Consider the following 72,089-nt stretch of genomic DNA (forward strand, 5'->3'; position numbering starts at 1 on the left):
AATATGTTTGGGACCATGATATTTGACTTTAGCATTGGTACCACCCAGGTGGCACAAGAATTGTGTATCTCTCAGAGAAGGCAAAAAGGGTACCTGATTAATATAAAGCAAGTCCATGGACACTGTTAGAAGAAATTGATGAACATAAACACACACACACACACACACACACACACACACAAAGTTGAGAACCATAAGTAAACTGTTTTTTTTTTTTTTTTAATTACGCAAAAGACAATTCTCATAGAGAGATCTCATAGAGTGCTGGGGACTGAACCTAAGGCTTTGTGTATGCTAAGCCCACATGTTGCCCCTGAGCTACACCCCAGTTCCATGCACATCTTAACTGGCACCACTTGTATGAAAGAGCACTGGAAAGGATAGCATCAGAAAGCTCAGACCCTAAGCTTTCTTGGTAATTGCAGGGGCCTGGAATTGGGACAAGACTAAATTGGACTTTACACAAAAGCTAGAAGCAATTTATGAACATTTTTGCAGAAGAAACATTTCCAGTTTGTCCATGACATTGCTTTGAGAATCATAGAAGTGTATGGAAAAGTAATTTTTAACCTGGAAGGTCTTGATGGTGGAAAATGTGCAGTTACATAATTATTGCCTTTCCTGGTGTTGCTAAAAATGACTATTGATCTAAAAACATCCCTTTTTCCCTAAGGCAATCTGCAACTGCTCATACACAACACTTATTCTTCATTTATCATTCTCAGGGTACAAAATGATTTTTGTCTTTTACACTTTAGTTTTGTACATTTTACATTTTACTGGGCACTTGTAATCTAATGAAAGTAGGATTCCTGTGTTTTGAATGTAATCATCAAGTTTTAAATGAGTGAAGGAAATCTGAGTAATGAGCTGCATTTTAAAATAATAACATAGCATCTTAATTAGTCAATGATTCACATAATATAAAGATGTTCAGTCGGGTTTAAAGTGCATACATCAAGCATTATTCAAGTGGCCATAGTCAACTCCTAGCATTAGCAAATTGAATGGGTGAAGTTGTGTAACATGAATTTTTAAAAAATATGTTTATACATTTTCTTGACTTTCACCAATGAGAACTACCAACTTAAAATGCAAATCATGTTTTTTGAGATTGTATTTGATCTCTGTAAATGTAGCACCCTACCCGTTTCCCTGAGAGAATTATAAAATCGAGCAAATGAAAGAAAATACATTTTGGGTGTGCGAATTTCTTGATTTTAGATCCACAAAGTGTGTGTGTGTGTGTGTGTGTGTGTGTGTGTGTATGTGTGTTTGTGTTTGCTTATGTACCCAGTTGTAGAGCAGATGCAAACATAAGTGAACATAATTTGTTAATTTTTGCATCCTAAATATATTTTAAGGAAGTGGAGGAGAATTTAACATTTATGTTATGCCAACTTGCTCAATTTATAAATCTTGCTCACTAGAAACACAATTTGTCCTTGTGCACCCTTGAAGTTCCATAGTGGGGATATTTCCTTAGTATAGAAATTCTACTGAGATGGTACACATGGTGAACACAGTTCACCTTGTTCTTGTATTCAAAGTTATTTAAATGTCAGGGAGTGAGGATGTATTAATTTCTGGGTTATATTGGTGGCATGAATAAGACTTATCTTGCATGGATAATTCAGAGAGAGGCTAAAAAGAATGCATGGTAATTGCAGCTGTTCTTCAAAATAAAGGTTAGGTGTGTGTTCTCTGTCTTTAGATTCCTTCCCAGGTGTTTGAGAATATTTGGGGAGTACATTGAACCAAAACCAGTAAACCCTTTCCCAAATTCATCTTGGAATCCTTCATGAAACATCAGGGAATCCAAATACTGGAATTTTTGTTGCAGAGCCCATTAAATATTTATTGTTAGGCTTTCAAAAGTTCCCTTTTGTCATTGCCAAGCCAAAATGCATCTTGTCAAGGAAGATGCTTGAGGATTGGAGGTGAAGCAAGGTAAAGCCACACTAAAGTCATTTTGGAGGTTTCTAGTACTCCCAAACCAATTGAAAGTGCTGCAATCTCTTGTAATCAAAAACACTGCTTCCCAGCTGGGTGTGGGGGTGCACACCTATAATCCTAGGGGCTATAATCCCAGCTTCAGCAATTTAGTGAGACCCTATCTCAAAAAATAAAAAGGGCTAAGGATATGTCTCAGTGGTTAAGCACCCTTGGGTTCAATCCCATTACCAAAAAACAAAACAAAACAAAACAAAACCTTTGCTTCCTTACATTTAACCAGCATTTTCAAACATACTCAACCAAGAAAAACTTCATTTTTAGTTTCGCTTGAGCCCTCTTAACATCATTGGCTTTTAGTGTTCTGCAGGATCCCTGACCCTTAAGAAAGTCCTAGTTATTTGTACTGGAACATTTTATACATGTAAGTGGCAGTATTTTGCCAAAGCATTATTTAATTTTCCAGGAGTGATAGTTACCAGTCGATTCTGAGCAAGAAGAATGCCACTCATTCCTGGTAGTGTCAAACTTCTTAGGACAACTGGACATGGGCATTTTCATGTCAAATTCCCCAGTGCATTTATTTAGACCCCAGTATGATTGAAGATAATAAAAACTCTTAGGATAACTCCAATAGGTTAAAAAATAAAATGACCTTCTTGGACTTGGGGTGTGGCTCAGTGGTAGAGCACTTGCCCAGCATGCAGAGGCCCTGGGTTCTATTCCTAGCACTGCAGAAAACAAACCAACAAAAACTTGCTTTCTAGCCATAAGCATTTCCTCTACGGCAGAGACAGCAAAAACAAAAAACAAAAACAAAAACAAAAAACAAGTCCAACAAGTTTGTTGTCTCATTCCCTTCTGCTCTTAGACACTGTATCATGGGTATGACACTGGCCAGAGGTTTCTCCCTTTCTCTCTCTCCTCTGAGTGGCTTTGAGATGGCAGACTTTGATAAGTGAGTCGATGTCCTTGGAGAGGTAGTGTGAACACCAGCATCACCTGTGATGGACAAAGAAGCTAAGAGGGTGTGTTGCTTCCTATGATGAATTAATAACTTCAGGGTTGCAGCTGTAGCTTTCAGGTAGGGCTTTTGCATTTCCCTAACTGGCCAGAGGCTCTGGATTTGATCCCCAGCATCACAAAAACACAACCAAACAAACAAAAAACACATGCACAAAACCAGAAGTCTTCAGAATAGGTTACTTACTATTTTTCTTCTCTTTTGTAAAATTATCTGTTGAACCTTTTGGGTCACAGACCAAATTCAATTCCATGTTTCTGAGAATCTGTCCTTTTCCATTTCTGAGAAATGAATTTGCCATTGGTTTGACAAATGAACTTTCCTTTAAGGAAACAGTAAAATGTCATTTTCTCTGATTTACAAACTTTGAAATTCTTTGTGTCAAGTTTCAGTGAGTTTTTTTTTTACAATGAACACAATTGGAGTTCTATTTTATACATAATTTTAAAGTGAATATCTGTTTATTTTACATATCAAGTAAAGCCAGTGTGGACCACTTCATACAAAATGTTATAGCTCTAAACCAGCAAAGGCTTCACTTTTAGAATAAACCTCTTGCTAACCTAGCTGTGGTGTTTGGGGTCATTTGTGTAAACTGTTTAGATAAAGTGATTGATTTTAATAACCCAAGTTTCTATAAATTCTAATAAAGTTAAGAGGGAAAATAAATATTACTATATAAATAAAATGAAGTTTTATCCCTATGTGATTAATAATAGAAGTTTTTAAAGAGTTGTGCAGATCTGTAGACACCAGAGATAAGTTTTTAATTAGCTTTTGTAAGGAACAAAGAAGAGAATTCTGTAGGAAGCCTGGAAGATGTAGACATTTCAGAGATGGATATGAGAGTTAACATGGGATGATTTTGACTCACATCTAATTTCTTAAGGAATCACTTGCAAGTTTCAATGCCTGAACCAATATTAAACATGCTTACTTAATTCATTTATTTATTCATTCTAAAAATCATAGAAAATGAGAATGAGAGGTGTAGTGGAGATGTGCAGGGTCTTTGGAGGCTGTGTCCCTTAGTACCTCATATGTTTGTAGACAAGATTCTGCATGTTGGTTTTCCTTAAGAATTGAAATGAAAATTCTGTTGAAATATAATGGATCAACTCTTGTGCTATGGGTGTCCTATTGAGGAATTTGGAGCCCGACCCCACAGTATGTAGATCATAGCCAACTTTTTCTTCTACCAGACACCGAGTCTCTGATTTGATATCAAGTTCCTTGATCCATTTTGAGTTAACTTGTGTGCATGGCGAGAGAAAAGGGATTCAGTTTCATTTTGTTACATATGGATTTCCAGTTTTCCCAGCACCATTTGTTGAAGATGCTATCCTTCCTCCATTGAATACTTTTAGTCCCTTTATCAAATACAAGATAGTTGTAATATTGTGGATTGGTTTCTGTGTCCTCTATTCTGTACCATTGGTCCACCCGCCTGTTTTGGTACCAGTACCATGCTGTTTTTGTTACTGTTGCTTGCTGGGAGCCATCAGCCAAGTAGGTATGACAATCTCCTTGCCAGCTTACTTCCATGCTGTCTAGTGGAAGGACTTCTGAAAGGTGACCTTGCTCAAGGACCAGGGCGGTTTAGCATAATAGGAGATTAGGGTGTTCCCCCTTTAGAATAGGGCAGTTTAGCATAATAGGAGATTAGGGTGTTCCCCCTTTAGAATAGGGCAGTTTAGCATAATAGGAGATTAGGGTGTTCCCCCTTTAGAATAGGGCGTATCCTGCTGCTGAGTTCCTCTTGAGTTCTTAGGGTCAGACAGTATATTTTGGGAGACAGAAGCCCATGTGGAGTGGATTTGGGCAGAGTGTGGATTTGGGAGAGAGTGGATTTGGGCAGAGAACGTGGATTCCCCCAGAACGTGTTTGTAGACGGCCGGTGTGAGTTCGGGAATAAAGAATTGCTGTTTGAATCTACAAGCTGTGTGGAGACTCGTGATTTGTGCCCAGCCAGAGACTGCGGCATCTGGTGGCTCGTACGCAGAACGCCTGAAGCTTGGGGGTAAGTGAAATTACTCGCCCCTGAAGGAGAGCGAAAGAATGGGTGAGCATTTCAAAAAACAATGTGTTCTTGTTCTGATTTATTTTGTTTTTATTTCAAGTTGCCTGTTCCTAGAACTTTCTCAGGCAAACTGGGGAAAATGGTTGACTCAGAGTTTGAAGTTGTTCACCTCCAAGGAAGAGAAATTGTTAGAGAAAGGAGGCACCCCAGTAAGACCAAGAACAGCTAGGGCATATGTTGATACAATACAAAAATGCAGCCCATGGCTTTTTAACGAGAAGTTGTTAAATATATCAATGGGACCATCATGGTATCCTGTAAAAGGATTTTTCTTCAACAAGAAAGAGATGGCTAGTTCTGTTTACTACAATTGTCTAAGATCTTGGTTTTCACATATGTCTGATTAATTTACAAAGCTAAAGTGTTAAAATATCAACCACTAAATATGAAATCAAGTACTCTTTACTTACTAAGTTCCATAAGGTAATATATTTAATCATTATGTGTGTTTTCATAAATTGGTGAATGGAAAAAAGTTTAAATTGCTTTGGTCTGTGTCTTTGCTAAAACAAGGTTACTAAGTGTTAAGATTCTATCAGGTGTAATTTATATACAAAGAGTATAAGAAGTTTCAGTTGGGTTTTAATTATAGTATTATAGTACCATAAAAAACATAAAAGTATTTCATCTTATTAAAGTGAAGTAATTTGTCTAAATCAGAAACTTTATAAGGGTTATTTCAGAATGTGAATTTATAAAAAGGGTTAACGGCTTAAAAAGAGATATAAAAAGATTCAAGATGTGAAAATATATTTTAATATGGAAGGTTAAAAGAATAAGAAATGTTTCTAGATGAGATAATCTCTGTGTGGTAAAGTAAAAAGTTGTAAAATGCCATTTTTAAAATTTTGAGGAAACTAGACTTACTTTAAAAGCTTGAGAAAGGAAGAAAAAAAAAGATATTTGTACAAGGCAGATTGAGACAAAGCTTCTTAATGGAGTAAAAAAGGCCTTTGGTTGAAGGGCAGTCATGTAAACTAACATTAAGCGATTTAAACAGAATCTAAGCCTCGTTTAAAAGAGTGAAGCTATAGGTGGTGAAAAAGTACATTTAAAAGTACAGTATAGATGATAATTAAAAGGCTTTAAAAGGTTCATTTGAAGGTGGTTAAGATGCCTTCATGACGGAGGAAAGATTGCGTCATTCGAAGCCTAGTTAATCTTATAAATTGGAAAAGGGTATATATCCCCCAAAGATAAACTTAAAATAACCCTTTTTACTCTAATTTTTTTAAATTTGGATTCATCAGGACTTAGTGCTACAGAAAGACATATGTATCCAAAAAATGTACATAAGACTAAAGTACTTTGGAAAGATATTCTAACAGGACAATGGAAAGATCCTGACCCAGTGATTTTTCTGGAGTCGGGGTTCTGTTTGTTTTTCCACAGGAGAACAGCAACCGATTTGGATTCCAGAAAGACTAACTAAAACGATTTCTACAGATCAAAAAGAAGATGATTTGACTCAAATCCATAACAGCTGATATCCACAACTCCAGCTTGGCCATTCTTACATCTGCAACAGTGATTAACCAGGATGCTTTTTTCAATATCTTTTTATTATTGCATTTTTCCACATCATAAGGTTCTATTTTTATTTTTTGAGCTCACACAAACCTAGGTTAATTGCTGGGAGCCATCAGCCAAGTAGGTATGACAATCTCCTTGCCAGCTTACTCCCATGCTGTCTAGTGGAAGGACTTCTGAAAGGTGACCTTGCTCAAGGACCAGGGCAGGATCTGTGTTTAGGGTGTTCCCCCTTTAGAATAGGGCAGTTTAGCATAATAGGAGATTAGGGTGTTCCCCCTTTAGAATAGGGCAGTTTAGCATAATAGGAGATTAGGGTGTTCCCCCTTTAAAATAGGGCGTATCCTGCTGCTGAGTTCCTCTTGAGTTCTTAGGGTCAGACAGTATATTTTGGGAGACAGAAGCCCATGTGGAGTGGATTTGGGCAGAGTGTGGATTAGGGCAGAGTGTGTATTTGGGCAGAGAACATGGATTTCCCCAGAACGTGTTTGTAGACGGCCGGTGTGAGTTCAGGAATAAAGAATTGCTGTTTGAATCTACAAGCTGTGTGGAGGCTCGTGATTTGTGCCCAGCCAGAGACTGCGGCAGTTAATGTTTTTTTTGATCAATTTTATTTTTTGACTATAGAGTTTTTAAACATTGCAATGGAGATTTCACCTAGGTAAAGCTACAAGGCCTTTATTATTATCTTATGTGTTGTACGTTTGTTTGCACATTTGTGTTTTGTGTTATATGTCTGTGTGTGCGTATGTCCATATTTCATATATGAGGAGCGCTCATGAGAAAATGGATCCAAATTATTATTTTTTTTATTCACGTGATTTAAATGGCTTAATTTAAATTAGGTAAACAGCTGTTAAAGATTGTTTTTAAAGGTGGTTAACAGATCTGCTTGTTTACTAATTTAAATCAGGTAAACAGCTGTTAAGGATTGCTTTTTAAGGAGGTTAACAGATCTATTTGTTTACTTTCACCTTTCCTTTTCATTATATTTAATATTTCTTTTCAGGATAATGTCTTTTTAGCATCATTGCCAGAATTCCTATCTTCATCCCAATGAATATAACTCAACAAGTATGCTCAATCAAGGAGTCAACTTACTTTGGGAGGAAACGGACTTTGGGAGGAGATGGACATATTGATAGATTCCTCCACTTTGAACTGCTTACAGAACTTGCCTAGACTATGTAACTATCGTTTGGTACAGCGAATTGTGGTAATGCTGGCATATCTTTGCTGATGGTGTCACCAGTGATGCAATTTTTCCAAAGGAACTGTCAATTGGCTTGGTGTCGTGGCATTTCTGTATCCTCCTCCCTTCTGCTAGTGATGGTCTAAATTTGGGGGCCAATGGCTATGCTGGACCGGTAGTCAGTGATGGGTATGATCCAATTGCAGTGGTATCAACCTAAGACAGGAGGCTGACGCCTAAAGGTCAGTTGCCTAAAGGTCAGTTTTCCGATGACGGGTAAGAACCATATGTTGAATTGGACAACCTACCAGGCACGGTCCTTAAGCCACATTAACCTCACTCCCCCACTGGCACCAAGGCCAAATTTGGGGGCCAACAGAGGTGAGGCAAAGAACCTCACCCCCCCACTGGTGCATAGACCTATCCACAAGTATGGCTGTATGCTGGACTGGTAGTCAGTGACGGGTATGATCCAGTTGCAGTGGTATCAACCTAAGACAGGAGGCTGACGCCTAAAGGTCAGTTTTCCGATGACGGGTAAGAACCATATGTTGAACTGGACAACCTACCAGGCACGGTCCTTAAGCCACATTGCTTGTTGTTTAATTAAACAGAAGGAGGGAGATGCTGAGAGTCATAGCCAAGTAGGTATGACAGTCTCCTTGCCAGCTTACTTCCATGCTGTCTAGTGGAAGGACTTCTGAAAGGTGACCTTGCTCAAGGACCAGGGCGGTTTAGCATAATAGGAGAGTAGGGTGTACCCCCTTTAGAATAGGGCAGTTTAGCATAATAGGAGAGTAGGGTGTTCCCCCTTTAGAATAGGGCAGTTTAGCATAATAGGAGATTAGGGTGTTCCCCCTTTAGAATAGGGTGTATCCTGCTGCTGAGTTCCTCTTGAGTTCTTAGGGTCAGACAGTATATTTTGGGAGACAGAAGCCCAGTGGAGTGGTGGATTTGGGCAGAGAGTGGATTTGGGCAGAGAACGTGGATTTCCCAAGAACGTGTTTGTAGACGGCCGGTGTGAGTTCGGGAATAAAGAATTGCTGTTTGAATCTACAAGCTGTGTGGTGACTCGTGATTTGTGCCCAGCCAGAGACTGCGGCAGTTTCTCTGTAGTATAGTTTGAAGTCTGGTATCGCTATACCGCCTGATTCACACTTCCTGCTTAGAGTTGTTTTTGCTATTCTGGGTCTTTTATTTTTCCATATGAATTTCATGATTGCTTTATCTATTTGTACAAGAAATGCCGTTGGGATTTTGATTGGCATTGCATTAAACCCATAGCACAAGAGTTAATAACTAGAATCAACAAATGGGACTTACTCAAACTAAAATGTTTTTTCTCAGCAAAAGAAACCATAAGAGAGGTAAATAGGGAGCCTACATCCTGGGAACAAATCTTTACTCCTCACACTTCAGATAGAGCCCTAATATCCAGAGTATACAAAGAACTCAAAAAAATAAACAATAAGAAAACACATAATCCAATCAGCAAATGGGCCAAGGACCTGAACAGACACTTCTCAGAGGAGGACATACAATCAATCAACAAGTACATGAAAAAATGCTCACCATCTCTAGCAGTCAGAGAAATGCAAATCAAAACCACCCTAAGATACCATCTCACTTCAGTAAGATTGGCAGCCATTAGGAAGTCAACAACAATAAGTGCTGGTGAGGATGTGGGGAAAAGGGTTCACTTGTACATTGCTGGTGGGACTGCAAATTGGTGCGGCCAATTTGGAAAGCAGTATGGAGATTTCTTGGAAAGCTGGGAATGGAACCACCATTTGACCCAGCTCTTCCCCTTCTCGGTCTATTCCCTAAAGACCTAAAAAGAGCATACTACAGGGACACTGCTACATCCATGTTCATAGCACCACAATTTACAATAGCAAGACTGTGGAACCAACCTAGATGCCCTTCAGTAGATGAATGGATAAAAAAATGTGGCATTTATACACAATGGAGTATTACTCTGCATTAAAAAATGACAAAATCAGAATTTGCAGGGAAATGGATGGCATTAGAGCAGATTATGCTAAGTGAAGCTAGCCAATCCCTAAAAAACAAATGCCAAATGTCTTCTTTGATATAAGGAGAGTAACTAAGAACAGAGTTGGGAGGAAGAGCATGAGAAGAAGATTAACATTAAACAGGGATGAGAGGTGGGAGGGAAAGGGAGAGAGAAGGGAAATTGCATGGGAATGGAAGGAGACCCTCAGGGGTATACAAAATTACATACAAGAGGAAGTGAGGGGAAAGGGAAAAAAACAAGGGAGAGAAATGAATTACAGTAGAGGGGGTAGAGAGAGAAGAGGGGAGGGGAGGGGGAGGGGGGATAGTAGAGGATAGGAAAGGCAGCAGAATACAACAGACACTAGTATGGCAATATGTAAATCAATGGATGTGTAACCGATGTGATTCTGCAATCTGTATACGGGGTAAAAATGGGAGTTCATAACCCACTTGAATCAAAGTGTGAAATATGATATATCAAGAACTATGTAATGTTTTGAACAACCAACAGTAAAAATTTAAAAAAATATATAATGGATCAAAATAGCTTTTCTTTAAGGATGGTTTGCTCTCCTTTCCTGAGTAGCTGTTCAGTGTCCACTTCCTTGGTGATTCTAAAAATGGCAGCCTGAGATTTTACTAGGTGGGAAACTCTGGGTTCCACTGGCAGAGTTCAGGGCTTTACACTTAAGATACAATAGATTGTGAGCTGGAGGCATAGTTCAGTGGTAGATGCCTTGCTTACCTGTGTGAAGCCCTGGATCATAAAACTCTTTTTAAAAAGTACAGTCGCTTTAACCTAGGTGCTCCCTTACTACTAGTGACATCACATTTCAGTGTCTGTGCCTTTGTTTCTGTGTTACCTCTGTACTCTTCATCTTTGTTTCTTCCTCTCAGCTTCCAGAACATTTTGAATAATTTTCTTCTGAAATTTAGAAATTTTGACCTTGTGTTCTAGTTATTATTTACATGTCAGTTTCCAAAAAGTAGTACAAAAATAACTTTGTACCCATCAGAGTGTAACCTTGAGTCCTCACATAGAAAATGGCTATAAAGTTAAAGGAATACATGGAGTTTGATTTACGCATGCATCTTGAAGGAAGACATGTTATCCAACAAGGGAAAATATGCCTTTTTAAACAAGTATCTGCTTTTTACAATAACAGACATCTGGCAAGGAATATTGAGATATAGGTTTTTCTTCTGTGAACTTTTCTCCTTTAATATGTTCCCTGTACTTCTTTTTTCTTGAAGATGAGTTATCAGTTCCGCTTTTTGAATTTCTCATTCTTCTTTTTACGTAAATTCTCAGATTGATATCTTTTGAAGAGAAACCTGTACAGGCCCATGGGGACTAAATAATAAATAGAGACAGGAAAAGAGCATTGGAGGGCAAGAAAGTGCCCATTGACTGAGCCTGGAAAGAAAGGCCCCAAACAGAAAGCTCTGTTTTTTTGGAGGGGTGGGTACAGAGATTGAACTCAGGGGCACTCGACCACTGAGCCACATCCCTAGCCCTATTTTGTATTTTATTTAGAGACAGGGTCTCACTGAGTTGCTTAGCGCCTCACCACTGGTGAGGCTGGCTTTAAACTTGTGATTCTCCTGCCTCAGCCTCCCGAGCCACTGGGATTACAGGCATGCACCACAATGCCTGGCTCAGAAAGCTCTGTTTGCTCAGTTTTTTTTCTTCTCTTTTTAAAAAATGGGTGCACATTAATTATACAGTGTAGTGGATTTCTTTATGGCATAGTTATAAATGTATATAACATAATTTGATGGATTTCATTCCTCAAACCATTTTCATCCCCTCCTTCCTCCTTCTTGTGCTTTCCTTCTCCTGTAATGGTCTCCCTCCTGTTAGAATGGTTTTGCACAGTATCACTGAACAAATTAAGTAGATGGGACAGAGTTATGAGATGTGAAGAATAGACAGGAATAGGCAGTCTATGTAAACATTGGACTGCAGGAGATGTTCAGGGACAATGTCTTCGACACCATATCCTTATATCCTGAGTGGATTCAATGCCATGATTCACTGGGGTGGGGTGACAGCAGCAACAAATACCCCAAAGTGGCTTTCGGACAGCTCTGGGTTGGGGAGGTGTAGTAGGAACTCGGAACCCAAAGAGTGGAGTGGGGAGGGGTGGGGAGGTGATGAAAGAATGCACTTTAAGATTCTTACCTTCTGTAGATCCCAGAGTGCTGCTGCACTGCAGCCTGGATGCTGTCTCAGGTCTTGTGCTACACTGGACTGTCACTCTTCACTATAGACTTTCTCAAATATTCAAATCCTGTGTCTCAGCAATCACTGTCAAGGGACTGGGCTCTCACCGTGATAGAAACCAAACTCCCCTATATTTTTTTTTTTTTCAGTGAAGGCCATTGATGTGTTTACAGACAGTTTGTCAGCCTATTTATAATTTTTGACAAGTTTCAAGTACATGATCAATTGCAGAAAAGTTATTGCACATGAATGTGATTGCTACAGAACATCAAAGTAATTTGTTGATAGGCAGGAGAACCAGAATTGGGAGAAACATGGTGGGTACATGCTTATTCCTAGTGGACTGCAAGGTCACAGATGAAAATTGGAGGGGTGGGAGAAGCGTGGCAGCAGAAAGCACATGACAGTTGCAGAGGGCAGAAATGTTGAAAGAGGGCTAATAGTAAGCAATGAAAAGATCAGGCAGCATACTGAGTGAGTGCTTAGCACTACCATGGACTGACAGGGTGGTCTTGAGAAAGTTAACTAAAATCTTGGGATCCATTTCCTTATGTGTAAAATGATGAAGATAATACCAGTGCTTTGGATACAGTAGGTGCTTAATAAATGCCAGCTAATATTATTGCTATTTGTATTATTTAGAAAAATCTCCTACCTTTCTACTACTATCAATCTAGATTCAGTAAATGTAGTTGAGTCTAAGTACCCTCTCAATGGAGTTTTATTGTTTAAATATAGGGCTAGGGATGTGGCTCAAGCCGTAGTGTGCTCACCTGGCATGCATGCGGCCCGGGTTCGATCCTCAGCACCACATACAAATAAAGATGTTGTGTCCACCAAAAACTAAAAAATAAATATTAAAAATTTCTCTCTCTCTCTCTCTCTCTCCCTCTCTAAAAAAAAGAAATATAAAAATAACATTATAATGAGTAGTTTTATCTCCAATGGACTCTTACAGCAAAGGGCCTGGAGATAGGTTCCTAACAACTCAAAGAAGATCTAAAAGAGACAGGACAAAATGTAGTAGTACTTCTCAGCTAGTTTGTCAAATGTTAATCTGAAGTATATTCTAAATTTCATGAATGAATAGAAGGTGGACCAGCACAGGAACACACAGAGGAGGAGATGGAACATAAGTTTTTGGAATTCCCCTCCCTTTCTAGCTCACAGTAGATCCTTGTCATTGGGCAGCAAAGACTAGCCATCATAGCAGAGAATGAGGGAATCAGTCAGGGAAAAATAGCATCAGACAGGACGTCCTGAAGAAAAGCAGATGTATCAGGTACTGTCCTCGTGAATTTTCCATTATTGGAACTCCTTGAGCTCATCTTAGAGGTTAGTGCTTTATATATGGAAAGATTTCCTTTTTTATTTTTGGCATTGGGGATTGATCCTAGAGGTGCTTTACCACTGAGCTACATCCCCAGTCTTTTGTATTTTATTTTATTTCTGATACACAGTCTCACTAAGTTGTAGAAGCTGGTCTTGATTTTGTGGTCCTCCTACCTCAATCTCCTGAATCAGGATTACACATGTAAAACCCTGGGCTTGACTCTAAATGGATAGATTTCTGTGTTTACTATCAAGGCATATTTTGGAAATAATGAAGAACACTAGTTACACAGGCTGTTGAATTCTACTTAAAACTTTCAAAATCTTATCTATCACCTACATATCTATAGGGCTTGTTCTCTAGGTTTCATTATTGTCAAGCTATTGTACGTATTTGAACTGCAAACACTTCAGATCAGTTTTCCTTTTCCAGGGAGTAAAAGTTGTGGAGAGAGGACTTCTTTTTTTCATGGGAAATAAACCAGTGCTTCCCTTTGCCTATTGAGGGACCTGGGTATCCCTGGATAGTTGCACACAGTGTGAAACAATACTTTATCCTTGAGATATGAGAAAATTAGAATCTATCTTGTAATTGTTCCATAGGCTATTATCCATCTTCTAACCCATTTAAATGGTTTTAGATATGATGTGGTTGGTAAGCTTCATACAAAATGGTATTTGGGAATCAAATAGGCTAGATTTCTCTGGAAGCATTTTCTTTTCTAAAATTTTAGGACCTCCTCCCCAGGATTACATCTTTTTAAATTTTGGTATTCTAATGTTCATTTCCTCTTTTTTGGCATCTGGGTATATAAAATCATATACAGTCAATACAAACTTTGTGAGGAGAATGTTTGCACCAAATTTTCTATATTGTCTTTTGTACTTATTCACATTTTAATCAGATTGGACAAATATCCAGTGGTTTATGTGTAAAAAGAATGTTTCTAGATGTTTTAGTTTATAGAAAGTGGAATGAGACTTTCCTACTTTGAGGAAGCTTAGAGTAGAATTTGGTGCAAATACTTTGATCTTACCACCTCTCCATCCTCCCCACAAAGTTTATACTTATGGCATATGCTTTTATGCACTCAGATGCCAAAAAAGAGGAAATTAAAATTTAGAATACCAAATTAAAAAGATGTAATCCTGGGAGTCCTAGAATTTTAGAAAAAAAAATGCTTCCAGAGAAATCCAGCCTGTTTGATTTCCAAAGAGCATTCTAGTGGAAGAATAAGATAAATGCACATAAAGGGCATTTGTTACAGGGGTTTTCCAAGGAAAAGAGTAAGGGTAAATTCAGGAAGACTTCTTGGAAGCACTGACATAGACATAAAAGGCAGTCCAGGACCTTTTTTCTTTTACCTGATATGCCAGACTCTGGATTCAACTATTTGATCTACCTCTTACTGGCTGGATGATTCTGAGCTATCTTTCTCTACCTCAGTTTCCTCATCTATAAAGTGAAGATGACTATATCAGGGTTGAGAGAATGTACCTTCATGTAGATGTTGAGGGAATCAAATAAATCAGTCACCATGAGTCTGGGATAGTGAGAGGCTGTGGGGAAGGGGTTAGAAGAAAGGACAGAAATAAGTCAATGGATTAGATCATGTTGGCCATTAGATGAAAGTGGGCAATAGTGGAGACCATGGAGGAGAAGGTAGTTGTAGGAATTGAGCTGAAACCTGGGCTGGAAGGCTGACATCAGGATTGGCAGGATTAGGCAGTGCAGAAGTAGCATGCTGGTCAGAGGAGGACAAAGAAGAAAGTGAGAGTTCCAATAGGTGACTTGGTCACCACTATTTGTAGGAATATATTGATGATGCGCATATTTAAGGAACTTTGCCATACAACTGGGATTTTCTCTGCTACTATTCAAGTAAATATGAAAACTTGACTTTCCATTCTATTCAGGGGATTTTTACAGAATAAATGTGTAAATTTAATTCTACAGAACTTCTGTTGCTTCAACTAAGGGAGGGGAGTGTTGAATTTCCTGGTAAACAAGAAAGAGAAAAGAACAAACATTGACTCAGCCCGTTTCTGATCAGAATTCCTACATGGTCTTGGTGTTCCAGAAGAAAGGGGTGGGGGTGGGAAGAGATGTTCAGGCTGATTTGAATCCCAGTGCTGTCATGTACTAGCTTGGGAACTTCAGACAAGCTACTTCAGCTCTTGAGTCTCAGTATTCTCATGTGGGAAATGGGAACAATTGCATCTATTTAACAGGACAGTTGGAGGACTAACTGATGGCTTGTGAAATGCACAGAACCTAGCTTGTATGTAGCAAGCTCAATAGTTGTTGGTTATTATGGCTGGGTTTCTGGGGCCCCCGCCATACTTTAAGACCTCGACTTATCTCAACTGAACCCATCTGAATGCTTCTCAAGGGTGAATGGGCGTTGCCTAGCAGTTTTGTTACTATGGTGATTCTGATGCTATGGGTATGGGCACATCTCAAAATTTCTCTCAGGTAAGGCCACTGCTGGTGGGTTGGGGACCACATTTTAAGTAGTAAGAGTCTAATTGTTATCCCTATTTAATTAATTTATTTATTTTCAGATGTTTTTAGTTGCCGATGGATTTTTAACTTTTTTTTTTTTATTCATATATGGTGCTGAGGATTAAACCCAGGGCTTCACACATGCTAGGCAAGTGCTATACCACTGAGCTACAACCCAAGCCCTATTATACCTATTTTAAACTTCAACTTCTTTCTAGTCATGTACTCCACTCCCAGGGTGATACTTATAAAATATCTATATGAATTATTTCTTTATAACCTATCAATTGAAGTGTAGTGTTTCATAGTGTACCCTTGGGGCACTAAGGTACATCAGGTTCACACGTCTCAGTTGATTATTCAAACTTCTTTGTTTCTACCCTAACTTGCCTTTCTAGATGTTCTAGATTTCAGTCACACTGTGTTTCTTTTTTGGGCAGGACTCAGTTTATTTTTGTTCTTGTTTTTTGAAATTTCACTATGGTAGTAAAAACATTTATAACAAAAAGCTAACCCATTTTATATATACAGTTGTCATTAAGTAATTCACATTGCTCTGCAACTATATCCTATGTCCATCTCCAGAAACACTTTTATCCCTAAGTGAAATTCTGTACCCCTTAAGCATTAATTCCTTTTCCCCCTCTTTTCAGTCCCTGGTAAGCACTATTCTACTTTCTCTTATTACACTTTGTTTAAAAATATTCGTTGAGGTCTTATTCTATACTTGGTGCTAGGCAAGACTTTTGACGTCCTTTTATAATTCCCGGTTGACAGATAAGGAAACTGAGGCCCAGTGAGCTCAAGTAACATGCCAAAGTTCACATGCTAAGAAGTGATCAGGACAGTTAAATCTCACACACATGTTACATCTCAGTGCCCTTACTCAGGCTGTGTCTTCTGTCTACAATATCTTTTCCTTTCTGTCTCCCAGTTGAGGCTATTTGTATCCCAGTTACCCAGGAAGCCATCTTCTGTGAAGTTTCTATTCCAGCATTGTTTACTCCCTTGCCAGGAATCAGTGGATTGATGTAGATGCCAGTGTTCCCCAAATCTGCATTGGTAAGATATAGTGAGGACAGAGATTGAATATATTGCTTATATTTCACAACTGGTGGAGAGAATTGGAATAAGACTGGGATTAAGAATTTAATAAGGGGCTGGTGTTGTAGCTCAGTGATAAAGCACTTGCCTGGCATGTGTAAGGCACTGGGCTCCATCCTCAACACTACATAAAAATAAATAAATAAAATAAAGACATTGTGTCCATCTACAACTAAAAAAATATGTTTTTTTTAAAAAAAGAATTTAATGAACTGCTAATCTGTTTCAGTAATCCATAGAAGGTTTTCCTGGATCATGTAAACACTTGAAATATTCAGCCAGAGTGTTCAAGGATGTAAGAAACCTTTTGATTCTTTAGTACCTCTTATTGTCTTAGGCTAAGAGGATATAAAACTACAGAATCCCCCAAAGCGAGAAACCATTAGAAATGTACTTTTAGATTCAACTTTGTTTATCTATCTGGATTTGCCGTGTGTGTGTGTGTGTGTGTGTGTGTGTGTGTGCGTGTGCACCCGTGCATGTGTACTGGTGTGTGCCTGTTTTTACAGGATTAGCTGGCAAAAGATATTCAGGAACTTTGTCTGCCTGTCAGCATTTTTCCAGGTAAGACTCACTGTTCCTTCTTTCATTTATTCATTTACCCAGCATTTATTCAGCATGGCTTTTCTGCCAGGTACATTTTGGGGTACTGAGAACATAATTGACCAAATAGGCCTGTCCCTTCCCTCAGAAGGGGTCAATGAATCTGCACCTGTGCTCAGAATGTCTCAATTTTAGTGTAGAAAGAATAGGGATGTATCTGTACAGATGTGTGTATGTGTGTATGTGTGTGTGTGTGTGTGTGTGTGTGCGCACTCTTGCTCATTTTCTTTATTGCTTGAGTCCCCCTTGATCCTGTTCAGGACAAGGCTTATGGCCTGTACAGCAAGGTCTCACTGGAAAAATTAAGGGGAGAGAAAAGCAAAATTACTCCCTAGGGATACCTCAAGGGTACTAGGAAGACTTATCCTGTTGCTGGAACTGTTTTGGAGTCTGAACTTGCCACTTGTTCTCCCTGGCATATTCTGTGTGTGCATGGCATGCCAGTCTAAATTAATTTCCATTCTTGATTTTATTCATTAGAAAGTTATGTTCCCTTAAGAGGAATGAGTAATCGATGAAATATAGTCTTATGAGTTTTAATTTTTGAAGAAAGTTTTGATTGAAAATAAATTGGAAATTTCCACAGACGTGGTTGATATATTTACACCATAAACATTTAACATCATCACTGTCTACTTGAAAATTCTAAATATTTCATTCTTTCTCACTGATTAAATACTTTTAATAAATCTTATATGAGTAGCAGAAGATGAATTGATTCAAATTGATGAAATATGCCATCATTCATTTTCCTCTATATAACTTCAAAAAAAAAAAAAAGCCCTGGAACTGTATTGAGATTTGAAAGACCATTTTCCTTCACTTGAGCAATTGTTTATAAAACTGTATATGTGCCTTTCTATATGTAAAGAAAAAGTTGATCCTTGAGAATGTCCAGCAAATATTATAGCTACAAATATATGGTGTTATTATCTTCTACAATGGTATTTTAAATACTTGGAGGTATTCACTTTAAAATAAACAAATATTGTAACCAGAGTAATATCCCAAGATGTATTCATCTCTGCATTCTGCTTTTCTTCAGACACTCTCTGGTTTTCTTTAACATTCCTTGTAAACATTTTCAGTGATGTTTACATGAGCTGTACACTTTCTGGCCATTACTGCACTTTGAGGCAGAGGACAGTTGTGGCTGCCACTCAAGTGGGATACAGGCCTCCCAGCAACTGCTTGGGACTCAGGCAGCCCCACAGACAGGGCAGCTTCTCCTGGCTTCTAGAGTGCTAACTAGTTCATGTCAACCTCTTCAGATGTACGAGAGTGCAGATAATGCTCTCTATTAAAAACTGAACTTTTGTTATGATTGCAAATGGCATCACCAAAACCCATCTGTGCCATTTGCAACTTAATTTTCCTCAGTTATGCCCAGAACCTACCCTCCTTGCGTTACTCTTTTTCTGATTCTTTGAATACCCCTGCCCTTTGCTGCCTCAGGGTCTATTCCAGCCCCTTGACTGCTGTACTTTTATCTCAATGAGCTTCCCCTCATCCTGCCTCAACACTTCAGGTACATTTTCTGGCAATATCTTTCCTATCTATTCTCATCCTTAGTGCCCAGAAAAATTCTAAGCTAAAATCAGGCTGAACATCCCTCTCCCTCATTCCTATATCTGGGAGGCTGAGTGCTATTGAAGGAAATGTCATTTGTGTGCAGATCAGCAGCACTGCAGAATCATGCTCTTGTACCACATGCTGCTCATTACAAGAACACGCATTAGGTGCTACAATGCCCTGACTCATACCTAGAGCTGGGACATGTGAGACTCATCCTGCCAGCCCACTGCCTGCAGCATGCTCTCTGCATGGTTCTCATTCTTTTCACAGCAGCTGTCATCAGGATAACTCTGTATTACTAAATTTTTGTCATCACTTTCCATTTTGAGAAAAGTGTATCTTCCTTACATTCCATTAGATGTTATACTGCTATTACTAATCTTGATTAAAGCTACCATGTATTTAGTGGCTATTATGAGGCAGTCACAGTGCTAGCCATCTGATATCCATTAAGGTAATTCTCACACAAAGCTTGTCACACAGGTATTATCATTTCACAGTGAGATAATCAAGATTCATATAAATTATCAAGACTCACATAGATAAAGGAATACATCAAAGGTCACAAAATATCCATGAAGAGGTAGAGTTTGGATTTAAATCCAGGTCCAGTTGATTCCAAAGCTGAGATTCTTCACAATTCAATACTGGTGTCCATATTATTTTGAAGAGGTATTTATTTAGAATGCTACACATCATAATTATAGCAAATGTGGAAAATGTGAAAAATTTTGTTTACTTAGTTACCTCTACCAGACATACCTCTCTAAGCATTTTGTTTTATTTCTAGTCCTGTTTATTACAATGTATTATATTCAATTTGCTGATCATGTTTACATGATTGAGTTTATATAACATGATGTTAAAACCTTTTTCAGCCAACATTATAACAAATATTTTTCATAGTATAGATTCTTCACAAACATGCTTTGTGGTGGCCTTGGAATTCATTACAAACACATGAAAGGGACTGGGGGTGGAGCTGAGTAGTTGAGCATTGCCTAGTATACATGGAGACGGCCCTAGCTTCAGTTCCCAGTAAAAAAGAAAAAGTTACTGGAAAGTGTCAAAAATATTGAGCTGTCCAACAAAATAAGAAATGTAATCTTGGGAGGAAGGACAAAGGGAGTTTGGACTCAGTCCTGGGCAAATGTTAGTGTATTTCAAACTGAAGCATGCCACAAGCGTAGAAATGTCACATGGAAGTGCATTGAAATTCAACTTCATCATTCTTAGGCAGAACAGGCAAAGGTGGATGAGTACAAGTATTTATCTGAATTTGTAGGAAATCTGTTGGAAAGGTCGTCAGCCCTGAGATATGTAAGTAAATCCTTTGAATTGCAATGTTATGGTCTTTATTCTTAGACTCTTTTCTACTTTTCTAGATTTGCAACCAGAGACTCCTGCTCTTGTAATTCTTTTGTTCCTCATCTGGTTTTCCCCTTTCCTCACCTGCAAGGTGTGGTGACTGTTCTGCCCTAGAAAGCAGCTCAGGAATGGGAGAAGACTTAACTGCATAGCCCAGCCTGAGTGAACGAGTCCTTTGATTCAAATTCAGAATTATACCTTTAGTGTCATTTAGTCCTGAAATATTTGTACTTGGAGATCATGACATATATTATGTGTGGTCCATAACTTATAAGCCGCAGATATGGTCTCTGTGATTTGTCAGGAATATTAGTAACAGAGAGCCATATGTGATCTGTAAGTTACTTGTCTCCAGAAAAGGTTGATACTGCCCGGGAACTTGGTAATTTATTTGGGTGCTGGAAGTTTTTCCATTGGCTTTCTTTTTTAAAACTGAGATTAAAGTTGAGAATTATTTTGACTGTGAACCTTATCCCAACTGAAGACTGATAAACTTACATCATCAGAACAGTTTCATTAGAAAATATTCAAGTAATTTTCTTATGCAGAGCCATTGCTTAATTAAATCCAGCTATTCAATGTACTTTCATGTGATCTCTCTCTCTCTCTCTCTCTCTCTCTCTCTCACACACACACACACACACACACACACACACACACAGAGTTTCTTTTCCAGAAAATTAAAAAGTAGCTAGGTGCAGTGGCACATACCTGTAATCCTAGTAAATCAGGAGGCAGGAGAATGACAATTTAGAGGCCAGCCTCAGCAACTTAGTGAGATCCTGTCTCAAAATAAAAAAAATATATATATAAAAGAAATGGGGATCTCATGCAGTGGTAGAAAGCTGGCTTAGCTTGTGCAATGCCCTGTATTTGATCCATAACACTCTAATAATACTAATACTAATAATTTTAAAAATTAAAATAAAAAGGGCTGGGTCTTTACCTCAGTGGTACAGAACCTTCGGATTCATTCTGTAGCATTGTAAAAAGAAATCTTGCAAACAAATTATGTTGCCCCAACACAGAATGAGCTATATTAAACTTTTTCTCTCTCTTTCTCTCTCTCTCTCTCTCTCTCTCGAATAATTTACTTTATTGAAAAAAAGAAAAAAAGTCGCCAAGAGGTACTCATCCATGTACTTGGTCAGCTCAGACCAAAGGAGGCATCACACGGTCTTTGTCTCTCTTTTTATGATAGAAATATCAAAATTATAATACCTCTTTTGTTATAAATCAAATTTCAATTTATGCATGTATCTGTTCTTGTGTTGTCTCTTCTGTTTTTCTATTCTCTCCATATGTATTATAACTAAATACTAGAGGTTTTTCATAATCTCTGAGGTTCAGAATAAGCATATCATTTTAAATTGTCATTCTTCAAAATTATCATGAATGTTTCTGCTCCACAGGAACTTTGAATTTAACTTGTACAGTTTCATGGAAAAGGATAATGCCTCAAAATCAATTTACTGAGTTTTGGTCATAATTATGTAAGTTTGTAGATAAGTAGTACAGATAAATTTATGATATTAGGACTTCCTTCCACAGATATGGCATATCTTTCCATTTATTTAGGCTTTCTTTCATATGCTTCAATATAGCCTTATTATTTTTTGTAATGATTCTTTTAATTTTTGTTAAATTAACCAGTAAATCCTGTATAGTTTTTTTTTAATGTGAAGAAACCATAAATGCTATTTAAGAACATGAAAAAGGAAACTGGGCCTGGTGGCACATATCTGTAATTCCAGTGGATTGGGAAGCTTAGTCAGGAGGATCACAAATTCAAGGCCAGCCTTAGCAACCTAATGAGGCCCTGTGAAACTTAGGGAGACCCTGTCTCAAAATAGAAAACAAAAAGGGCTGGGGATGTGGCTCAGTGGATGTCCCTGGTTTTAATCCCTGCTTAAAAAAAAAGAAGAGGAAGGTATTTGAATAATTGGAGAGATAAAATTTTCCTTATGAAAACATATATCATACAGTTATATAATTTTAAGAAATTATAATCATATTATTAAAGTTTTTAGGTTTAAAATTAATTTTCATAATCAGTTGTAAATATTTTTCTAATTTTCTTTAGAGGTTCTTCTTTGAGTCACAGATAACTTAGAAATAATTTGTTTAATTTGCAAATATTAATTTTTTATATTGACTGATGTAGTTGTTTATTCATTTATTATGGATTGTTTATTTAATTCTATAATGGTCAGAGAACATAATCTGTATGATTTTGATACTTTAAATTTTTTGAATCTTGTTTTATGTCCCAGCATAATTTTCCCCTTGTGGTACTAGGGTTTGAACCATGGGCCTCACACATGCTATGCAAGTGCTCTACCACTGAGCCACGTCCTGGCCCTTTAACTTTACCTTACTGAACATTCCATATGGCAGGTAGTATGTGTTCTATAGTTGCCTGGATATACTCTTCTGTTAACTCAAATGAAGTTAAGTTGGCTGATGTAGTGTAAGTCTTCAGTCTCTTTAATATTTTTCTTCATATTACTTCCATTGATTACTGAGAAGAGTATTGATCTCACCAAATCTTAATTATAGATCTGTTTATTTCCTCTTTCTGTTCTGCCAGTTTTTACTTCATTGTAAAGCTTTGTAGTTAGATGTAGTCTTGCTAGGTCTTCTTAATTGACTTTTTTCTCATTATGAAATGCCCTCCTTTTCCCTAGTGTGTTCCTTATCCTGGAGTCTACTTTGTCTGATATAGCCATTCAAGCCTTTTATCATTAGGACTATGTAGTATATATGTGTCTGTGCTATTTTGAACCTATCTGTCTTTACAATGAACTTGTTTGGTCTTGATTTTCAAATTTAGTCTTGACAACCCCTAACTTTATAATTGTATGTTTGGTCTATTGACAGTTAATATAATTATTATTATGGTTAGGATTAAGCCTACCATCTTACTACATGTTTTCTGAATATCCTATGTGATCTTTATTTTTGTTGTTTTCTTTTTCTTCTTTCTATTGGATTAAGTGAGTATTTAATTAGTATTCTATTTTGTTTCTTCATTTTGTTCATAATCTGTATCTCTGAATCTTTTATTTGTTGCTCTACACACTTTGTAGTATACATCTTTAATATATTACAGACTTCTATGAATTAGTGTTGTGTCACTTCATGTATAATGTAAGAACCTTATAATGATAGATTATATGTTCTAACCTCCTATCTTTTCGAATATTATTTTCATAGGTTTTGTTCCAGCATATTTTACAGTACAGGTGTTCTTTGACTTATGATGAGGTGATATTCCATCAATCTTTCATAAGTTGAAATGATCTGAAGTAAAAACTGATACACTTAAACTAGCAAACATCACAGTTAACTTAGCCTACCCTTAACATGCTCAGAACACTTACATTAGCCTAGAGTCTGGAAAAATCATCTAGCACAAAGCCTATTTTTGATAAAGTTTTGAATGTCTCATGCAATTTATTGAATATGGTATTAAAAGTTAAATGGTTTCTACTGCATGTGTACCATTTTTGCATCATCATTAAGTAAACCAAATGTTAAGTAGAACAATTATAAGTCAGAGACTCTCTGCATTTTTCTTTCTTGCCAAGTAGGTTCTAAAGAAATTGAAAAAGAGAAATAATATATTTACTTACATATATGTTAGTGCCAGTGCTTTTCATTCTCTGACATCAACATTAAATGTAGATTTTTGAGTCTTGTGTACATACTAGGTGTGGGACTCTCACCCTGCATGTTTGTTTTTTCAAGTGTTCTTGAAGTAAGCAAAATTAAATGAATTTAAAGGTATGGAGTTAAACCTACAATGATTTCACATGTTTTTTGTTGAACCCAGGCTGGGCTTAAACTCTGGGGTTCAAGCAATTCTCCCATATCTGCCTCCTGAGTATCTGAGATTACAGACACCATCATGGCTGGTCAACAAATACTTGGCCTTTGAATCAAGTTGTGTAACTTCACAGAATACCTTTATAAGCTTTAAAGATGTGCTTATTTTAATGTTACTGTTGAAAGTATTCATGAGGGAAATCACACAATAAATCAAGACTTCATCAATATCTACATGTCATATGAAGGGGTTGGTGGCACTTAATGAAATCCTATGTTTTAGGAGAAGTTGGCATTCCTTGAGGGCAAGGTGTTATGCAACTGAGGATTTTGATTAGTCTTTCTGCTATACTGTGATTCATCATAGGCTGGTTTCTTACTAAGTTGTTGTTCTATTTTGTTTGCAGAATCCTTCATTACTTCATTGAATAATGGAGGAAGACCAAAGGGGCAACCGGAGGAGGTATGAATTCATTACTGACTGATATTCATGTCAAAACTTTCTGCCCTGTCTTCCCATTTCACATCTAACAAAGTCTTACTTCAACAGGGAAGCTTGACTTACTCAGGGAAATTTCGTCTCTCCCATGTGTTTTATATAACTTTGAGCCCCAACTCTATTGTAATACTTAGCACATTACCAATGTGCCTCACAGCCTCCCTGCCTAGGGCTGATGCTGAGTAAATAAATGGTTATTAAATAACTTATGGGTATATATACTCCCTGATAAGTTTAGAATTCTGATTTCCAGGCTTCGATTGCCTAGAGCTTCATTTCATTTACATTTAAGAAAATGAATTAACTTACTTTTCCAAATCAAACATCTAAAACAAATTCAATTGCACTAATAAAAAAGTTTTCATCAAAAAATTTCAGTATGATCTGTGTTTTTTAAAAGAAAAATACCTCTAAGTTGATACTTTATCATTCAACCTTCTCTCTAATAAGTAGCATTGACTTTGAGAGAGCCTCTTGAGTAATTACAGATGCTTGGAAAGAATTGTCCCTAATCAGAACTCCTCTTCTTAAGGCAGGTAAGAATATATGGTAGAACAAAAATCCACATTTAATTCAAATTAATCTGGATGAATCTATGTCTTTCTTACCCCACTGTGCCAGGCACTACACCAGGATTTCCTCTCCACCCTCAAAAGCACCACAGTCTAAGGGTGATGAACTTAGATTTTACTTGTTTGTTTTTATTGCAATAGTGTATTGTTTGCCCAATAGTGTATTGTTTGTTTTTATTGCAATAGTGTATTGTTTGTTTTTATTGCAATAGTGTATTGTTTGCCCAATAGTGTATTGTTTGCCCAAGCTGCCCTCAAACTCACAATACTCCTGCCTCAGCCTCCCCAGTAGCTAGGATTATAGATATGCACCACCACACCTAGCTGTTATAGTTATTATTGGTCTACCAATAATCAAGGGACTGAATTTTTGTTCAAGTATTGATAGAAACATCTACCTTTCTCTTTTCTTATTCCCCCTTCCTATTCTTCCACCATCTAAATTCCTAGCCCCATCCCTGCCATTAGTAACCCTAATTGTTCTTTGTTAATTAGGGATGCTCCTGCTAAACCTGAAAAGGCAAAGAAGGAAGGGATTGGTAACCTGTTTAAGGAGCTGCGTGCAATGCTACAAAATCATGGCTACCCTGCGAAAGGAGATAAGTCCAGAGCATTGCAAAGCACATCTGCCATTTCGCAGAGGAAGGAAGGTTTGACTCTCATTTCCTCCACTCTCTGAGCAAATCCTTTTGGCTTCTACCTCTAAAAGAGATCTCAAATTCATTCACTTGTCACTGCTTGCAGAGCCTTGATGCTCCACTCATCCATGCAACTATCACCTGCTACTTTTTTCTTTCTCTTTCATTAATTAACAAATACAAATTGCATATATTTGTAGTGAACAACATGATGTTTTTAAATGTGTTTACATTGCAATATCAAGCTTGTCAAAACATGAATTACCTCACATACTTATTTTTTGTGGTAAGAACACTTAAAATTTATGATTTCAGCAATTCTCAACTATGTAATACATTGTTATTGACTGTAGTCACCATGATGCACAGTAGATCTCCTGAATTTCTTCCTCCTATCTAGCTGAAATTTTGTGTCCTTTCACCAACAGCTCCCCAACACATCATCTGCTACTTTTCAAGGAGTTTCCTAGCTAGAATGTCTGCTTCCACTCTTGCTCTATGCTTTGTTGATTCTGTTTTCCATGAACTATTGTAGTGATATATCAAAGCTTACCATTATCACTTTCCTGCTTAAAAACACTTCACATTTCATCAGAATTAAAACAGCAACTCCTCACCATATACCTGTATGCAATAGCTTTTTCTCTCTCTGCTTTAATTTCCTATTACACACCAAAGGTTAATTTCACTGAAGCTACTCTCACCTCTTTTGTTTTCTTTAAATAGGTAAAAGTATTTCCTGCTTCACTTTGTACTCCCTGCTTCCCCTGCCAGAGATGATTTTCTTCCATGTCTTCTTGTGACTGCCTTCTAGTCATTCAGATTTTATTTCAAATGTTACCTTTTCAGTAAGGCTTTCCTGGATCACCCAGTCTCAGTTCTTGTACTTTCAAAGATTTGAAACCATCTGTTCCACTATGTGTCTCTCCTCTTTTTATCCTGCCCTACTATCTCTAAGATACAAAAAAACAGTAACTTCTTTGTTTGGCTCATACTGTGTCTTGAGCTTCTAAAAGTCTAACACATAGAATAAGGTCTGTCAATACCTGTTAAATAAATGAAATTCTATTTAACAACATTTACTGAGTCCCTACTGTGCTCTAAGTACTGTCCTATATCCTGGGGATATAATGAAGAATTTGATATGGTACACACCCTGAAGACAAAACAAGAACAAGTTCATAGTTAATAGTAAAGTATAAAAGCAATTTATAATTTATTGATAAAATACAGTGGTTTTCATTTCTTGACAATATGTAGACTGTCTTGCCTATCTGTTTTTATTTTATTGGAAGAAGAAAAGGGGATAGAAGTCACTACATGGAATCAACAGGCAATGGGGAAATGACTTAAGAAATTGACTATGGGGGAGCACCATGGTTCATTTTCTAAGTTGGAAGACCTGTTCCCAGAATTGACTTTCCAAGCTCGGACAGTGATCAGGAACACTGATCCTGAGGCAGTTTTGCAGTTAATGTGGTTTACTTTTTATATAATTTCTATTTCCCACCAGTTTATGCATACTCTTATTATCCCTTCTTTAATGAGGGTTTTGGAGCTCTTTGGAGTACCTTTGCTAGTGAAGTTAACAGAGCAGGTGTTTGGGGGAGATGCATATGGGCAGATGTGGACAGCATATGTTCTCAGTGAGCCCAGGAGCAGAAACACTCTTGTTGCAAAAATCAGAAAACTCTGAAGATGGGATAGGATGTTAGAGATAGAATAGTGCTTTGGAGAGATACCAGATAAGGCTTGAAGATACCCCAGGTAAGGGCCCTTGCTCAAACCTTAACTAGATGAAACTCAAGAGTGGAATTTCATGTTTTAGCCAGGAGTTGGGGGTCTTAGTATGTCTAGGGTTCTTGACTTTATCTGATACATTATGGATATTGAGCTTTTCAACTCAAAAGAAGAAAAGAACCAAAAGTTGAAAAGTCATAAAGTTGTTGGATAGGTCATAATGTATGGGGTAGAAACCTACATGCATGATCTTCAAAGTCTTTTCCAAGTCCCAACATTTCCATGTTTATGATCATTTACAAACATTAGCTAGTCTGCATTACATCCTTCATTAACACTTAGCATTTTGTCATGAATCTTTTCTAAAAAGTTAATTATAACTTTGAAAAAAATCTAAAACTCATAGCTAATAATTTTAATATGACACTTTTGTGTGCTTTATTCTTTTTTCTAAAAAGTAAAACTCAATCCTGGTGGCTCTCGAGATAAAACAAGTTGGGTTCCATTTTTTCATAACTATGAAGACTTTAACCAAATGATACTACAGGTAAGGGGGCTTTTGTTATTTGTTTACTTCATGTGTAGAGGACATAAAACATAAGATTGAAATGATATTTGTCAAAGTGTGGCTATGAGACCATATGTAAGGAGCTTGATAAATATAGATTTCTAGGCTCTAACTTAAGCTGTTTAAATCAGTATCTCTTACCTATTATGTCAGGAATCTGCATCACAGGCACCCCAGATGCTTCTTATGCCAACTGTTTTGATAACCACTGATTATGAGTTACAAAAAATATGTGTAAGTTCTGGTTTGGATTCATGGGCAAAATTACTAAATATTTGATATTTATCCAACACATATTATTGGACTCTAATGAATAAGAATTCAAGTCATTATTTTTCTCCTTAAGAATACGAAATGTTTGTGATTTGTACCTCAAGAAAACTGGTTAGTTTCACTAAGTTCAAAGGCCACAAGCTGTCCCCTGAAGGACCATAGTTAGAAAAATAGGGATACACATTTTGCTTTGTCAATTACTCACTGTGTGTCTTGAGTGAGTTACCATCCCTGAGTCTTGATTATTTTGTATTTAAACTGAGTCAAACCATATCTGTTTCATGAAATTGTTGTGAGAATAAGGTAAAGACAATGTTGTAAAATTTCTAATGCAGTGTTTGGCATATATTAGATGCTCAGAAGTTATGAACTCAGACCTTTTTCTTCTATTGTACTAGCTGCCATTCGGCATTATGATCATTAATCAAAATGGGGTCTGAGAAAGGCATTGTGTGGGTGAATCTTTTCAAACCTACTCCATGCTGGGAGCAAAATTTCACTGACTATGGATGAATGGAGTCAGTTTTTAATAAAGTTGCTGCATGACTTATGATGGGGTTACATCCTAGTAAACCCATCATAAGTTGAAAATATTGTAAGTCAAAAATGCATTTACCACAACTAACCTTCCTAACATCATAGCTTAGCCTAGCCTACCTTAAATGACTCAGAGCACTTATTAGCCTACTGTTGGGCAAAAATCACCTAATACAAAGTCTATTTTCTAATCAAGTTTTGAGCATCTCATGAAATTTATTAAATAGTGTATTGAAAGGTTTCTACTGAAAGCACATTTCTTTTGCACTATCATAAAGTCACAAAGTCATAAGTTGACCCATCACTGATGTCTGTATGCAATAGCTTTTTCTCTATGTGTCTTCATTTCCTATTACACACCAGAGGTTAATTTGATGTCAGTGTTCTAGCGGGTGTGGGACCACCTTTCTGTAAGTACTTTTATTGAAGATATTTTGTTTTAGTGGTTATTACAGAAATGCTTGATACAGAGAAACCTCAAAATGTGTTATATGAGAAATCCTGTAACTAATTTTATGAAATCAGATACATATTTGATTATATTTTAAAAGCTAGACAAGGCATGACTATTCCCTGCAGTGATGGTTATGTACACAAGTGCAGAATATATGGGACTGATTTGTGTGTGTAATGCTGAAGATTGAATCCAGCATCTTGCACATGCTAGCCAAGTGCTCTATCACTGAGCTACACACCCCAGCCCTTTTGTAAATTTTACTTTGACACAAGGTCTTGCTAAGTTGCCCAGGATGGCCTTGAAATTGCAATTCTCCAGCCTCAGCCTCCAAAGTAGTTGATATTACAGAGTGTACCACAGGGCCTGGCTCCTCCTTTTCACTTTCCCCCTCCATTAGACTTTAGTTAGCTCCCTGGAAAAGCTTCTTATTTCATAGTGAAGTTTCTCATATAAAAAATCGCTTAGCTTATTCTGGCTAATCATAACCAAATTCAACCATAGAAATGGAAACATCAGGGACTCTGGGAAAAGGGGGAGTAGAAGGTTTTTTTCTTCACTTGCCAGTTTGAGGAGGGCTTTTTTCTGGATGCAAGCAAGCAGACCTTGTCTTTTGTTTCTTAGGCCCTATACAGGTGCTCCATAACTTTAATGATGATTGAACTTAATGATTTTTCCACTTTGTGGGTACAAAATTGCTATGCATTCACTATAAATCTTACCTTGTTTTGTGCTGGAAATTGAACCCAGGTTCATGCTCATGCTACACGTCTACCACTGAACTACACTCCCAGGGGCTAGTGAAAATGGGCAAGATACTCTCTTGCACCTACCAGTGAGCAGAATTCCCAATCAGCCACACAATGGTGAAAGTAATCAATCAGCAGGCCATAGTGTACTGGGTTGCTAAGCTATGAGTTTTCAGTAGGTAAAGCATATTAAATACATTAAATGCCTATTAAATGATATTTTTAATTGACAACGGGACACAATCTTTTGGAAGACCAGGAGCATCTCTAATTCAGGTAAGTGACTTGGCTTTGAAAGTTTTCTTCCTGTTTGGCACACTGCTCAGCAAATGTTAGAGCTTCCTGACATCTGTACAACAACCTATTTGGTGTTCTCAGGTAGTATGGCTGGTTTCATCCTCACAACAACTAAATTAAATTCATAATGTTGATCCTTTTTGCTGTAGGAAAGAAGAGATCAAACCTGGGAGACCTTGCACCTTGCCCTAATCCAAGAGTCCTTGAGTAGTACAGCTGAGACACCATTTTTACTCCACCCATACTCCAGCCCATGGGAGACAAAGGTCAATCAGAACAAGCCATCTCAGTAAATAAAGTGTGATGAAAGTTTCAAAAAGCCATCAGGAATATAGAGAATGATTAGAAGAGCAAAGCATCTTACCAATATATGCCTAGATTGTTTTTTTGAAATCACATGTCCAGAAGGTCACTTCAGTTTCATAGCAAGTTTGAACTTCAGGTTTTTGAGAACAGATGAATAGGACAAATACGAAATACCAATCATTTCATTTTAACAAGATTTTTTATTTTAAATTTATCTTACTTACAGGAATGCACACAACATATATTCATAGTTAAATAGTACAGGTGATGGTGATACCTTGAAACCCCCTTTTATCATAACCTCTTTCTTCTCCACCATTTCCTGAATTTTGTGTCAATCATTTCCTGGCTTTTATTTGTATTTTTAAGACATATATAAGTATCTCTAAATGATATCTTCTTTTGGATGGTTTTGACTTTTGTTTAAATGGAGTTATACTTTATCCATTTTTCTGTGATTTAATGTTTCTTTTGCAGTCACCAGATCAGTGACTTAGCTTTGCATGTTTCCTTCCTGTTTCCTGCACTGGAGCTTTGGAATCAATTTTAGCTCATGTTCCTGAGAAGGTAGAAACTGAAGCAAAACTCCATGTAAAGATTTTAGTGGGCTATGTAATTCCAGCACAGTGAGTGTGAGGGGAAAAGAAAAGTTATACAAGGAAAGAAGGGAAGGAAATATCAGATGGATTATTAGCAAGCTGGATACAGCTTCACAAGAACACATAGCTGCTTGTTCAGTCACAGGAGACTTCTTCCATTTAAACTGCATGAAGCCCCAATACCTTGCAATAGTCTATATTTACCAATATTTTTCTGTCTCCTGTCATTAATCAAAAGTTACACACAAGTTGTTAAGTACTCTGTCCTTTGGGTTACCTGACCCTTTGGGGAACCAAGTGGGGCACACAGATCCCATGTGCTGAGGCACATGAAGTGACAGTTTTTATGAATCCAGTCACAGTGTATGAATATTGAAGCCTCTATAGACAAGGAGAGCAAAAAAAGAGCAAACATCCCTGGCTTGGTGGGATGAGATGGGATGTGTATCTTCAGGGAGTGCCCAAACTGAGTCCAGTCTATGTGTGGATTTTTCTATGTTAAGCAGTACTGGCTTGATGATTTTGCCCATATATCTTGTTGGACATAGACAAGGGTGTTTCTAGGTGAGATTGGGGGTGGGGCAGAGTAGAATGGAAAGATGGTTTCCCTCTACATGACAGCAGCTGTTTGATTTATATTCTTAGTAGCAAGGGATGAAAGTTTTTTATATTTTAAGATTAATGTGCTGGAAATAGAACCCAGGGCCTCGTGCATGCTAGACAAATTCTTTAGCACTAAGGTACTCACCTAGTTCTTGCATGAAAGTTTTTATTGCTCCATATCCTTTCTAATAATTTTTCTGGTTTAGTTTTTAATGTTTTGTCAATCTGGTGTGAACAAATGGTATCTTCTTGTTTAATTGGAATTTTCTTCATTATGAATGACAATGAGCATCTTTTCATCTGTTTTGAAGCCATTTGTATTTTCTCTTCTTGAGATAATTGCTTCTAGACTTTGTTCAGGTTTTTATTGCATTAGTGCTATTTTTTTAAATCGTGGGCTTTTTAATGAAGTCTTTTTACATGGCTCTTTTTACCTATTTATTTATTAAATATTTTATATTTTATTTTTATTAATTATTAATTATTATTTTAATATAATGTTTATGGGGCACAGTGTGATAATTTGATACATGTATACAATGTGTAAATGATCACATCAGGACAGTTACCATTTCCATTTCCTTAATCTTTTTTAAAATTTGATTGGGGTTGGGGATGTAGTTTAGTGGTAGATCACTTAACTACATGTGTGAGGTGCTGGGTTCAATCTCTAGAACAAAAGAAATTAATGTTTAAATCGATTGTATTTATTTATGGACTATGTGTGATATTTCAATATTTGTAATGTATAATGATCATATGTTAGAGCTTTTTCAAAAATATTCTGGAAATGGGTCATTTACTAGTTGTGTATTACTAGTTTCTTCTAATATGGAGCTTGCCTTTTCACCTTGTTGTTGGTGTCTTTTGACAGAAATTCTTAATTTTAAAGTAATTTATTAATTGAAAGGTCTTTATTAAGAAATACTTAACCTACCACAAGGTAATAAATATATTCTCTTTTATTTTAAAGACTTGGATGTTCTATCTTTAACATAAAATATCTAAATTTGGGTTGAATTCCTTTTTGTGTATGGTATATGTATTCTATGAGAGAAACACCATTACAAAGTTAGGGTTAGGGTTAGGGTTAGGGTTAGGGTTAGGGTTGTCAGTTTTGGTTGCTGTAACAAAACACTTGTGGCTGGGTATTTTATGAAGAAAAGAGGTTTATTTATCTTGAAGTTTTAGAGGCTGAAAGTCCAAGAACAGGCAGTCCCATTAGTTAATTCTCTGGCAAGGGCCACCTTGGCTGCCTCACATGGTGGATGACATCATAATGATGGAAGAACCAAGGAAAGGTTGAAGTCCTATGGTGAGACAGGAAACCTAAGAGATTCAGAAACCAGGATTGTTCTTTTTATAAAAGAACCCATTCTCCCAGAAACTAACTGGGTCCTATAAGAACTACATTAATCCCATCCAATGGTAGTGCTGACCATGATCCAAGGCCCCCTCACTTATAGGTTTCACCATCTCTCAGAACCACCAGACTGATTACAAAAGTTTCAGGTCATGAAACTTTTGGGATACTCTGAAATCATATCCAAATCATAACAGATGAGAATAGAATATTTAAAAGGAATGATTCAGTCCTTTAATGTCCTGGAATTGTTCATATTTTATAATTTTCATGAGTCATCTTTGGTAACTTATATTTTTCTAAGAATTTGTCTATTCCATTGCTTTCAAATTTATTGGCATAAATTTTTTCCTAATATCTCTTGTTCTATCTGTCATGTCTGAAGCTTCTGTAATGATACCCACTTTTCATTCTTAATAGTGTTTGTGCTTTCACCACATGATTCATCTTGCAGCAGCTGTCAACTTCATTGTTCTTTTCAAAGAGTTGACTTTTGACTTTCTTGATTATCTCTCTTGTGTCTTTATTTTCTAAAGTTTTATTATTCTCTACTCTTAACTGTATTTTTTCCTGCTGTTTTGAGTTTATTCTTTTGTTCTCTACCTGACAATTTTTGTTCTCATTGATTTGTAACTTTTTTTCCTAATATATACATTTAAGGCTAACATTTTCTAAGTGTTGTTTTAGCCACAAATCACATCTTAATAAAATTGAGTTTTAAAAAGTATTACATTTTGGATATTTTATGATTTTTAAAAATTGTTTATTCTTTATCCTATTTTCATTGTGGTTAAATATAAACACGAATATATACACATATTATATTTAATATTATATATATATATATATATATATATATATATATATATATATAAAACATGAAATCTTACCATATTATCCATTTTTAATTATAGAGTTCAGTGACTTGAAGTATATTCACATTCTTGTGCAGCTGTCATCACTATCCATTCTCAGTTTTAAAAATCTTGCTTAACTGAAACTGCACTCATTAAAAAATAACTCTCCAGGCTGGGGATGTGACTCAAGTGGTAGCACGCTCACCTGGCATGAGCTGGGCGCTGAGTTTGATCCTCAGCACCACATAAAAATAAAATAAAGATGTGTCCACCGAAAACTAAAAAATAAATATTAAAAAATTCTCTGTCTCTCTCTCTCTCTCTCTCTCTCTCTCTCTCTCTCTCTCTCTCTCTCTCTGTCTCTCTCTTTTAAAAAAATAACTCTGCATTGCCTCACCCATTCCCCACAGTCTCTGGCCACAACTATTCTACTATCTGACTCCATGAATTTGATCCTCCACAAATATCATAAAATAGAATTATGAAGTATATTTTCTTCCTGACTGGCTTACTTCAATAAGTATAATGTCTATTTTGGTTCATCTATGTGGTAGCTTGTGACAAAATTACCTTTTTTATGGATAAATAGTGTCCAGTTGAATGTTATACTACATTTTGGTTATCCATTTATTTGTCAGGTATTTGGATTATATATTAATTCATTTACCTGGCATTGGAAAAAAATGGTTTATTCAGCTTACAGTTTGGGGGGCTGAAAATATCAGATCCAGTGGTTTTATTTATTTTGCTTCTTTTTAGGGTCTGCTTGGCTGTGCCACATAGCAGATAGTAAGATAATAATGGTAAGGCATGTGGCGGGGGGGAGTGATAACATGGTAAGACAAGCCAGAGATCTGGGAAGGGCCAATATTATTCTTTTATAACTACCTTGTCTTAAGAACAAATGAGAATACCATGAGAAGTACATAATTCCTCTTATAAACAGAATTCCCAATGACTAGTGATGTCTTACTAGGCCTCACCTAGCAAAGGTGCCATCACCTCTCACATTACCACACCTCTACACTGGGAACCAAGCTTCCAACACATGAACCCTTGGAGGACAAACCACATCCAAACAATAGCAGGTTGCTTCCACCTTTTGGCCATTGTGAATAATGCTGCTGTAAATATAGACAGAGAGAACTATTGGAATCCCTGCTTTCAATTCTTTTCAAGGTACACCCAGTGGTGGGATTGCAGGATCATGTGGTATTTCTATATCTAATTTTTTGAGGAACTGCTATACAGTTTCATAGCTTCATCATTTTGCCCTCTCACCAACAGTGCATAGGAATTTAAATTTCTTCACACCCTCTTCAACACTTATTTTCTGTTTTGTTTTATTTCTCTCTGTTTTTCTTTCTTTCTGTTTTTGTATTGATTTTTTAAAAAATAAGTGACAGAAAAATGCATTAAAATTCATATTACACATATATAGCACAACTTTTCACATATCTGGTTGTATATAAAGTATGTTCACACCAATACTTGTCTTCATACATGTATTTTGGATAATAATGACCATCACATTCCACCATCCTTGCTAATCCCCTGCCCCCTCCCTTTCCCTCCAATCCCTCTGCTCTATCTAGAATTCACCTATTCCTCCCATGATCCCCTTCCCTACCCCATTATGAGTCAACCTCCTTATATCAGAGAAAACACTTGGCATGTGTTTTTTTGGGGGGTATTGGCTAACCTCACTTAGCATTATCTTCTCTAACTCCATCTATTTACCTTCAAATGCCGTGATTTTATTCTCTTTTATTGCTGAATAAAATTCCATTGTGTATATATGCCACATTTTTTTATCCATTCATCTACTGAAGGGCTGGTTGCAAAGTTTAGCTGTTGTAAATTATGCTGCTATAAACATTGATGTGCCTGTGTCCTTGTAGTATGCTGTTTTAAGTCCTTTGGGTATACTCTGAGGAGAGGAATAGCTGAGTCAAATGGTGTTTCCATTCCCAATTTTCCAAGGAATTTCCATACTGCTTTCCATATTGGCTGCACCAATTTGCAGTCCCACCAGCAATGTTTGGGTGTACTTTTTTTTCCCACATCCTTGCCAACACTTATTGTTGTTTGTCTTCATAATAGCTGCCATTCTGACTGGAGTGAGGTGATATCTTAGAGTAGTTTTGTTGATTGATTGAATATCCTCTTATGAGAAGTGTCTATTCAGATCCTTGGCCCATTTGTTGATTGGGTTATTTGTTTTTTTGGTACTTACCTTTTTGGGTTCTTTATATATCCTAGAGATTAGTGCTTTATCAGATTGTGAGAGGTAAAAATTTGCCCCTGGGATGTAGGCTCTCTATTCACCTCACAGATTGTATCTTTTCCTGAGAAGAAACTTTTTAGTTTGATTTCATCCCATTTGTTGATTCTTGGTTTTAATTCTTGCACTATAGGAGTCTTACTAAGGAAGTTGGGACCTAATCCCATATGATAAAGATTAGGGCCTAGTTTTTCTTCTATTAGACACAGAGTCTCTGGTTTAATTCCTAGGTCATTGATCCACTTTGAGTTGAGTTTTGTGCATGGTAAGAGATAGAGGTTTAATTTCATTTTGTTGCATATGGATTTCCAGTTTTCCCAGCACCATTTGTTAAAGAGGCTGTCTTTTCTCCAATGCATGTTTTTGGCACTTTTATCTAATATAAAATAATTGTAATTTTGTGAGTTAGTCTCTGTGTCCTCTGTTCTATACTATTGATCTACCACTCTGTTTTGGTGCCAATACTATGCTGTTTTTGTTATTTTTACTCTATAGTATAGTTTAAGATCTGGTATAGTGATGCCACCTGTTTCACTCTTCCTGCTAAGGATTGCTTTAGCTATTCTGTATATAAGAGTATTTTTCCAGATGAATTTTATGGTTGCTTTTTCTATTTTCATGAGGAATGTCATTGGAATTTTGATTGGAATTCCATTAAATCTGTATAGTGCTTTTGGTAGTATGGTCATATTGATAATATTAATTCTACCTATCCAAGAGCAAGGTATATCTTTCCATCTTCTAAGGTCTTCTTTGATTTCTTCTTTAGGGTTCTGTAGTTTTCATTGTATAAATCTTTTACCTCTTTCATTAAGCTGATTCACAAATATTTTATTTTTTTGAGGCTATTGTAAATGGGATAGTTTTCCTCATTTCCCTCTCAGAGAATTTGTCATTGATATGCAGACATGCCATTCATTTATTGGTGTTGATTTTATATCATGCTGCTTTGTTGAATTAATTTACTAGTTCTAGAAGTTTTCTGGTGGAGTTTTTTGAGTCTTCTAGGTATAGAATCATATAATCAGCAAATAGTGATAATTTAAGTTCTTCTTTTCCTATACATATCCCTTTAATTTCTTTTGTCTGTCTAACTGCTATGTTGAATAGAAGTGGTGAGAGAGGGCATCCCTGTCTTGTTCCAGTTTTTAGAGGGAATGTCTTCAATTTTTCTCCATTTAGAATGATGTTAGCCTGAGGCTTAGCGTAGATAGCCTTTATAATGTTGAGGTAAGTTCCTGTTATCCCTAGTTTTTCTAGTGTTTTGAACATAAAGGGGTGCTATATTTTGTCAAATGCTTTTTCCTGCGTCTATTGAGATGATCATATGATTCTTATCTTTGAGTCTATTGATGTGGTGAATAGCATTTATTGATTTCCGTATGTTGAACCAACCTTGCATCCCTGGGATGAATCCCACTTGATCATGGTGCACAATCTTTTTGATATGTTTTTGTATTCGATTTGCCAGATTTTTATTGAGAATTTTTGCATCTATGTTCATTAGAGATACTGGTCTTTCTTTGATGTATCTTTGCCTGGTTTGGGGATCAGTGTGATATTGGCCTCATAGAATGAATTTGGAAGTGCTGCCTCTTTTTTATTTCCTGAAATAAGTTGGAGAGCATTGGTATTAGTTCTTCTTTAAAGGCCTTGTAGAACTCAGGTGTGTATCCATCCGGTCCTGGGCTTTTGTTGGTTGGTAATATTTTGAAGGCTTCTTCTATTTCCTCACTTGATATTGGTCTGTTTAAATTGTGTATATCTTCCTGACTCAATCTGGGAAAATTGTATGACTTAAGAAATTTATCAATGCCTTTGTTGTCTTCTATTTTATTAGAGTATAAGGTTTCAAAATAATTTCTAATTATCCTCTGTATTTCTGTAGTGTCTGTTGTGATATTGCCCTTTTCATCATGGATGCTGGTAATTTGAGTTCTCTCTCTCCTTCTCTTCATTAGCGTGGCTAAGGGTCTGTCAATTTTATTTATTTTTTCAAAGAACCAACTTTTTGTTTCGTCAATTTTTTCAATCGTTTCTTTTGTTTTGATTTCATTGATTTCAGCTCTGATTTTAATTATTTCTTGCCTTCTACTACTTTTGCTGCTGATTTGTTCCTCTTTTTCTAGGGCTTTGAGATGTAGTGTGAGGTCATTTATTTGTTGGCTTTTTCTTCTTTTAAGGAATGAACCCCATGTAATGATTTTTCCTGTTAGTACTGCTTTCATAGTGTCCCAGAGATTTCGATATGTTTTGTCTGTGTTCTGATTTACCTCTAAGAATTGTTTTAATCTTCTTCTTGATGTCTTCTGTAACCCATTATTCATTCAGTAGCATATTGTTTAGTCTCCAGGTGATGGAGAAATTTTTATTTTTTATTTTGTTGTTGATTTCCAATTTCATTCCATTATGATCTGATAAAAAGCATGGTAGTATCTCTACTCCTTTGTATTTGTAAGAGTTGCTTCGTGGCATAGTATATGGTTTGTTTTAGAGAAGGATCCATGTGCTGCTGAGAAGAAAGTGTATCCACTTGATGCAGGTTGAAATATTCTATATATGTCAGTTAAATCTAAGTTATTGATTGTATTATTGAGTTCTATAGATTCCTTATTCAACTTTTGTTTGGAAGATCTGTCCAGTGGTGAGAGGTGTGTTAAAGTCCCTCAAGATTATTGTATGGTGGTCTACTAGACTCTTGAACTTGAAAAGAGTTTGCTTGATGAACATAGCTGCACCATTGTTTGGGGCATATATATTTATGATTGTTATATTGTGTTGGTGTATGGTTCCCTTGAGCAGTATGTAATGTCCTTCTTTATCCCTTTTGATTAACCTGGAGTTGAAGTCTACTTTATTTGATACAAAGATGGAAACCCCTGCTTGCTTCCGTACTCTGTGTAAGTGGTATGATTTTTCCAACCTTTTACCTTCAGTCTGTGTATGTCTTTTCCTATCTGATGAGTCTCCTGGATGCAGCATATTGTTGGATCTTTTTTTTTAATCCAGTCTGCTAGCCTATGTCTTTTGATTGGTGACTTTAAGCCATTAACATTCAGGGTTATTACTGAGACATGGTTTGTATTCCCAGCCATATTTGATTATTTTTGTTATTTAACTTGACTTAATTTTCTTCTCTAATTAGTTTTTCCTTTAGGGTAAAACTCCCTCTGCTAATTTTCATTATTGTTTTTCATTTCCTCTTCATGGAATATTTTTCCAAGGATGTTTTGTAATGCCAGTTTTCTAGCTATAAATACTTTTAACTTTTGTTTACCATGGAAGGTTTTTATTTCATCATAAAATCTAAAGCTTAATTTTGCTGGATACAAGATTTTTGGTTGGCATCCATTTTCTTTCAGAACTTGATATATATTGTTCCAGGATCTTCTAGCTTTCAGGGTCTGTGTTGAAAAATCTGCTGTTATACTAACTGATTTTCCCCTATATGTAATCTAATTCTTTTCTCTAGTGGCTTTTAAAATTATCTTTTTATTCTGTATGTTGGGCATTTTTATTATATTGTGCCTTGGTGTGGATCTATTGTGATTGTGTACATTCAGTGTCCTATAGGCTTCTTGAATTTGTGTTTCCACTTCATTTCTTCATGTTTGGAAAGTTTTCTGACATTATTTCATTAAATAGATTACTCCTTCCTTTGGTTTGAACCTCTATGCCTTCCTGTATCCCAATAACTCTTAAATTTGGTCTTTTTATGCTAGCCCATATTTCTTGAATGTTCTGCTCATGGTTTCTTACCATCATCACTGTGTAGTCTACATTCTTTTCAAGATTATGTATTTTATCTTCATTGTCTGATGTCCTATCTTCCAAGTGGTCTACTCTGTTGGCGAGGCTTTCATTTGAGCTTTTATTTTGGTTTATTGTTTCTTTCATTTCAAGGATTTCTGGTTTGTTTGTTTGTTTGTTTTAGAATCTCTAACTCCCTGTTGAGGTGATCTTTTGCTTCCTGTATTTGTTTATATAGCTCCTTGTCAAAGTCATCTCTCACTGCCTGTATTTGCTTTCTTATAACTTGCTTGAGTTCACAGAACATTTTAACCATGTACACCCTGAACTCCTTCTCTGACATTTCTTCTGCTGTGGCTTCCAATGATTCTAATGATGTGGTGTCTTGATTTGTTTGGGGCACTTTCTTCCCTTGTCTTTTCATGTTGCTCATGTGTCTTCCTTTCCAGCTCTGTGGGTGTTATTGTTTTACCCTACAGGTTTGTAGTGCTCTTGTGGGGTTCCAAGATCCCTCCTTTGTGAGGAAGGACAATGTTAACAGATCCCAATATCAACAATATAACATGTATGAACAATTTGTTGTTATTAAGATGTTTACAGTTTGGTCTCAATGTACAGAAATGTTGGATTCAATTATTATCTAAAATGTAATCAGTAATTTTGTAGAAAGATTTACAGTTTCTGACAGTGGACAGTTAACTGGGGGTGGGGCTTAGGATGACATGCTGAGGAGGTGGGATTTGAGGATATAGAGTTAATATATCTTTGGAAGTGTGAAAGAGAAATCTAATGAAGAGGGTTAGTAGTAAGAAAATAGACAGGAAGTAATTTAGGGTAGGCAAGTACGTAGGAAGACAGTATTGTACATAAAACAAACACACATATGTATTTAGAAAAATACAAGATGTTAAAATAGTACAATTTGGAGAGAGAAAGAAAAATGAAAGAAGAAAAAAGAGCAGAATAAAGGGCATCTACAACACCTCTATATTATATTATTCAGATGACTCAGTCCTCAGAATCCTATTTCATGCAAAGTTCTTGGTTTCACATATGTTGGGGATGTGAGTGCCGGAGGATAGAAGGGTAGAAGACAAAGAGAGAAGGAAAATTTTTACCCAAAGGAAGAAACCAGGGTTGTTGCTAGTTTTAGAGATCTGTATCTTTTCTGCTTCTCTTCTCATCCAGTAGGTGGGGTTGTCTGTTTTAAACTGGTGTCTCTGCCCTCAGGATGGCATAGGAACCAGGGTGGGAAGGCAGGTCCTGTTGAATGGCATCTAGGAGTGGGGAATGCCACCCACCAGTCCCTGCAGGGATATTGCACCTCAGTGGTCTCTTTTTGGGACCGCTCATCTGACTTGAACACCCAGTCTTCCTCTCTTTTCTGGAGATTTCCCAGCTCCTGGTCTCTCTGTTAGGCTCCAAACTTAGTCCCATCCCCTCTCTCTCACCAGTTCCCACCTGCTGGACATCTCACAGCCAGGCTAACACCAGGTGAGTCAGTGTGTCGAGTTTTTGCCACTGGGGAGGTGGGGGGGGACTTGGATACCTAGTACCTGGCCAGATGGAGATCTGATCTGAGAGCTGCCCCCACCAAATATGGCGAGAAAGGTTACTCATGATGGAGTCAGTCTGTTTCCAGCACTGGGTGTCTGGTGAGGTAGGGGTAGCCAGGCAATGGCATTGTGCTGTGGGTAGGTAGTCGCTGAGTGACCTGAGTGACCTGTGTGGGAGCGCAGCACAGTCTGGAGTTCTTCAGAGGCGCTGATAGGTGATTCTGCTAAGCTGCTTGAGAGCTGCGTGTGGGCTAGCATTGCGGGCTTTGGGTTTTGGGAGCCAGGAGTCTGGAGGCCTACTCGAATGCTTAGGCTCTGAGCCCTGCATGGGGTCACAGCACTGATGATTTCTGTGGAAATCAGCTGTATAGGGGTCCTCTCACACTCTCTGAGATGCAGTATTCCGACTAGAAGAGAACTGGTTCGGAGCAACACAGGATGCTGCCTCCCTCTGGTCCGCCATTTTGGAATCCTCTGTCTTGTAAGACGATTCTATCCACATGTAGAATTCTGCTCACAATCATTTGGGCTTCCCAAATCTCAACATGGGTGTATTTCATGACATCTAGAAAAAGTTTGTCCTATATCTCTTTGAATATTTCTTCTCTCTTCTATGATTTCTCCCTGGAACTCCTTTTAGACATATGTTGGACTTTTATTCTCCATGAAATTTCCTCTATTTTTTATTCACAAACCTTCTTGTATTGCAATCTTAGTCTTTTCTTCAGCTGCATCTTCCAGTTCTAAAGTTTTCTTCCTAGCTGTGTCTTAACATCGTATTTAGCCTATACACTGAGTTTTTTGTTTGTTTGTTTGTTTAGGTGCTAGGGAGGGGATCCAGGGCAAGTATTTTACCTGCATGGTAGGCAAGTATTTTACCACTCACTGAACTACATTTGCAGCCCCTGTGTTTCTATTTTTTATTATAATGCCATTTGTAGATATTTTGTTTATGCTTCAAATTACTCTGGTCAGTTTTGTTTTTGTTTTTTTTTTATTAGTTGTTCAAAACATTACCAAGTTCTTGACATATCATATTTCATACATTTGATTCAAGCAGATTATGAACTCCCATTTTTACCCTATATACATAATGCAGATTCACATCGGTTACACATCCACTTTTTTACCTACTGCCATACTAGTGTATGTTGTATTCTGCTGCCTTTCCTAACCTCTACTATCCCCCCTCCCTTCCCCTTCCCTCTGGTCAGTTTTGAATGTCTTGTTCCTTCAGATTTTCAGTACACTTGTTATTTATTCATGTGTAATAAATATGCTATATTTATTTTATATTCTATATATGGTAATTCTAATATCTCCTTTTTGAATGTAAATTTATGTTTTATTATTTCTGCAGCCTCTCATTCATAATTGTTCATGTCTTCCTAAGCTTATTAATGTTTTAACTATAAGCTCATATTATTTGTAGCCTTGTCTACATGAATTCCCCAAGCTCTCCTTTTAAATTAATTCTCCAGAGGTGAGTTTGCTTTCATTTTATTAGACAGCAAGGGTCAGGACCATTTTCAACTCAATGTTAGATTTGGTTGTTGGGTAGTATCTGTGTGAATGTGGGCTTTCACTTAGTGCTTCCTGGGGGAGACAATTTACTCTTTTCTAGTCATGTTAGAACTGAACCTAAGGCAGGCAAACAGTCCCTACTTCCCTTTGCCGTGTAAATTTTCTATTTTGCCTACTAAAGGTACACATCTCCACATAGGAGACTGAATTCTTTTCTGATATTGAACAGGCCTTGGCTTTGCTTTCTAACCCCCAAATTCTAAGTATTCAGTGTGGGACAGATGTTCCCAAGCTAATGACAGGCACCAATATTCCCTTATGTCTCGATTGTCATGTCCTACTCATTTTAGATATCAGTTGCTTCTCTTGCTTTACCATAAGCTTGGTCATATTTTGCAAAATGACTTTTTGTATATTTTATTCATCATTTTAGTTGTTCTCTACCAGGAGACATTTCTCTCTATACTAAATCCATTATACAACAGGAAAGTGATGGCAATATCCATATTTATATCTAGATGACTAAACTAACCACTAACAAAAGTACCCTCAAAATATTCTTAGCATTTTTTAAATTAAGTATGCTTAAAGCAAAACAACCTACACAAGGAAATGAATCTTCCTTGCTTGTGTTGAAGAGTTTTGTGTTAATTGGGTGTACATTGAAATTTGTTTGCCTAAGTGACACATCATTTGATAAACATCTCATGCTTAAAGTTAAGTAGATTCTGTGTAGGAGGTAGAATAATGGAATTTTAATTAAATATGTGCCTACTTTATTGATATATAAGAAATGCAGTGCATTTTCAGTGTACTATTATAATTATTTATGCATTTAGAAATAAAGGTATCATTTTATTATTGTTCCACTATTTAATGACATTATATTTTTTCTCTTCATTAGTCACTGGATGGCTTTATGATTATACTGAGCACAGATGGAGTGATCATGTTTGTGGCTGAAAACGTCATGTCTCTCCTTGGCCACCTGCCAGTAAGTTCTTCCAGCTTTGGGGAAAGCAGGCCATTCATGTTTGTTGTTTAGGGCTTATTATTTCATTTTAAGAGCATAAAACTCATCAGAAAAGACATTCTCAATATTGTCAAAATGTGCCCATTTCAATGTCATCTCCAGTGATTGTCAGTTGTAAATCTATAACAACAAATTCTCCTCAGAATCAGTAGATACTTTCCAGTGACTACTTTGAGAAGAGATGGTGGTGGTGTTGGATAGGTATTTGACTTTAGAGTTCATTACATACTGATTAAAGAAGGAAAGCTAGTATTTGTTCATGCTGTCTCATGGCATCCATTCCTGGGCTGATATAGGATTTTAAAAATATCTTTTATATTGAAGAACAAATTATGACAAAATTTAGAGAAACTAATATAGAAGCAATTGCATAACAGCCACATCGTAAGTATTACTGCAGATACTTGCATGTTAACTGTTCTCAGTGTCTCTGGTGTCCAAAAACAGTCACTCATTCCTAAGCCTTTTGGTGTGGTGGCACAGCATCCCTCTCAGGAAGGTTTCTCCATTCATAGGGCTATTGAATTGGAACATATGATTTTCTAATGATTTTTCTGGATCTTCACATTGTACCCCTGACAAATATATTACATAATATATTACTTAATATATCAAATATATTGCTTTTATTTGATGTTATTTATATCTTGTAAATATGAGACTACTACATGCCTTTTTATTTCATTCAAGTACTTTAACACAATAGCATAGAGTAAGTGGCTTATAAACAACAGAAGCTTCTTTTGTGGGAAGACTAAATGAAGGAGCCAGCAGACTTGTTATCTAGAGAGGGCTCGCTTTTTGGTTTACAGACAGTTTTCTTCTGGCTATATTCTCATGTGGTAAAATAAACGAGAGATCGTTGGAGACTTGTTTATAAGGCTGTCCTATATGTCTTAGTTCTCTCCACTGTAGAATACCATCACATTAAAGGTTAGCTTTCAACATATGAATTCTGGAGAAACAGTTTATAGGAACACTTTCATATACTAGTGACATGTGCCTGTGAATGGGGGTATATGGAATACAACAGAAGCCATCCCCCTAAAATATATATCATTGGGGGATTATGTTAATCATATCTGTGTTGTTGTTTTCATTATATATTCCTCATTCCATAGATGCCTCAAGAACTTGTCAAACTCTGAATCAGAGATCTATAGCACTTGAGTTTGGAGCATGGAAATTAATAGGAATTTGGTAATATTATCATGTAATTAAGTTGGAAGTGTATTAGATGCTTATTTCACTAATTAAGCCATATCAACTGGCATGTTCCATGGTGTACATGAAGTTTTCATATCTTTTATTTACAGACAGTAGAATCTATCTTCCCCATTTCTCTTCCTTTCTTTCCAAAAACAATTTAAATTTTCACATTGGGCTTATATTTGTAGGATGTCAAAACAGCTGAATAAAATGCAAACATTAGAGGTACATAGTAAATTGAACTTTAGCATAGAGGAGGAAGCGTCTTACTACATCTGCATTAAACAACAGTGTGAGGGCTGGGGCTGTAGCTCAGTGGTAGAGCAGTTCCCTAGCACATGTGAGGCACTGGGTTTGATCCTCAGCATCACATAAAAAATAAATTAAATAAAGGCATGCTGTCCATTTACAACTATATAATTTTTTTTTACAAACCAAGAATGTGAGTATGACTCATTGCAGTTGAAATATTTTTATAGTGAAAACCTGAAAATTTTTCAGATCCTTGTGGTATCACATACTACAACCAAATGACTTCGTTTACAAACAGTTTTCTTCTGGCTATATTGGTGACTTTTTAGTATTGAGTGAGAAGTTTTACAGTAATAATGCTAGTTATAATATTTTCCTGATTTCTTTATGTGTTTGGTTCAAAGTTTCAATTTCAAGAGACTCTTTTACCCTTTAGCATTTGAAGTACCACACACACACACACACTGGCACACACATACATTACACACATAGTGTTGCCATAAGGTAAAGGTATCTGAGACATGTGTATTAAATTATGTACCTTAGGGGATGGGGTTGTGGCTCAGTGGTAGAGCACTTGCCTAGCATGTGTGGGGCACTGGGTTTGACTCTCAGCACTGCATATGAATAAATTAAATAAAGGTCCATCAATAACTAAAAAATATTTTTAAAAACTATGTACCTTAAGCTCTAGATTTAATTACCTTAGATTAATATATTTGAAAATGAAGAAATAGGGACTAGGAATGCAGCTGTGGGGTATAGTATTTTGTTTAGTATGTGCAAGGCTCTGGGCTCCACCTCAGCATTACACATGCATACACACACACAAATAAATAAAAATAAAGGTATAATGAATACTTCTGTACAAAACATAGTGGAAATAAATTTATATATTCTTCTTTTCTTTTCTTTTTTCATGGGGCGGGTACTGGAAAGTTAAACCAGAGGTGCTCTAACAGTGGGCTACATCCCCAAGTATTTTTATTTTTTTCATTTTTAGACAGGATCTCAGTAAATTTCCCAGACTGGCCTGGAACTTGTGATTCTCCTATCTCAGACTCCCAAATCATTGGGATTACAGGCATGCATCACTGCACCCAGATGAAGTTATATATTCTTATTCTTATAAAACAGGATTATAAAGGACTATACCTGAGGCATCATTTCAGGTCTTCTTATTATGTTCTACTTTTAATTTTTTTAAAATAGACAGTCTTTTTTTCCCAGGCTGTGGTTAAAATTTTCATTTTATAAGGCACCCATCTTATATTAATATGAAGACTAAACCATTTCTGGAGTATTTGCCTGGCTCCAGGAATCTACAAAATGATCAAATGTCAAGTCATCTCTGTCTAGGGCAACTCTCAACTGATAGCATGATGGGCTAGAAAAACTTGGTGTTTGAATTCAAGTAATATGGAGATTAAAATTTAGCTTTGTCACTCACTAACTACATGACTTTTACTTGCTCATATATAAATGGGGACTAACACTTAGTGCTGGGCAGTGGGCTCTGATAAATAGTGTGGTTAGTGAAGACCTGCCCGATTAGATGACACTTCAACAGAGACCTGAATGGAGTGAGTTTGTGTGTCATGCAGATAACTGGAGCAAGTATGTTCTTGACAGAAGAAAAGTATGTATAAAGGCCTGAAAGCAGGAATGTGTTTGGTGTGTAAAAGGGAAGCAAAAAAGCTGGTATGACTGCAGCCCTGTGAGTGAAAGAAGGACAGCTAGGGGATGATTAGGTCACAGCGATGCAGCCACCTTTCCTATGACCATTGTCATCAATTTACTTTTCTCTCTCAGATGAGAGGAAGCCATTGATGGAATTAGAACAGATATGTGTCATGATCTGACTTAAGTTTTATGACACTTTGACTGATATGTTAAGAAATGGCTATGGAGAGCAGGCAGGGAAACAGTTGCAACATTCCTAGCAATAGATGGTGGTGGATGGGATAGGATTGGAATTGAGGTATTTTGTAGGTAAAGTAAGTTTTACTAATGGATTACAAGGGAAATGGAACAGAGATGGATTATGTCTAAGTTACTATGTAATAATACATGCTGTCAAAATTGATGTCTATTTTTTTCAGTAATACAAAAATCAAACATTCTGTCCAGTTTAATGTAACACCTATTTTTATGTATATCACTTTTAATTTTTTTCTAATTAGTTATACATGACAGCAGAATGCAAAATTATAATAATCATGGTGTTAAACTTACCTCTGAGATCTGCCATCTTATTTTCTCAGTCATTTATTTTCCTTGACAGTCTTTCCTCTGGTCAGGTCACATAGTTATCTGTGGTCACTATTTTCTGTTCTTAGAAGCTTGCACTCCTACTCACCCTACTGCATCATCTCCTTGAAAAAATTCACATCTGGTAACTTACATAGTTATCCTTTTGTGTACTTCTTAAGCAAATGAAACTTTAAAAACATACACTGTATCATGGAGTTTCTCAGCACTGAAATTTTAGCAAGAGAATTTAGCAAGTGTAGAAGGTAGGTATGTGGTTAGTTTGTGGTAATTGTGAGGTTTGCTTTGTTTTCCCTGAGAAGCTCACAGAATAGCAGAGAATTACCAGTGATGAGTCTCATTTGATTCGAGATCCAGCCTGAACCTCCTGCAGAGCCAAAAATTCTTCTTGCCTAGACTCTAAATGTCATGGAGTGGGATAAATTCCTTTATTCTTTTTTTTTTCAGCATGACTAAGACCATAATAATATTTGTGTGAAATTAATAGGTATTCAAACTTGGCTTTTGAAAAGCCTTCTTAGTTTTTCACTGGTATTTATCCTTGCTTCATTAAGCTCTAAGTACATTGATCTTTCTGCCTTGTATAATAATAATAAAAATAATAAGTATCAAAGACTTACAAAAATAACACAAGATTGATAATGCTCTCAGGTTATTGCCCTTTTTCTCACTAAGGAGAAGGGTCACTGGAATGATAGTTACATCTCTTTTATTTAGTGGTTAATTGGAAGATTTATTGTCACTAGTTTCATCCTTACAGAACCAACAAGAAACTCACTGCCTCTATTCCCCATCCATGGGAATGTAAACTATAGTTTTGATCACTTTGATTCTTTTAAATGACAATGCTATCTTTCTCTTAATGAAAAAAACTGACAAGTCTTAGAACTTCATATTTCCTGTTATGATACTATTTTATAATTTGCATCATAATTGTGCATATCTCATCTGCCCTGCTGGACTAGGTGCTCATTGGAATTATATTTCATGTCAGTTTCATTTTTTATAATTTTTACAAGTACTCAGTATGAAAATCATTTGTTTATTTACTTATTTTGCAGTGCTGTCGATTGAACTCAGAGACTTGCACATGCTAGAAAAGCACTCTACCACTAAGCTATATCCCTAGCCCGCCAAAAAATTTTTAATGGATAGCTTCACATAGTGTCCTTAATGCTGGAAATGGGTCAGTCTGATCCTGAACAAAACTGGACTTGAGGCAGCTACAATGCAATTAAAATGACAGTAAATGAGGGGCTGGATGAAATTTTTGTGCAAATATCATTTCTGCATCTATGCATTCCCCAAAATTGAACAAGCATTAATTTCTTTATGAATAAGAGGGGATAATTCTTCCTCTCCTGAAGATTCTGTGAGCTAGAACACCTATCATAATGTCTGGCATGGAGCAGATGTCTAATCATTGTTAGATGAATGAATGAATGAGTAGCCTCCACTGATCACAGACAAGTTGGTTTTGTATTAGAATTGTATTCTATAACTAAAACAATAAAGGCATTTTATTGAGGAAGTTAAGTTTAATGAAAACAAATCTACATTTCTTTCAGTGACTTTTACTGGCAAAATTTATTACCTTTTAATTTCATAACATTTTGTTTGCTAAATTAAGGTAATATTTCTATCCACAATCAAGCCAACCTTTTTCTTGATTGAGACAGGACCCATCTGCTACTTTGAGCATTGGCCAATTCATAGGATGCTTCTACAAATGGGCCTTAAAAATATATTTCTATTTATTGACTGGAGGTTATTAATACTAATCAGTTAAAAAACTCATTTGAATTTGTGATTCATCATTCAAAGCCATTATTCAGTTACAAAGAATACGTTGTTTATTACTTTGTTCCTATCATTAAAAACACATTACTTCTACATCTGATATTCAATTTATCCATATGTCACTATATTTCAGCTACACGGCACTGCATTATTTATGCATTCAACTAATATTTATTGAGGGCTCACTTTTGCCAAGCTCTGTTCTTGTGTTGAGAATGCAGCAGTGAATAGACAAACAAAGTCTTTGTTTTAACACAATTTACATTTTAATGAGAGACACATACTAAACAGGTAACAAGGCAGTGGCAGAATATCAGGGGGATAGGGAAACACAGGGCAGTGGATCTGATTTAGCTTTCCTGTGTACATATATGCATATACCATAGTGAAACTCAGCATTGTGTACATCCACACACCCACAAGACACTAATTTAAAAAATAGATAGCAGAAAGATCAATAGAGCAGAGGGAAAGGGGTGGGGGAGGGGAAGGTAATGGGAAGTATTGGAGACTAAATTAGAACAAGATATATTTCATGCTTTTATAACTTTGTCAAAATGAATCCTGGGCTGGGGTTGTGGCTCAATGGTAGAGTACTCGCCTAGCATGCACAAGGCACTGGGTTCAATCCTCAGCACCATATGAATGTAAAATAAAAATATTGGGTCCACCTAAAACTTAAGAATAAATATATTTTTAAAAATGAATCCTAATGTTATGTATAACTAAACAGAACCAATAAAAATACTTTTGAGTAGAAAAATGGGAAAATAAGAATGCAATCAAAGTAGAAGGGAGAAATTTCAGGAACCAAAAATGGGTATTTTCTTGGATGTGACTAAGGATGCACTTGGAGTGCAGCAAGCAAGGAAGGAAAGAGTGAAAAGCAGCAAGGAACCAGAGCATAGAGTGGTAAAGGACACCATAAATACAGTGCTTTTACTCTGAATAGGTTAGAAATCAATGTGTTGAGGGCTGGGGTTGTAGCTCAGTGGTAGTGTACTTGCCTGGCATGTGTGAGGTACTGGGTTCAATCCTCAGCACCACATAAAAATAAATAAATAAAATAAAGGTGTTGTGTCCATCTACAACTAAAAGAATATTTTTTAAGTAAAGCACCTACAATCTCTTATTCAGTGCTTCACAATTTACAATAGCCAGGATATGAAATTGGCCTAAATGTCCACCATTAGACAAGTGATGAATAAAATATGGTGTATATCCATAACAGAATGCTACTCAGCCATTAAAAAGAATTAACTCCTATTGTTAGAGACAACATGTATGGACTTGGAAGATGTTATGTTAAGTAAAATAAGCAATGTACAGAAAGAAGCAGCACGTGATCTTACTCATAAGTGGTAACTTAAAAAGTTGATCCCATAGAAATCAAGAGTCAAATTATGGTTACTGGAGGCTGGGGAGAATAGTGGGGAGGAAAGAGGAGGGGAGCTCAATCAATGCATACATTATAGGGAGAATAAATTCTGGTGTTCTATGGTCAACAAAATTAACAATAATGCATTGTGTATCTGAAAATAGAAGAGAGAAATTTGAATGTATTCACCATAAAGAAATGATAAATGTTTTTAAGATGAAGAATCTCCTAACTACCTTGACTAAATCACACTACCTAGTATATACATGAATCAAAATATCACATTGTACAAATAGTATTTATCAATCCCCAAACTAATGAATATTAATAAAAGGAAGGCGGGATCAGTTGAATTGAATGCTGAGAGATTAAGATGAGGGCTGATGGACAATTCACAATAGCTAAACTGTGGAACCAACCTAGATGTCCTTCAATAGATGAATAGATAAAAAATGTGGCATATATACACAATGGAATATTACTCAGTAATAAAAGAGAAAAAATCATGGCATTTGCAGGTAAATGGATGGAGTTGGAGAAGATAATGCTAAGTGAAGTTAGCCAATCCCCAAAAACCAAATGCCAAATATTTTCTCTGATATAAGGAGGCTTATTCATAGTGGGGTAGGGAGGGGGAACATGGGAGGAATAGACGGACTCTAGATAGGGCAGAGGGGTTGGAGGGTAGCAGACGGGCTTCGGGTAATTAATGATGGTGGAATGTGATGATCATTATTATCCAAAGTACAGGTATGAAGACTTGAATTGGTGTGAATATACTTTGTATACAACCAGAATAAATTTTAAAAAGATGAGGGCTGATGGATATCAACCCCAAATTTGAGGACCATCACTTAGAATACACTCTCTGTTTCATTAAAGTCAGCTTTATAATCTAAAACAATGGGGACTGAAAATTGGCTATTGAATTTAGCAATACAGAGGTCTTTGGTGATCTTGACAAAAAGATTTTCAGTGATGTGGTTAAGATAAAAAATTGCTTAGTGTGGTTTCAAGGGAAAGTGAGAAGAAAGGATTAGATAAGAAATATAGTTCATTTCAAGATTATTTTTTCTCCAAAATAGACCAGAGAAATTGAGTTAGAACTGGAGGATAGAAGGTTTGGAGTTTTTACAATTTTTTATTGTTTTCGTTTTTGAGACAACAGCTGTAGAAGCATGTACAATAGAGATTAACATGGTTATAGGAATACCTAGCCAAGAGCAAAAGCTTGGTGATGTGTGGCCAGGGTTAGGATTTCTAGAATGACATATTTGAATAGTCAAGAGAGAATGAGACTGACTGTACAAGGGAAGGAGTTAGACTTAGGTGGGAGCTTATTCATAAGAATAGAGCAGGTCTCCAGGCATGGGGATAAATAAGTTGGTGGCAGAGAGGTGTTGATAATTCCATTTCTTATTTTGCACTGAAATAAATGAGTTCAGCTGATAATGCAGAGAGTTGGGTGTTTGGAGGCTTGGAGGAAGAAAAGACAAGAAATAGTCACACTAAAGAGTAGGAGAGAAAATTGCAACAGAAGTGCTTTGGGGCACATGGTTGTTAGGTGGGTTCATTTTTTTCCATCCATATTCAGTCTCTTGGGTAAAGGTGTGTGATACATGAATAGTTGGAGATTTCCCCAGGCAAATATGGCAGAGGGAAAGAGCACATGGAAATGATCACAGTGACTCTGGAACCTGAGCTGGGGATTCACATTCTCTGCGTGAATATTTGAGGGAGATATTATACAGTGAAAATGTGACAGGAATAGACTGGAGGTCTCAATGAGTGGAATTGCTGGAAAGGTAGGATACTTACATAAATGCTCTAGAAAGGTAAGATGTAGTGGTCATAGGATAGAGTAAGGTGAACTGTGTGACATGTGACAGGTATAACCATAGAGTTGGGGCAGAGGCCAAGCTCACTAGAGGTAAAAGATGAGGTAAATAGGGCTGGGGTTGTGGCTCAGTGGTAGAGCACTCCCCCAGCACATGCGAGACCCTGGGTTCGATTCTCAACACCATGTAAAAATAAATAAATAAAATAAAGATATTGTGTCCATCTACAACTAAAAAATAAATATTAAAAACATTAAAATAAATAAATTAATTAAAGATATTGTGTTCAATTACAACTAAAAAATAAATATTTTTTAAAAGGAGGTGAATGAACAATATTAACACATGGAAATTTTTTTTTTAAAGAAAGAGTGAGAGAGAGTGAGAAAGAGGGAGAGAGAGGGAATTTCAATATTTATTTTTTAGTATTTGGCGGACACACCATCTTTGTCTGTATGTGGTGCTGAGGTTCGAACCCGGGCCACACACATGCCAGGCGAGCGCGCCACCGCTTGAGCCACATCCCCAGCCCCGGAAAAATTTTTACTCTTCCTCTTTTCTCTCTTCCTCTCTTCCCAGAGGGATATTGTGGGCAAAAAATTACTGAGATTTCTGCATGACGAAGAGAAAACTGAAGTCTACCGTAAGATTACACTCAAACTTCCTTTGGCTTGCTCAGGTAAAGATTTTTTTAAAAAATAGTAAGCTTTTAGGTTTTAAGAGACAAATAAAACTCAGTGCAGTAATTTTTAAACATGGATTAGGGCCACTGTAGCTCTTAATCATATATTAATTTAATTTAATATCATATTATATTACAACTTGTATTTCTAGTGTTAAAAAGTCTCTCCTCTGCTAAATCTTATTATTTATCGTGAACCCTCATTAGTGCAGTGTCTGTATAATTATATTACTGCTAAATAAATAATGAGGGGTGCAGTGGTGCACACCTTTAATCCCAGTGTCCGGCAAGTCAGAGGCAGGAGAATCATGAGTTCAAAGCCAGCCTCAGCAACTTAGCAAGGCCCTAAGCATCTCAGTGAGACACCCTGTATCTAAATAAAATGGAGATGTGGCTCAGTGGTTAAGACCCCATAGGTTCAATCACCAGTACCAAAATAAAATAAAATAAATAGCGAGGATCTGTAATGTTCTAGCTAGCACTCTACTCTACAGATACGACAGAGATGGTTATGTGAGTGCTAATGTTGATGGAAAGAAAATAATGGTCTGTGAAATCTGGTCCTAGTAAGACATTAGTCATATGAAACAATCCAGTAGAATGTGGCACAATACAAATGTAGACTTTTTTGTTCCTATTCTCTTTTAGTGGGAAACCATGTTGAGTTTTGCTGTTATTTAAAAAGAGGAAATGTTGAATTAAAAGAAAGTCCTACTTATGAATATGTGAAATTCATCCTGAGTCTCAAACACATCTGTAATGGTGAGAAATTCAGTTAATCTTCTCTAGATGAAATTCATGAGTTCTGTAGCCCTCATTACTAACTAAATGTTCTCCTACTCTTTCAACTCACAAATTCTGTCATAACCCTATAATCACAGTTTCTGGCTACACACATTAGACATTAAAATTACTAGTAGTGAAATTTACAACATGGGGATCATAGAGAATCATGTTGGATTGAATTGGTAAAGGATGACTCTATCCTGTTACACAAAAGGCAATGTTGTTTAAGACTTAATGAAAGAAGTTTAATACATAACAAAGCTTAGGATAGAGGGAACTGCATGTGCACCAGAAATTAAAATATAAAGTAGTGGTAGTAAGGAAATGGAAATTTTGGTGTCCAGGTTGGGTTTGAAATCATAAATAGGCTCTGTTGTCTGGGGTTTAGAAACTAATACCCTCTTAAGAACCAATGTATAAAACCTAGAGATAATTTAAAGGTCTGTCTTCCAGCCTAGAGGAATAGGAAGTTTACCACCTCTTCAGAAAATTGAACAGACAAAAAATGTGCCATTTATAGGAAATCAAAACCCAGATTTCTGTCATGTGTCAACATGGGGCCTGATTTACAATATTTGAGGTTTTAGGAACTTCAAACTGAGAAATTAACATAATTTACATTAACTGGTTTGGGGTCATAAAACATCTGGGGCTTGGATCCAAGGTAAAAAGCCCAAATAGCTTACAAATATATGACAAGATGCTCAAACTCCTTAATAAGCAAAGAAAGAAAAATTTTAAAAGCTTCAAGATAGCACTACTATCACTGAGATATATTCAACAGAATGGCCCAGATTGAAAACGTGAATAATGCCAAACTCTTGGTGAGGATATGAGATAAACAAGTGGATAAGTAAATAAATAATAATAATTAGTCCTCATAAAGTTCACATTTTTATTGGAAATTAAGGCAGGAAAATGTTTAAAAAGATCTTACTTGACTAGACACACACACACACACACACACACACACACACATACACAATATCTGTATGTTCTATATAAGAAAAAGAAGCAAGATTTTTTTTTAGATTAATGCATCCATCCATGGAATAATAGCAGAAGATTGAGACCAACATGAACTCACAACAACCAATTTTTAGTAATGGCTTGTTTGTAGTTTGGTGAGGAGCACTGTGGTGAGGGGAGGTTGACTGCAAAAGAAGGGAGCCAGGAAAAATCTCTTGCCTCAGAATTCTGAAAATTGTCAATGGGCTGCTAAACAGCATGATGATGTGGTAGGTGTCTGTCTTTGGTTTAACTGATTCACTTTTCAATGATATTATCACATATGTAGAATCTTTGATGTTCTTTGGAGGATTTAATCCTAAATGCACCTGCCCTGACACACCAATCGCCAGCAGTCTCCTCTGGGAGGATCAGTTTTATTTTGTGGGAACTGTGTGTGTCCTCAGATCTGAAGTCTTAAAGGTGAGTATTCTGTATGGCCACATGGGCTTCCTTTGAATGGCATATCCTCATTGGTCTCTCAGCCACAGGGCATCATCACTAATGCTCTTCATGTGAGCAGAAAGGTGAATAAGAGAAGATTGGTTCCTATGTTTCGGAAGGTGAGATCTTAGTGAGTATTTAGATGCACTTCAGAGAGATACACTGTCATTAACAAGTGGATTTGATACACTACAATAGTTGCAGGGGCTGGTTTTATGGCTTAGTGGTAGAGCGCTTGCCTAGGACAGGTGAGGCCTTGGGTTTGATCCTTAGCACCACATAAAAAGAAATAAAACAACAACAAATAAATAAAGGTTAAATTTCTTAAAGCAAATAGATAGGTTCTGTGTCTAGAATATGATAAATAAGCATTTTGGAAGTTTGAAAAAGGAATAGCATCTGTTTTGAAGTATTTTGAGTTTTGAGGTATCTCTCTCTCTCTCTCTCTCTCTCTCTCTCTCTCTCTCTCTCTCTTTTTTTTTTTTTTTTGGTATTTGATTATAAAATCTGTTCCTCCATTACTGTTCTCCTAATTTGTCACTCACAAATTTTATCTCTGAAAAAGAAAAGTTAATCTTTAGAATTCATTGGATAGACTCACAATAAGTTAATTTATTCAGTAAACACTTATTTTCCAGGTACTTTGCTAGGTGCCAAGGAAACATTAGGGGAGATCAAAAATTGCTAAGCACTTACTGACAAGAAATATAGTGCTAGTGACCAAGGGTAGAGTTTAAGCAGAGTGTTTAAGAAGTCTCTTTCTGATGATTTGTCTTTTGGACCGAGACACCTCCTCCATGGTGATAAGAAAGGAAGGTGATCCAGAAAGAGGATGTGATAGCTATAAAAAACCCTGAGATGGTAGCTAGCTTGGAGAGTTGGAAGGGGAAAAGTAAGTTATGTGACTACAGTAGGGTGAGAGAAGAAAAGGAGTAGTAGAAAATAATATCCACGAAGCAGACAAAGGCCAGATTATACTGAACTTTGAGATCCATAACAATGAGTATTTTATTCTAAATGCATTGGAAAGCAGTGGAGTGACATGATATGATCTTATTTTAAAATAAACCATGCTGATTTCTGAATGGCAAGTGGAGTATACAGAAATAAGACTGAAAAATGTACTCCTTGATCTACCAGCTCTATGACTTGGGCCAAATCATAATATCTCTATAATCCTCAGTTTTTACATCTGTAAAAATCCAGCATCTTACTCATTTTGATGAGGGGTTGATTCTGACATTGGATATAAGAGCACTTCTAAAATTAATACATGTTATAAATTTCAAGTATTTTCCTATACATACATTTTATGAATCTAAATATACCTGATTTTCTGCAGGAGCTCCATACTGCAAAGCAATCAAGTGAAACCATAGTTGTACAAGATTCAGATGAGGAACATACTTCAGGTGATCGTAGGTAAGAGGCAGTGTTGACATAAGTAATGGAGGGCTGAAATACCTCTTTGCTGAATAAAACTGTAACAAAGAACATCTACACATATTTTTCCATCGAAATGAAAGAAAAAGATGACCAATTTACTGAACTCACTTTGCATCTTAATATAATTCATATTTTTCCAACAGAATGAAAATGTAGGTGACTGGGTTTTTATTTTGAAAAAAGTGTCAAAGCAATGAACACAGCAAGTTTAACTGACACAGACACTTAATGACTTGCAAATTAAGATAATGCACTTAAAATAGTACTTCAATGCTTTTTCTCAAAAATAAAGATAGTACTTAGAGAATAGAAGCCAATATTCTATTTAAGTGGAAAAAATAAAAATACATTCTTATCCTACAGGGAAATTCTGATCAGTTTGCCAGATATCACTAAACCCTCTTTATACACCTACTTGACATCCTACCAAAGGTTTATGCAAAATATAAATTGTATGCTGTAAAGCACAATAGCATACAGTGTACAGTATAAAGCATTGGGAATAGATTATATTTTCCTTCTACATTACATTTTAAATGTACTGGTAAGTAAAAAATGAAAAGATACATCAAAGATGTGCACTACATGCCAATAATACTTAGCAAAATAAAATTAAAAAAAAACAGGAGGACTTTGTGAGCAGTTTCTTATGATCGAAGGTATATAATTTATATTTTTCCAACAGAATAAAAATGCAAGTGACTGGCTTTTTATTTTGGAAAAAAAGTGTCAAAGCAATGAACACAGCAAATTTAACTGACACAGACACTTAATGACTTGCACATTAAGATAATGCATTTAAAAATAAATGAGTTTATCAAAGGTCAAATAACCTGATAGTATTACAAACAATTTACATTTTGCAGAAACCTTTGGTAGGATATCAAGTAGGTGTATAAGAGTGTTTAGTGTGAGGGCTGGAGGTGAGAGGAAGGGGCTGGAGGCTATGGTCACTACCACTTTTTGAGGGCAGGGGAGGTAAGGAAACCAGAACTGGTAAAAGAATGAGTTGAACAGGAAATATCTGAGGTCAATCCATGTGGATCTGAGAAGGGATGGAGAGAATTCTCCCTTCCCAGCAGTAGATTAGAGGTGGCTGGCTGTGAGCTACTGTCTGAAGCTACTCACAGCAGTGGGACCAAAAGCAGGACTCATGGCAGCAGGTGGTTTGCACTCCCTATGCCTTGTTGAAACCGTGGCTAACATGAGGTTGCATTTGTAATCGTGTGTCAAACGAGACACGTTTATATCATGATCATACTCATTTGTAACAGCAAAATTTCCCTTGTTTTAAGAATCTAACATTGTTGTAGATTTCATCATAATTTGTGGTTCAAGGCCTAAAGCTTCCAACCATTTGACTATTAATATACCTTATCTCTCCTAAATTTTCATATAGTACATGGACTGTGGTAGGCCTCTTAGGTTTACCTACCTTCCTTCTTTAGTTTTCTTACTCTTTTATAAGACATTTTACTGAATATTGTGAGGAAACAGGTAGCTATAAGAAAAAACATGTTTAGATGATGGGAATGCAAGATGCAGTTCTATTAGGAAAGTGGCTAAGATACAAGAGTCCCCTTGCTGAAGTAGACATGATTTCAAAATATTCTTGGATGTAATCTGAAACAGATTTACTTAGTAGTATTAGGTAATGAATTTTGTGTAAAAAGAGTAGCACACCATTATAGGAAATATTCATATTGTGAGTGTTCATTAAAGAGATACCTGTTATTTTTTTTAGAGTTTAGTTGGATGAAAAATATTCTGATGCTGAAAGAAGTCAGTTACTACATCTATACTTCTGATATTCATAGAATATGTAGGAAAACATTTTCTGAAGGCTTAAAATCTTATCCTAATATTGCAGGGAATTGCCTGTCTCAGTGGTGTGTACCTACAGTTACAGCTATTCAGAAGACTGATGCATTGTGATCCCTTGAGCCTACAAGTTTGGGTACAGCCTGGGCAACATAGTGAGACAGTTTCTTTAAAGATTACTGTATGAAGTTGAGCTCAGTAGTGCATGCCTGTAATCCCAGGGACTTGAGAGGCTGAGGCAGGAGAATCCCAAATTTGAGGCCAGCCTCAGCAACTTAGTGAGGCCCTAAACAACTTAGCAAGAGCCTGTCTCAAAAAATAAAATGGGCAGGGCATGGTGGAACACACCTATAATCCCAGTGGCTCTGGAGGCTAAGACAGGAGAATCATAAGTTCAAAGCCAGCCTCAGCAGTGAGACACTGTCTCTAAATAAAATACAAAATAGGGCTGGGATGTGGCTCAGTGGTCGAGTGCCCCTGAGTTCTATCCCTGGTATCCCCCTCCACCAAAAAAAAAAAAAAAATAGAAAGGGCAGGGGATGTTGCTCAGTGGTTAAGCGCCCCTGGGATCAGTCCCCAGAATAATAATAATAATAATAATAATAATAATAATAATATATGAAATATGTGGCTCATTTCTGGATGCATGCCCTATAGTTTTATATATTCTTTACTTTGAAAGTTCAAAATCTAGGCAATAGAAGGTTTATCATTTAGAAAGTACGATGGGAAAATGACACTTAAGAAAAATACTGATGCATTTAATGAAGAGAATTCTGTTGAATTTAATTTCCTTTTTCCTTCTCATAACCTCTCCTCCCTTCTCCAACTTCATGGCAACTCTTTTAGGTCCACCCTCTTCAGCTCTCACTGATGCATTGTTGGATGATTGCACTGGCCCACTAGCCTGAGGTAGCACTCATCACTTTCATTCCTGTCTTGCACAGAGACTGATAATGTATTGACAGAGGTGACATCTGTTCATTGGCTGACTGATCTATTGATTTTCAAAATGGTAATCCATCCCAGGCCATGAGTGTTTTCAAACCTAGTGCAGCATTGCTATAAATTCATGCAGTACTGATGTACTGCCATAATTATTTTATAGATTTACTCCTTGTGCCCAGGATATTTTCAAATAAAAAGAAGAGATTGTGTCATGTCAGGGTTTAGTTTGCAGTTGATATTTTGGCTACTCTGTTACCCTCTGAGGGATAGTTAGCAAAGAATTGGTCACTAGGGTAATAAAAACCTATAACACCCCCAAAGACTTCCATTCCTTTAGGTATTTTCACGTTTATTTCTTTATGTATGTATTCATTTATGCATCTATGTATTTATTTTTCAGTACTGGGTATGGAACCTAGAACCTCATGCATGCTAGGGAAGTGCTGTACCATTGAGCTACAGTCCTGATTCTTTTTTTGAAAAAAATATGATTTATTCTAATTAGTCATACATGACAGCAGAATGCATTTTGATTCGTTGTACACAATTATAGCTTGACTTTTCATTTCTCTGGTTGTACACGATGTAGTGTCACACCATATATGCAGTCATACATGTACCTAGGATAATGATGTCCATCTCATTCCATCATCTTTCCTGTCCCCAAGCCCCCTCCTCCAACTCCATCTATTTTCCTGCAAATTCCATAATTTTATTCTCTTTTAATGCTGAGTAATATTCCATTGTGTATATATACCACAGTTTCTTTATTCATTCATTTATTGAGGGCATCTAGGTTGATTCCACACCTTAGTTCTTGTGAATTGAGCTGCTATAAACATTGATGTAGCTCTGTAGCCCCAACTCTTTTTAAAATCGTCATGTTGAGACAGGGTCTCACTAATTTTCCAGACTGACATTGAACTTGCAATTCTCCTGCCTCAGCCTCCTGAGTAGTTGGGATTACAGGTGTGTGCCACCACACCCATACCCACTGTCATTTTTAAATATTAAGAAGCATCCTGTTAAGAGTCTATAGAAGATTTTTCTATACTTCTGAAAGAACAACAAAAGAGAGAGTTTGAATTGTTTGGAAGAAAGGGTCTGTTTCCATGTAGGATGCCCTGTATTTTAAGTCTTACATACTATATATAATGTTCATATATATATATATATATATATTCATATATATATTCATATATATATTTGTGTCTATATGTATTTATGCATTAGTCAAAATTGATATAGATTTTAAAAAGAACTTTCCATTCCAGGAGAGGATTTCAGCAGCTGGGGTCTTTTCTTGTAAGGTCACAGGTGCACTGGAATTGAAGACGCTGCTTGCTTGGACCATTGAAGGTAGAAAGAAGTAAGGGATACATGAGAGTCAATGAGGGGCCAACAAAGAAGTGAATACTACTAGAGTCCAAAGCAAGCAACTATATGCTCTTTTAGTACATATTGTTAAGGCCCCAACCTCTATAACAGGATCATCATGACACAAACATATTTCGTACTCTATTCTTTAAGATGTGATTTCATGTTCACTAAACCAGCTATTTTTCACACATCTATAAAGTAGATTTCTGACCCATTGCACAAATGAGAAAGTGCCATCTCAGTTGGTGCCTGATTCACCCAAAGTCACTCAGACATTAGGCAGTAAAGCTGGAATTGAGACCCAGATTATCCTGGGTTTATTCCTGTGAGAATACCAGCTTTAGAAGTTGTGACTAGTATGTGATTCTTTCAAAAGAGAAAATTCAAGGAGTCTTAGGAAAATTTGTGATTGGAATTGTATTGAGAAATTTTTTTTTTCCATTTTACCTTAAACTTAGGGAGAAGAGACTCCAACAGTTAGCACTGAAAGCTTCTTCAAAGATGACATGTTTTCACCCAAAGGCACAGTAAAGAACACTAGAAAATGCAATGGCTAGTATTTCCAAGGTCTAGTAGTACTTAGATGTCTGTAAAATCTTCAGAAACTCTGCTACACCAAAAAGAATATTCCACCCCATCTTGGGCAGGAACTGAGTCTTGAGCATCTTTGGTTGTGATTGTGTACTGTTCCACATCCAGTTTGCCTGGTCCCATCACGCTAGTCCTAGTGAGATTATTTATCCATCTATCAAATATTTAACATGTACTCTGTGGAACATGGGATCTGGGACATACCAGTGAACAAAAATTCTTATATTTATGGTGCTTACACTCTAGGGGATGAGAAAGACACTAAACAAATTGATAAACTATAAAGCCAATTAGATGGTGATGAAGGACAAAGGAAAATATTGAGCAGCACAGGACAGGATGTTAGGTTTTATTAGGCTTTGCCACAAAGGATGGGATTTGTGGAGGTTAAAAATGGTGTAATGTTGGCATTTTCATGTGGTTTAATGGTATAGAAAGGGTGGCCAGGAAAGGTCTCACCAAAAGGGTGACTTTGTGTTAATGTCTGAAGGGATTGGAGGAGAAAGCTTTATGCATTTTGAAGGAACTATTCTATCCAGAAGAAAGAACAAACGTAGTCCCCCAGGCAGGAGCTCATCGAGTGACTTTGGGAAATGGTAATGATGCCAGTGCATCTGGGACAGAGAGGAGCAGAGGGTCAGGATGCAGGGCATTAGAGGCTGCAGGGAGGACTGTCCTTCAGATGGTATGAGCAGCTTGCCTGTGCCCCTATGAACTAGCTGGGAGACAACATCATTCACCAATGTTTTTCCTGCTTTTCAATGCCACGTGGAGCCTCCCTCCTCAGGTTACATGGCTGATTCAACTAATTCTACTCCTTTGGTGAACTTTGTGGCATCCCTGAGCTATGTTTAAAACTATATAGAATTGGTACTTTTTTTTAACTTCAAAAGAGGTAGGTAGAAGAAAGGGTAAGCAGTCTCAGGATTCTGTTTTTTTTTTTTTAATTCCATTTTGTTTATATGACCCCTACCCAACCCATATTCTATCTTCACCTACATGACAAATTATTTTGATCATCTAAAAGCATAAAATCATCAAACTGTATATTGTTTGTGATCAAGAAGAGCAATTTTGTTATTAATATTTTTAGGAAGCTCCATGTAAGGGTTTGTACTCAAAACTCATTGAAGCAACACTAAAATCACTAAGGGTTTAGACACTAATGCAAATGAGAATAATAAATATCAAAGTTTAGAAAAATCTAGGATAAATTATCGGAAGTACCCACCTATTTTATAAAAGGTGATTTTGAATAAATACCCAGGCAGCTGTTTGTTCTACTCAGACAAGGAAAATGTGCATGTTTTCTTTCTTCTTCCTGGCTTTCATTTGTTACCCTGAATGAAGATAACAGGCTTGCAAATTAGTCATCTGAAGAAGAGGAACAGGATCTGTCCTCTTTGTTTGGTTTTAATGTGTTTTGCTCTATCTTTTTTCTTATCTTGGGATATTTTCCCTTTTGCTTCATTACCTTTTTTTTTTTTTTGGCTTTTAATTTGAATATCAGCAGAAGCTCCCATGTGTATCCTCTACCTGTATTCACACCCATTTACATTGTGCCCCATTTTGGTTTTCCTTCATTCTTTCTCTCTCTTCTTCCTCTTCTCGTCTCCTTGCCTTCCATCTCTCTTCTCTTCTCTCTCTCCGTGTGTGTGTGTGTGTGTGTGTGTGTGTGTGTGTGTGTGTGTGTCTGTGTGTGTATAGGCATATATATGCATATTTTTAGAAATACAGATTAGATATTTTGCAGACATATCTAATTTCCATTTAGTTTTGGCTGGTGCTTCCTCTCAACTAGATTCAAGTTATGCATTTTGTCAGGGATACCAATGTTGTATTTTCAGCACATCATAGCAAGAGTATGTGATGTTCATATTTCTCCTCATGTTGATATTAACTATGATGGCATAATATTCATCAAGCTTCTCAATTGTAAATTTTCCTTTTTTAACTTGGGAGTAATTATGGTAAAGTGCTTGAAGATTAGTTGTGCTCATTTTTACTTCTGTGTTACTGCTTTTAATTTTTCTTGGGACTAGGAAACAAATATACATACATATACCTAGATAAAAACATATTTATTTCCATTTATACCTATTTTCATGTATATGTACCTTCATATATGTGTGTATGTAAAATAATACAAGCCATGAGTTCATACTGATGCTTCCAATTCTAACCCGCACTATTCATGTTAGTCTTTCTACTTCTATATTTGCAACACTCTTCTCCATAGTCCCAGAGGCCTGGTTCTATTATACTTAGTTTAATTATTTATTTGCTCAAATTTGAAATGCACAGAATTAGTTTTATGGTTGTAAATTCATGTCATTGCAAAATAAAGTGTTCTAAGTTGAATTCAAATCATTTACAGTTTTTAGGTATAATTTGTAGCTAGTGAAATGTACAGATCTTAAGTGTGTAAATCCATAAGCATTCACAAATGAAACCTAGTACGCCACATTTCTATCAGGATGCAGAGTGTACATCATAGTGACTATGTTAATAACAAATATATTTTATGTTTGAAATTTGCTAAGACAGTAGATTTTTCAGTGTGTTCACTACAGAAAATGATAAGTACATGAGGTAATGCATGTGTAAAATAGCTTGATTTAGACATTTCACAGCATGTCCATATGGCAGAGCTTCATGTTGCAACTCATGGATATATTCAATTTTTATTTGTCAATTAAAATTTTTGGAAATACAGAATTTTCAACACACTAGAAGCCTTCTTTCTACCACTTCTGTGTCATATCATGGGTAGAAGCAATGGCTGTTCTGATATTTCTCACTGTAGATTAATTTTGCCTTCACCACACCTTGGTAAAAATAGAACTGTAGTCTATATGCACTGTTGAGTTGGCCCTCTCTGACTTAGCTTGAAATGTATGTATCAGTAGTCCATCTTTTTTTTATTGCTGAGGAGTATTCTATTCCATGAACATACCAATGTTTGTTATTTTTTATAGTTGATGGATATTTTTTCTTGTTTTTTTAAAAATATTTTTAAAAAATTATTTGTCAAATTATACAGTAAAATTGAGATTTTTCTTTTTCTTTTTCTTTTTTCTCGTGTGGCCATTGCATGAGTTCTACCATTGAGCTACACTCCCAGCCCTGATGTCCTCATGTTTTTATTTTGGTGTATGGTTCTGTGAATTTTATCACATATAGAGATTCATGTAACCATCACCATAATAAAGATACGAAACAGTTCCACCATCATTCAAAAAAACTTCCTTGCCCTATTTCTTCACAGACAACTGTACCCCATCTCACTCCCAACTTCTGGCAACCACTCTTCTATTCTGCATTTCTTTACTGTGTGTCCTTGAGAATGGTATATAGTCATACAGCATGTAGTCTTTAGACTGACTTCTTTCAGCATACATCCTTTGATATTCATCCACGGTGTTATATGCATCAATAACTTTCTATTGCTGAGTTGTTTCATCATATGGATGTACTATATTTTATTCAATCACCTTTGGGAAGGCTTCTGTGTTGGTAGTGATGCCATAAATGTTTATGTACGAGTGTTTGTTTGTTTGTTTGTTTGTTTTGTAAGGGGATTTAAGCCAGGGGAACTTAACTCCTGGCCCTATTCTCAGCCATTTTTAAAATATTTTATTTAGAGTCAGGGTCTCCCTGAGTTGCTTAGGGCCTTGTTAAGTTGCTGAGGCTGGCTTTGAACTCATGATCTTCCCACCTCAGCCTGCCAAGCTACTGGAATTACAGGCATGCACCACCATGCCCAGTATGTACAAGTTTTTGATAGACATACTTTTTCATTTTGTTTATATAGGGAAGATAACTAGGAATGAGACTCGTAGTTAATATGGTAATGGTATATTTGATATCATAAGAAACTAACAAACCATTTTCCAGAGTGGCAATGCCATTAGACATCCTTATCAACAGGGTATGAGAATTTTAGATGCTCCTGTCCTGGTGAGCACTTAATTTTCTCAATATTTTTAATTTTAGCCATTAATAAGCACATACTATTATTGAATTATAATTTTAATTTGCATTCCCCTAAAGATGAATAATGTTGAGTATCTTTTCATCATTTGCCATCATTATAACTTCTATGGTAAATATGTGTGTTCACAGGTCTTGCCTATTTTTAAAATTGTTTTTCTTCTTTATGAGTTTTGAGAATGTTTTATATATTCTGATACAATTTCTTTGTTGGATATTTAATGCACAAGTACTTTCTCCAATCTGCAGATTTTTTTTTCATTTTCTTAATGGTGTCTTTAAGTAGAACAAAAGTGTTTGATTTTGAGGAAGGAATATATTGTCACTTCTTTTTCTTTGGTGGATTGGGCTTTTGGTGACGTATCTTAAAACTTCATTGCCCAACCCAGGGTTACATAAACTATCCTTTTTTTCCCTAGAGGTTTTATAGTTCCAGGTTTTACAATTTTATCTATGATCAATTTTGAGTCAATATTTTTATAAGGTATGAGATTTAGGTCAAAGTTTATATTTTTTTAAAGTTCATATTTTTTGGCATAAGGATGCCCAATTGTTTCAGTACTAGTTGTTGAAATATATTCTTGTTCCTCTCTTCATTAGAAACTTTCAATGGTTTTCTCATTGCAGATTCAAACTCCCTCTTTATAGTTTGTAAGGCATATTGCTCTCATGCCTACCTTGAAACCTCATTTTGTGCTGTCTTCCTTCATGTCTAGCATATCCTAGCCACACTGGAGTCTCCACATGTCTGGGAATTCCCAAAGCTCTTTTCCTATACAGAGCCTTGGTACACACTTGCCTCCTCAGCCTTAAATACTTTTCTAATGTGCTGTTCCATTAGCTTGTATTTACCCCCCATGTCCACATTTGATTCTGCCCCTTGGCATTGTGCCTTTTCTCCATCATGTTTATTATAATTCATATTTTTATGGTTATCTCTTGACTAATGGTTAATTGTCTGGATTCCTCTCAAAACTGTAAACTTCCATGAGTACTGAACACTGAGAACAACAGCCTCATGAAAGTTAATTGAATAAGATGAATTAGTCTCTCTACTGAGAAAGACAGAAGATGGATACAACTTGGATCCCGCTCTCATGGAGTTTTTCATCCTCTAAGAGAAATGCTAAGTCCATACTCAACACAGAGCCTTGAAATTTGCTGTCCAATGTGAAGTGTAAAAGTAAACAAAAAAAGAGTTTTGAAAGTCACCATTCTGGATAAATGTCATTTATGCTTTTCCACCATTCCTGTATCTCTATTGCACATGCTTGAATTATCTTCCTCTGAGAAGTCCTCCAACTAACTCTCTTAACTTTGCCCTAGATTACAGAGACCAACTTAGCTCTTCTAGAAAATCCAAACATCCATGGAAGCAGGGTCCAAATTACATTCTGCTTGCATCTCTCTCAGTACAGACACTAACTTATTTTATTCAATTAACTAATTTTCTGATGTCTAGGATATAGACAGGTTTTTAGCTATGTGTTCACCTTGCCACTAGAAACTATTGGGGCTGAATGTAGAATGTAGAAGAAAAAAAAAACAAGAACATATTTTAAAATCATATCACATACTTACACAGTCAACACAGGCCAGCAGTATTTTTATTAAGCAACAAGACATAAAAAGTTTAAATATATATATATATATATATATATATATATATATATATATATATATATATGTATATATTTTCACACATGCAAGGACATAGCTGGTCTATGTTGCTTTATTTCCCCAACTGGTACAATAATAGTCTTATAAAAATGACAGAAAAAACATATATGATGTCTTCTTAGAGGGATAACTGAGCGGATTATAAAGTGGGAAGATTGAAATGCCAAATAAAATATGGGCTATTTGGCAAAACCTTACTATAAACATATGAAATCAGGCCAGAGCTTCTGAAGACACTTGCTGTATTAAAAACAAGTTGGTCAGGCTCTGTTTTATGATGTAAAAGTATTGTAGATATTTCTTTTCATTGTAGTGCTTTGTCAGGGGAATCACTTTGAGTAAAATGTGATGAACTTTAATTCCCAAAGTATTTTCAAACTAGAAAAAAATGTTTGATAATAAATCTAAATATTAAATTAATTAATTCTAAAAGAAAAATCAGTACCCAATGAATTATAAAAAAAAAAAATCTGAGTTGTCAATTTGTAGTCTTTCTCTGAACAAGAGACTCATTCCTACAGAACATTCTGTCCTTAGCAGGAAGGTGAAGCCTTAAGGACTTATTAGTTGGCAGGAATACAGTAAACTTTCTTTGTATCTTACCACACAATGCTAGTCTTAGTATACTGTCTTGTCTGATTTATGAATTCCTCCTTGAATTAATTTTCCACAAATATATGATGGGAAGGTGTGTAGCTTGTACATTCATTCTACCCATGAATGTCATTAGTGTTAGCATCTGGCATCCAGGCCAGGATCCAGGCATGTTCCAGTGACTCATAAACCAACACTATATGTAGCCTTCTCTATGTTTGAAAAAGGTACAGACCACAGAATATTTATCAGATTGTAAAGGTGATTTCTAGTTTGCTTAACATGTCTACCCTGTTCAGAAGAAGCCAATCTTGGCAATATTCTTTTTGACATGATGAAACCTTGATTTTTTTTTGTCATTGATGGTCTGCCATATTTTTGTAGAAACAGAGGTTTTGTGGATTTGGTGTGTGTTTGTCTGTTTTCTCTTTATTCAATTGCTTTGGGGTCCTGCTTGTCATAGGTTGCCTGCCCTTTGAGTACTGGAGACATCAGAGTAGGATTTCTACCATGTTGATGGTCTACTTCGTAAGTGTTATGAATATTGTGTATCTCTTGGGTGTCTAGTGAGAAAATGCCAATGAGTACTATTAGATGTTTTCCCTCTTCTGATGTGTTTGGGGGAAAGTGGTGTAATCTAAAAAGCACACCAGAGGAGTGCAAAATGGCCCTTTGGAGAGTGGTGTTTTCTATGAAATGGATGGAGTATGCTTTTGGTGGAAATTTTCCCACTTGGATTTCATTCTTCGTAGAACACCTAAATATAAGAGTCAGAGTTTGTTTCTTTTTAATTGTATATTAGTAGTCGCTTTAAACCAGTCTATTACTATACATACAACTGCACCAAGAATTGGAGTTTTTTACCTATGTTATGAAAGTAACTATTTTCCATATAATTTGTAAAGGACCCCATATTCTAAATAATTGAAACTCAACATTTATTTTTAAGTCTTTGTTTCTGTTATGTAAAAACTTCTGTGTGATGTAGATTCCATTTTGTATCATCTTCAGATGTATCAGTTACATATTAGATATACACATATAGGTACACATATTTAGATATATGTGTGAAACCATACAAAGACTATGAATTTTAAAGCCACAGGAATCTATATTATATCTGTGGATTGAGCAAGACGACAGGAAAACTGAAATGAAAGGATATCATTGGTACATTTGGCTTAGAGACCCTAAATCATGCTCTCATGGATACCAGCTCTTTTCTCACTGTGGTCAGTTATTTACTAAGGCATCATGTCACACTTTCTACCTATCTCCCAATCCCAGCACATGCTACAGGCACATGCACACATCAGTTAGTCTGTTGGAGAGGACTGGCACATTCAAATGCACTCACACCATTTTCATTCAGAATATCACACTTTGGTTCTCTCATTAAAAAAAGAAAAACCAGGCTCTTTAACCCCAGTCTGCTTATCTCAGCATTGGAGATACTTCTTGTATCCAAAGAAACTCACAATACATCTTTGAGGAACACATTTTATAAGAAAGAGAACTAGAAATCATAAAAGAACAATCACAAAAGCAAAGTACAGTGTTATACTTCCCAAATCATTTCATTAAAGGGAGAGTGGCTGATGAGGGCATTTGAGATGATCACAGTTGTGCAGAACTCAACAGAGTACAAAGTACTTTTTAAAAAATTTAAGCAATTTTAGTTTTTGTACAAGAAGTTGAGCACAGTATTTTTCCAGTTTTATTGATGTATAATTGACCAAGAAAGTTGTATAGATTTAAGGTGTATGACCCCAACTTCTGTCTGCCTTCCACAGAACTCCTGAATACTGATACAATAAATGGGGACTGGGGCAAAGAGGGGACTATTGTGGAAATAAAGCTTAGGGAATCACTTAATGGGAATCGTCTCCTATAGAGTATAGAGACTGTTGGAGGATAATGTGCCAGTACCAAGCTCATTGTCAAGGATGCAGCTGAGCCTGAAGGAAAAAAGGATGCTTGGAACTTGACTCAGGATTTCACATTTCAGAGCAAAGCATGGTGCTGCACACCTGTAATCTCAGTGGCTTGGGAGGCTGAGGCAGGAGTACTGTGAGTTGAAAGCCAGCCTCAGCAATTTGGCAAGGCGCTAAGCTACTAAGGGAGACCCTGTCTCTATACCAAAAAATAAAAATAAAAATGGCTGGGGATGTGGCTCAGTGGATAAGTGCCCCCGGCTTCAATCCCTGCTAACCACTCTGACCAAAAAAAAAAAAAAACATTCACATTTCAGATGGAGCAAGGTAAAGAGCCTTGGAAAGAGCAGCCTTAAAACTTAGCTCCTCCTTTGGGTCTGGGGTTGTGGCTTAGCAGTAGAGCACTCGCCTAGCACGTGCAGGGTACTGGGTTTGATCCTCAGAACCACATAAAAATAAAATAAAGGTATTGTGTCCAAATACAACTAAAAAATATTTTTTATTGGTTGTTCAAAATATTACAAATCTCTTGACATATCATATTTCATACATTAGATTCAAGTGTTCATAGCAGCACAATTCACAATTGCTAGATTCTGGAACCAATCCAGATGCCCTTCAATAGATGAATGGATAAAAAAAAATTAAAAAAAATCTTTTAGCTCTTTTAATTCTGTCCACAAGCTGCAAGCTAGAAGGGAAATCTGGTCTTCCTTTCTTCCATCACTTCAGATTAGATCATCTCAGCTCTCAGTGAAACAAGGGGAGACATTTAGGGATTATATTTGTACAGTCATCAGTTTCCTAACTCTCTGCCACAACTGTTAAAAACATCCTTTAGTTTGTACATGAAAGACAGTATTCATTTGACATAGTTTTCACTTTTACTGTTTCATTTGTATAGCAAGTAGAAGCACATGATTTCTTGAGCCAAGAAAAACTTTACATTAAAGTAATTCAGCAGTATTTAGTACTTTACCAATGAATATCAAACCTTGGTAAGATATTTTAAATGGAGTAGGAGTAAGAAACATCAAGGACCCCGTTTAAAAGTAATATTTTGACATTTTACCTAATGAGACAGTGGTGCTTTAATTTTGTAGCATTAGAATGTGTTCTTTTAGAGAACTACAGCTAGCAGTGCTCTTGGATCATTTTTCTTTGTGTTTTGAAAATTAATTGATACAGTTTGGTAAAGGTAAGTCATGTTTGTATCTGTTCCTAACCAAATGCCATCACTGAATATGGTTGTAAATCCTCTGTTACACATAATTTGGAGCCTGAATTCATTATTTACATGTATAAACTACTTCAGTATGAAATACTCCTGAATGTTTTTCTTTGAAAATATATGTACTTGTTAGTGACTTTTATATTCTAAGTATAAGTCAAATATTTACCATTTACACTGTGTTTTAGAGGCATGAAATGCAAACTCAGTAAGGAACTTGAAAAACAGTTGCTTTCTCTTATTTATGTTATTAATATGCA

This window comes from Callospermophilus lateralis, chromosome X (genome assembly GCF_048772815.1).
Source record: "Callospermophilus lateralis isolate mCalLat2 chromosome X, mCalLat2.hap1, whole genome shotgun sequence".
Classification (NCBI taxonomy): domain Eukaryota; kingdom Metazoa; phylum Chordata; class Mammalia; order Rodentia; family Sciuridae; genus Callospermophilus; species Callospermophilus lateralis.